This window comes from Macrotis lagotis, chromosome 2 (assembly GCF_037893015.1).
Source record: "Macrotis lagotis isolate mMagLag1 chromosome 2, bilby.v1.9.chrom.fasta, whole genome shotgun sequence".
In the NCBI taxonomy this organism is placed as follows: domain Eukaryota; kingdom Metazoa; phylum Chordata; class Mammalia; order Peramelemorphia; family Peramelidae; genus Macrotis; species Macrotis lagotis.
Window position 1 is genome coordinate 167,531,049 of NC_133659.1, and position 72,089 is coordinate 167,603,137.

A 72,089-nucleotide genomic window follows, 5' to 3' on the forward strand; every position below is an offset into this window, starting at 1 on the left:
GTTAGCATTATTCTAGGTTTTGGGTATATACATTGTTGTTCAGTCCTTTCAGTCATGTTTGACTTTTTGTGATTCTATTTGGGGTTTTCTTGGCAAAGATACTGGAGTAGTTTGTCATTTCCTTCTCCAGCTCATTTTTACAGAAGAGGAAACTGAGGCAAATATATTTAAGTGACTTGCTTAGGTGATTACATCTAGTAAGACCATTTGTGCTCAATTCTCCTGACTCGAGGATCAGCCCTCTATCCACTGCCCTGGCTATAAACATACAAAGAATGAAATAATTTCTACTCTCAAGGATCTTACATTTTATCAAAAAAGAAATAGAGATATAAGTATACTCAGAATAAATACAAGGTAGTTAGAGAGGGGGAAGAAAAGGAAGAAGCAAAAAGTCTTCATAAAGATGGTAAGTATTTGAACTGTGTTTTGAAGGAATTGAGAGATTCTGTAACATAGAAGGGAGGAGTATGGTCTTCTGGGTATGGGGAAAGGTTCTAAAAAAAGACAAAGAAAGGCAGTGGAGTGAGGAATACAGAAAAGGCCAGTTTGACTAAACCATAAAATGAAGACTCATATCCTATCCCATTGTCTTTTCTCCATGACAAATTTCCCTAACATCAATTGTAATTAGTCAGAGAATGAAAATTTATCTGATCCAAAAATAAAAATAAAGTAGGATTTTGCTATCAGTCAATCAAAAAAATGGTTTATTAAGTACTTAATATGTGCCAGTCACTTGCTTGGTGCTATGAATACAAAGAAAGGGCAAAAAAAAAAGACTTGTTCATAAGGAGTTTATATTCTGGGAGGTAGCATACAAATAATCATGTATATAACAAGTTCTACATAATGTGGAAGGAAGTCATAAAAGGGAAGGTATTAACAAGATGGGGAGAGAGGGACTAGGAAAATCCCTCTTACTAAAGTGATATCAGAACCTGTCATCCAGGAAGCCAAACATGCCAGGGGGTGGTGGGAAGGAGGGAGCACATTCCAAGCATGAGGGACAGTCAGTGTCATGAGGAAGAAATTCCATTGGATTTTAGAGTGCATAGAAGAGAATAAAGAATAAGAAAACAGGAAGAATGGGAAGAGGTAAAATTGTATAGGGCTTTAAATACCAAAAAGCTAATTTTACATTTTGTTCAAGAGGTAATAAGAAGACATTGTGGTAGGAGTGGGAAAAACAGTGTCAGAGGATCAGTTAGAAGGTTGCAATAGAGCAAATATGAAGCGTCTGCCTCAGTCATGGCATATGACTGGAGAGAAGGGGATGTATACAAGAGATGTTATGAAGGTAGAAATGAAAGGATATGAAAACAGTTTGAATGTGGCTGGGCAAGAGGTGAGTGAGAAATTGAGGATGACACCAAGGTGGGAGATCACATAACTGGAAAATAGTGGAGCCCTTAAAAGAAGTGGGGATCTGGAAAGGGGAGAGAAGAAGTAGTTTGGAGAAAGATTAAAAGTTTTGTTTGGGTCATGTTGAGTTTGAGATGTGTATAGGACATTCATTTAGAGATGTCCAAAAGGCATAGGTGATACAAGACCGGAGATCAGAAAAGAAATAGAGTTGGTTATATAGACTTGTATAGGAATAATGTAAAGGAATGAAAAAAAAAAAAGGACAGTCTTAGAGGGATACCATGATTAGTGGGTATAACCTGGATGAAGATCTAGGGAAAAAAGACTGAGAAGTAGTACTTCAGAGAGATTAGAGAAGAGCAGTCCAAAAATCCAGTAAACAGAGAGAGAACCAAGAGAAGGGTGTGATCAACAGTGTCAAAATAAGATTTCTGGCAACTTTGGAAAGAGAGGTTTCATTTACATCATGAGGTTGTAGAACAGAATATAGAGTTTATAAGAAAATGAGAGAGGGCTGCTAAATAGTAAAATCCCAGGCATCAGGAAGACCTGAGTTCAAATCCAGCCTCAGACACTAGACACAGTAGCTGTGTGAGCCAGGGCTAGTCACTTAACCCAAAATGCCTTGCCCCCCACCCAAAAGAAAAGTAGAGGAAATGAAATAGAGGCAATGAGAATATATGGTTTGCTCAAGGAGTTTAGGCAAAAAGGCAAAGAAAGATGCAAGATGAGAGGATTTTTATATCCCCTAAGAGATAGGCATGCTTGAAGGAAATAGGAAATAAGTCAGTAAACAAGAAAATATTGAAGATGAAAGAGACCAAAACAGAGAGATAGAGAAAGAGACAAAGAGAGTCAGAAAGAGAGAGAACAATAGTTGAAACATTTTGTCAACTGGTATGGTATGAGATCAAGGATGCTGTTTGGATGATGTGAGATTCAAGAAGAAGTAAATTAAATCAACTCTGATGTTGTTTTAACCCATCCGATAGGCTAAGTTAACAAAAAAAAAATTTGTGTTGAAAGGGCTGTGGAAAAACAATATTTTGATGTACTGTTGGTAGAGCTATGAACTAGTCCAACCATTCTGGAAAGCAATTTGGGACTATTCTCTAAAAGCAATTAAACTGAAAACATAGCCAAAGTATATCATTGGATTTGTAATGTCATTAGGTCTATTTCCTAGTAGAAAGGAATGCATCAAAGAAAAAGGAAAATGACCTATGGGTACAAATATATTCATCAGTCTTTTTACAATATCAATAGGAACTACTCATCAACAGGGAAATGGCTAAACAATTTACAATATATGAAAGCGATGGAATAACCCTGTGCTATAAAAAATAATGAAGGGGGCAGCTAGTTGGCACAGTGGATAGAGCACTGACCTCAGAGACAGGAGAACCTGAGTTCAAATCTGACCTCAGACACTTAATAATTGCCTAGCTGTGTGGCCTTGGTCAAGTCATTTAACCCCATTGCCTTAAATAAAATTTTGAAAAAAATAATGAAGGGAATGTTGAAGGAAAAAAAAACCTTTGGAAGATTTGTATGAACTCATGCAAAGTGAAATTAGCCAAATAAAAAAATATATATACAATAACACAAATATTTAAACCCAATCACTCTGAAAGACTTAGGAACAATTTAACAGAATGACCTAAAATTCCAAAGGACATGACAAAATATGAAATATATATATAAATACATACATACATGTTTCGAATGGGCTTTATTTTTCTTGCTTTCTCAATGGGTGGAGAGGGGAGAGAGAAAATTTGGAACTGAAATGAAAATCAAATCAAATCAAAAATAAATTTAACATGCAATTTTTAAAAAGCTATATATAACAAAAATTCATAGCATCATATACAAAGCACTTTGCTGCTTTTTATGTGGAAATTTCCTATTTTTAAGTCTATCAAATTCATTGTAAAAAGCAAAAGAAAATTTGAAAAATAAAATAAAAAATGAGAAATAGCACTGGCACCTATTCCAAACTTTTTCTTTCCTCCTCAAACCTTCTAGAGTACCCCTCTCCCCTTCCTCTACACCTGCTCTCTTCATCCTATATTCTTAGAGAGTAAACAGTGTAATGAGAAGTTAGATTCCCTTCCCAGACAATATATGTCAGAATCAAGACTTGAATCTATGTCCTTCTGACTCTAAAGCTCTTTCTCTGTTTCTGTCTCTATCTTTGTGTGTATGTGTGTGTGTGTTTGTGTGTGTGTCTGCCTCTCTGTCTCTGCTTCTGTCTCTGTTTCTGTCTGTATCTCTATCTCTATCTCTCTGTGTATCTTCCTCTCTATCTCTGACTCTCTCTCCCTGTCTCTCTCTGTGTCTCTGTCTCTATATCTTTCTGTCTCTGTCTCTGCATATCTCTGTTTCTCTGTCTGTCTCTCCACAAACACAAACACACACCTCTCTATTTATACATCCCCATATACTCTTCAGGCCCTAGGAAAATTTAAGACTAAAGTGTTATATACAGAATCATAGAATTGTAGAATGGTAAACTTGAAAAAAAAAAAACTTTAGCAGTCATCACTCATCTTTCCATCCCACGTAGCATCAGGTCTTTGGAAAGACAGTCTGAAGAGAACACAACTGCCTTCCAGCCTTTCCTTCCTTCCCCTGATATACCCTTCATTTGGATCAATAAGAATAAGAGGACCCATCATGATCAACCTATGAGGTAGTTCTGTTTCCTCTCATCTGTGAGATCTCTGGAATTGAAAAGTCTTCTGATCCTCTGCAAGGGTTTGCCATATATAATACAAGTGCTTCTACATACACATATACATATGCACACATACAAACATACACAGAATCTCTTCCTTTTCTGAAGCATCCCTGTACACCGAATCCTGCATACCAGATCTTAAAGAGATTACAAGAGAGATAAATATCAATCAAAAGATAACATATTTAGTTTCCACCTTAAGCACTGTCATCAGGCAGTTAGATAAAGTATAAGTCACAGTTCCTGCCCTCAAAGAGCTTACATTCAGGGTCTACTAGAGCTCATTTATAATGACTCTAAATGACTGCTTAATTTTCATTTTACACCTTGGAAATCAGTAAATATGCCAAATCAGGGTTAGATGTATTGTTTTGCTAATTGACCAGACTTAAGAAAGCAAAGTCAGCATGGAGAAAATATTAATAACTCAATTCAAACTTAAGTATGTTAAAGGTTTTTTTTTTTTCCACAAAGAGTTTTAACTGAGACTTGAGGGAAGCCAGAAGGTGGCGACAAGAGAGGACATTCTAGGTATGGAGTACAACATGTGAAAATGTGTTCAGTATATCTCACAGGCAAGGAACAGCAACTTCCAATTCAATCAAATGAAAAGGTTGGAGCTGTGTAGCCTTGGGAAAGCCACTTAACCCCATTGCCTAGAAAAAACTAAAAAAAAAAAAGTGAAAATGTTGGACTAGATAATTTTGAATGATTCCTTTCGACCCTAATATCACTTGATCCTATAACCTATAACCACTCCATCCTCCTTTTAATAAAGGATCTACAGAGGGAAGAGCTTGAGATGAACCAGGATGAAATGGATCTGCACCACTGCTCAATAACTGGACTTATAGGTCTCAGGAAAGACTCATCAGAGGTAGCTTAATGACTTCTGAGTTTTAGTTTTGGCTCTAATACCTGTCAATTGAAGAACCTTGGGTAGACAGGTAGGTATGTAGATTGTTTGTCCTTTGATCTCAAAGAAGATCCAGAAATAAAGGAAATGATCTCATGACATGAAAGTACTTTGGATTAAAGTGGGGAAGTTTTGTGCAAAGACACCAACCTCACTATCTTTTCCAGAACTATCTGAGCCCAATGGCCAGGTGTAATAGGAAGAGGATGACTAATGTTGACCTGGATGCAAATGGGAAAACTTGACATTTTAGAGGTAGATCTTTCCCAAATCACTGAGAAAACTTGACTTGTGACATTTAGTCAAAAACTCCAAAAATCACCTAATCTCTCTGTGAGGTTATTTAAAGATGAGGAGTCCTGTCCTTACTGGAGTAAGGAACTCAGGCTACATCCATGCCTTAGTCTAGAATCCCAATCCAAAAGAACAGCTTTGATATCCCATAGAATAAGTAGAATCTCCCTCAACTGAGGAAAGATCAACCAGATGTTAGGAGTAGGACCATGATCTAGGGGTTGTGACAGAAGACTCAAGGAAAGATATTCTGGAGTACTGGAGTGACAAAGAGTAATAGAATGATGAAAATGAGAAGCAATGCTCCCTCCACCCCTGGGGCCTCTCCCTCTAATTGGAGAGTAAAGGGCTCCTCCCAGAACCTGCATTTAATGATTTCAAAGACAACTGTCTCTTTATTTCCCAAAGACTAAACTCTTCTATTTTATCCCTTTTCAGCTTCCTTTTATGTGTTGTCTTCTTCATTAGAATGTAAACTCCCTGAGTTTTGTTTTGTTTTGGTCTTTCTTACTTTTTTTTTTTTGCTTGTTGTTTTCAATGTGCTTCACTTAGAGTCTGGCTTTTCATAAGTGACAAACACTTGTTCACACACGCAGTGACTTGAGATTGTGGTAAGCGTTCCCCTCTTTCTCCATTTCCATTGACTTTAGCTTTCAATAAACCTTCTAATGCTCTCTATTCAATATGAAAGGAACTAAACTCTAAAATTTATCATGCACTTGCAAATTAGAAATAAAATAGATTCATTTCAATAATACAAGGTTACAATTTCACAGAGATTCCCCATACTTTTTGACAAATGTCTTATATTCTCTGGAAATATAAATATCCTAGTTTGGGAACTCCCAATGTTGAAGACTTTGGGAACTCCCAGTGTTTACATTCAGCAAGATCTTCATTTGAATCATACCTCTGATACTTCCTAGCTAGTAATAATAATAATAATAGCTCTTATCATAAAAATTGCTTCTTTGAGTTTTGTAAAGCCTGCTATATATGTTAACTGATTTTATATTCACAACTACCCTGAAAGGTAGATGCTATCGTTATCCCCATTTTACAGACAGGGAAACTAAGGTAGTCAGAAGTTATGCAACTTGCTGAAGGTTACATACCTAGGGAGTACCTGAGGCATAATTTTAATTCAGGTCTTCCTGACTTCCTGACAAGTCTAGTACTCTAGTCTAGCACTGAGTTACCTTGCTTTATTGGGCATGTCATCTCCATCTATTTCAGCATCCTGATCCTGACTAAAGATTTTTAATAATACTCATAGCATCCACTTCACAGGGGTTTGTGAAAATACAGAAAGATGATGTATATATGAAGTACTTGTAAGTAGCATATAAATTTCAGTAAATATTAAAGTAATGTCAGGAGCACAGAATTCAGAATCAATGTTTCTAGAAAACATTTTGGCAAAGGAAAGAAGCACAAAAAAGTGAGAATTTAGGAAAGGAGGAAGCCCTAGGCTTCCCAAAAAGTTCCAAGAAAGAGCAGATACCAGACTTCAAAAGTAAGTTCTCCCTCCTTGGATATCTTCAAATATATTCCTTATGTAGATGGTAGAATCAAATGACCACCAAAGTCCCATCCAACTCCCAAATTGTGAGATTCTGGAAATTCTTGTTAAGTCCACCAACAGTAAAGCATCAGTGCTAATATTAACCATGAGGTCAATTGAAGTTCAGAGAAGCACCATGATGTAGAGGACTTAGTGAACCTGGAGTCATGAAATCTGTGTTCAAACTATATCCCTATTTACTAGTCATATGACATTGAGTAAATCATTTCACTTTCCTGAGTCTGTAATCAAAACATGAATGAAAAAACATTTATTTAGTACTTACTATATACCAGACACTTTCCTGAAGGATGAGAATACAAATACAAGGAAACAAGGCAGTCTGTTCTATAAGGAGCTTACACTCTAAAAGGAAAGACATCACCAGTAGGGGAATGCTGGATCAGAAAGAGATATTTTGGAGAAGGCTGTCAGAGAAAATAGTGCCTGGTGACAAAAAGTCATTGATTAAGATGTAGTGTTAATACATATAATAATTGTATAGTGTACATAATATAATGTGTATAAAACTTAATGATATTTTGATTACTTCTCTAAGAACTAGAATTGACAAGAGAAAGTACCTGCCTCTTAGTTGGATGAAATGGAGATGATTTAGAAGTGGGATGGTAGTACTCACCAATCAGAGCCTAGAACCACAGGACTGGGACTCCAGTGCCAGATGGAAAGTAGTCAATATGAAGCTACCAGCATGGTATAAAGATGGCCAGACTGTGGTGTGAAGACAAGATAATGGGAAATGCTGTTGACTTTGGACTCCTGAACTCACAAAGCAGCTCTTAAATAGCAAAGAAGTACTTTGTAAATTTCTATATTAATGTGAACTATGTGAAAACATGGAAATTAGAATAACCTCTGAGGAAATCAGCTTCCAGAATTTGTAAAATAATGAAGTTAGAGGGGCAGCTAGATGATGCAGTAGATAAAGTACCACCCCTGGAGTCAGGAGTACCCGAGTTCAAATCCTGCCTCAGAAACTAAATAATTACCTAGCTGTGTGACCTTGGGCAAGTCACTAAATCCCATTGCCTTGCAAAAACAAACAAAAAAGAGATTTAAGTCTCTTTTGGGGGCTTCTAGGTGGTACAATGGATAGAGCACCAGCCTTGGAGTCAGGAGGACCTGAGTTCAAATTTGACCTCAGACACTTAATAATTACCTAGCTGTGTAGCCGTGGGCAAGCCACTTGACCCCATTGCCTTAAAAAAAAACTTTAAAAAATGATGAGGTTGGGTTAGATAACCCCTGAGGTCCTTTCCTAAATTTATGAGCCTATGAAATAATCCTCCCTCCTGTTATGGAGGACTCCAGGTTACAGTAGCTTGAGCACAAACTTTGTCAGGTCCTTTCAAGCTGCAGACTTGGACACAGGTCTTAACGAAAGAGGGTTTTTTGGTTGGAAGAAGTTTTCCTATGTTGAAAAGGGCGTTTTGTCAGTGTTGATCACCAGAAGATCAAATTTGGGAGGGAGGTCACAATGACTCATAGAACTATCCACAAAAGCAAAGAAAGAATAATAAGCTATAACCACATCAATAGGGTCATCATTACTGTTCAGTCATAACCAGTTCTACTTGACCCCATTGGGAATTTCTTGCCAATTTGGGGATTTCTCCAGCTTATTTGAGAGATGAAGAAACTGAGGCAAACACGATTACATGATCTGCTCAGGATCACACTGCTAGTAAATGTCTGAGGCCAAATTTGAATTTAAGAAGATGAATTTTCCTGACCCAAAGTCCAGCATTTTATCCACTGTGCCACCTTGCTGCTCCACTAATTTAAGGATTACAAATCCTTAAATCATTCTAAGTACTATTATTTATTATTTTATTGAAAATCAGACAGTTTCCCCAAGCATCTGATATTGACTCCACAGAAAGGGCATAGTTTTATTCCTCCTACACTGAAGAACACTCTCTGGGTCCCCAAAGCTATGAGACTTCCCTCAGAGTTCACAGACAAATTTATCATTCTCCCAGTAGACTGCCCAGATTAACCCCACTTTACTATGCTCTACTTCTTTATTCTTCATCACACCCCTCTACACCCGACTTGAATATTTTCTGTAAAGGACAATCTGTTATCAGTCACTTCACTTTACTCTGCAAATGACTTTCCCCATCTCTATTGAATTCCTATCCTTTGTAGCTGCTCCCCAGGCTGTTGCTATGGAGAGTTGGTAGACTAAGGAGAGTTTGCTTGACAGGTATATTTAACCAGTTTGGGGCATTTTTGATCTTACATAAAAGAGAGATACAAGAAGGAGACTCACCTATACAAAACTTACTGATATTTTGATTACTACAAGAAAAAAGCTACAAGAAAATGGGGGTGGGGGGGCTGAATTACTGGTGCTGAGCCAGAAAGCAGGAAAAGCAAGCCAACATAAGACCTTACAGTGTGATAAGAGTATGCACAGAAGTGGAGTGAGATATAAAGCACTAGTTCTCCCCATCTTTACCTGGAGCACTACTCGTTGAAATAGTATTTAGTTTATTTATTTTTTTTACTTCTTTCATGATTCCCATCCAGCTAGTGGGGGGGAAAGGATGCTGGAGGGAAGAGAAACAGTTTTAGTGACTTTCCATTCTATTACAGCCTGATATACACTGAATTTAGTGTTTATAAAATGTTTTTATACTATTTTGAAATTATTATTAAAGAATATAGCTACTTACAATGATTTCCATCCATATCAATAAATAGGCACATGGATTAGAGACTGAGAAAGATGAAACTAGCCCTGAAAAAGGAGTATATTTTCTTCAGTTTCAGCCCAGGTAAGGACAAGCTGATTAAAAATAATTTCTGCAAATTCAGTAATATATGAGTTTATTCATGCACCAGATTGCATTTGAACCCAGAGAGAGACAATGAGGGAATGAGTCAGTAGCAGTAAGAAGGGTTTTTTTTGTTCATGTCATGCATAGCACCCAACCCCTAACTGGCAACATAAACGTGAAAGCCCAGCTCCTCCAAGATACCTTTCCTGATTTACTCTATTGTTACTGCTCTCTCCCATCTCTGATTTCATAGCATTTTGTCTCAATTTTTCTTTTTCTCTTATACTATTCTGCCTTCACTGGCCTTCATGTACATCATACCTTCTCATTAGATTATAAGCTTCTGGAAAGGGTAGGTGGTGCAGTGGCTAGAGCATTGGCCTTGAAGTCAGGAGGACCTGAGTTCAAATGTGATCTCAGACTCTTAACATTTACTAGCTGCATAAGCCTGGTCAAGTCACTTAACCCTGATTGCCTTGCCCAAAATAAATAAAGAAGAAAGTAAAAAAGAATATGACCTCCTCAAGGACAAAGTCCAAGACATACATTTTTAGGTATGCACATGTCAACAACAGTTCCCTATATATAATGGACACAGTAAATGTTTATTGAAATAGCATCAAATCATGATGATTCACTTTTTATTAGAAGCTCTCCAGGGCAGAGAACTGGTTATCTATTATCTTTGGAGGAATAGGGATAACAACTAGATCTCTGATATCATTGGTACTATAATATCCAGCACCAGTTTAAATATCACATGAAATCATTAGCTTCCACTTGACCAATTCTAATTTTTAAGAAATTATTTTCTTTAGTGAGTTTTTAGATCTCATTTATTTTTTAGTCAATTCCCTTTATAAGGTGCTATTTTCTTCCAAAACTTTTTATACCTCTTTCACCAATTTGTTCTCTTTTCATAATTTTCTTGCATTGTTCTCATTTCTTTTCCCAATTTTTCTTCTAATTCTCTTATTTGAATTTTTAATTTTTGCTCTTTTTTAATATCATTATTTCTAGAAATTCTTATTGGACTTGTGTCAAAACTGCATTTTTTGGAACTTGGTTTATAAATATTCTCACCTTACTGTCTTCTATGTTTGCAATTTAAACTTTCTTGTCATCATAGGAGCACTTTATGATCAAGTTCTTTTTTTCTCTCTGTTTCTTGATTTTGAATATTATGTTAGAGTTAGGCTAGGCTCATGATAGAAGTTGGGGTACATTGGGGTGGGAGAGAATATCACTGTCTCAAGCCTCAGACTTTTTCCCCATTGTTTTCACAACTAGAACTGAAGGTCTGGAAGTTTTCAATGCTCCCAAGATAGTGTGATCCAGGGAGAGGTGTCATCATTGATCTCTGGTTCTGTGTTCTGATTCTGGTCCTTACCAGAGGTAAGAGAACAGAGGTCTGTTTTCTACTAAACACAACTCTTCTCCTTTCCAGAACTTTGACCCAGACTCTACTTATTCCTTTATAACTGCAGACATTAGCATTCTTCACCCCGAAGCTGTGACCCAGAATTAAGGCCTCTGTTCCCTTGCAATTGCAGATATTCTTTACCACCCTGGAATTGTGACCCAGACCTGAATAAAAGAAGCAATCTTCTCCACCCTCAAGCTGCAACCCATAACTACATAAAAGGTAATGAAGTTATAAAATGAAGCTCAATCCTGTACCTTTGCCAGCTCAGGATCCCCTGGAATCTCTCTCTGATCAATTGTCTACCATCTCTGGTAGTGAGAACTCCTGGTGTTGTTTCTACTGTTGTTGCCGCTACTGGTGACCATAGTGCCACCACTATATACTCCTAGGAAGCCCCAACTCAGCCCTGCAGACCTCTTTTTCAGATCTACTAAAATGTCTTAGACTGGAAAAATGTCTTGCTCCAACCTTTTGTTGGTTGTGCTGAATTATTTGAATTTGATTTGACTAGATATTTTAAAATTGCTTAGGGTTGAATTTAGGGAGAGTTTCCATTGAAGTGCTGCCTGTTATTTGACCATCTAGGCTCCACATCCCCAGGATCAGACTTAGATAGAGATAGGCATATTTTTGTTTTGCATGACCTAAGAGATGTCTAACTTAACCCTGGTTAAAATAGAACTTTCCAAGATATGGACACAAGGGGGCATCAGATGATCTCAGACCTAAATTGGACAAGAGCATACTATGTTTGTTTGAGCATCTAACAAATGCACAGTTTCTTCTCTTTCAGAACCTTCAGCTTTATGTCCCCTAGACAAAAATCCCCAAGCAGTCAATTATTTGGAAGTCTTTTTTTAGCTTTTTTGCAAGGCAATGGGGTTAAGTGACTTGCCCAAGGCCACACAGCTAGGTAATTATTAAGTGTCTGAGGCTGAATTTGAACTCAGGTCCTTCTGACTCCAGGGCCAGTGCTCTATTGACTACACCATCTAGCCACCCCTTGAAAGTCTTTTTTAAAATTTATTTACTATTTATTTTTAACACTTTTAAATTTTGAGTTCCACATTCTCCCTCAAAACTTTCACCCACTCAATGAGAAGGCAAATAACAACAATTATACATGTGAACTCATGTAAAAAATTTCCATCTAACCATGTTGCAAGAAAAGCAAAGAGAAAAATTATATTTCATGCACAGTGAAAAAAGAATACACAATATACACGATGCCTATAATATAAACAAAGTCAACATGGAGAGGCTACAACATTGTCCAAATACAAGTCAATCTTTTCTAATCAGAGTTAAAGGGCACATCCTTCTTTTTGTTGGCCATGGATACTATTTTTGAGGAATTGGACTCTACAAGGAAGTCTGTTGGGAATTTGTTGTGTGAGTTACAAAAGAATCCGATCTGCAGCAGAAGGTGACAGACAGAATTCCAAACACAAAGCAATTTATTAGGGACACTGGTGGTCCATAAGCCATCTCCAGCTTTGGAATAAAAAAAAAAGAATGATTCAAAGTCAGGGTCTAGGTCTTACTGATCTGTGAATCCCTCTAGCAGCTACCATGACTTCTTACATACTAATTAATTGGTGTTGACAATAAGTAAGTTTCCAAAGTATAGACCTCTACATATTTTAGAGTGAGGTCACAAACATTGCCTTATATGAGGCACACAAGAATTTGTGAAATAAGAAATACAAAGATTGTTGTCCATATTTTACAGAAGAGAATGCTCAGGTTTAGGAGGACTTGTACAGAGTCAAGGATGAAAGTGGGACTAGAATTTAGATTTCCTGACTAATGGTTTTGATCAATAATACCATGATGTTCCTGATCAAAGAATAAATGAATGACTCTTTGGACTGACATGCCATATTTTCCATGAGCCCCTAGATGGCAGGATGGATCAAGCAATCTAGAAACAGGAAGCACTAACTACATTTACTAGTTGTATGACCCTGGGCAAATCACTTAACCGTGTTTGTCTAAGTTTCCTCATCTGAAAAAATGAGCTGAAGAAGAAAATGACAAACTTTTTCAGTATCTTTACCAAGAAAACCCCAAATGGGGTCACAAATAGGCATGACTGAAATGACTAAACAACACCATCACCATATTCTTCATATGGTTCACTATCTTCCCTAGTCATGGGAGGTAGGGCAGGGGAAAAGAGAGGAGTGGACAGATAAAAGAAGAAAGGATAAAAAGTTATGCAAATAGGCCTCATAAGTTCCACAGTCTCCCCAAGGCTCTCAAGTCTTTCCATGGCACCCCTAACTCCAAAGGCAGGGCCAGATGCTATTTGTAAAATAGACCTCAATCAAAGAACAGAGAGGTATCTCAGATTTGGAGGGGATCTAACATTTGGTCCAGTTAAAGCCCCTGACCTTTCAGATGAGGAAACCTAGAACTGTGAAGGCCAATAACTTGTCCAAGTTTGCATCACAAAACCCAGATCTCATCACTGTCTGGACACTTGCCCTGTTACCTGCTTCCTCCTCTTAGGGAAAAGAAGCAAGAGCTTACCCCACCTTCCTCCTGCCCAGGCACATCCCCCAATGCCCGATGAGCACACACATACACAGGCTACTGGAGATAGGCTCCTTGGCTTGGACATGTCCCAGTGACTAGAGGACTTGATATTTCAGACTTTATCATGTGGTGACTTTCACCCAATAAAGTGTGTGTTGTACAACAGCCTATGAAGTAAAGTTCTTTCCTTCCCATTCATTGTTTTTGTATTCCTAGAAGTCATTCACAAACTCATAGAACTGGAAAAAGATAGAAGGAAACTAAGACATCATATGATGCAACAGCTTCATTTATATAGTCAAGGAAACTAAGACACAGATAACATGTTAACTAAAGCTCTACCTATAACAAATGTATAAAACTACTGCTACTTGCAGGATTGGAGAAGGAAATGGTAACACATTCCAGTCTCTTTGTCAAAAAAATCCCACATGGGATCACAAAGAGTCAGACACTACTGAAATAACTGAACAAAACACTTGCAGGCACATTAATACTAGCTCTAAATCAGCTAGTCAATCAACAACCATTTACTAAGTCCCTACTAGCTACCAAAGGGCAGCTAGGTGGTATAGTGGATAAAGTACCAAGTTTGGAATTAGGAAAGCCTTAGTTCAAATCTGCTCTCAAATTGTAGCTAAGATACCCTGAGTAAGACATTTTAGATGTCATCTAGTTCAGTTTCCTCATCTGTAAAATGAGCCAGAGAAGGAAATGGCAAACCACTTCAGTATATTTACCAAGAAAATCCCAAATGGGGTCATGATGAGTTGGGCATAGCTGAACAACAACAGCGACAACAAAGGTACCAAACACTATGCTAAGTACTGAGGAAACAAAGAAAGCCCTGTCCTCCACCCTCAAAAAAATCATTGCTTTCAAGTTGCTCATTGGGGAAAACATATGTAATTAATTTTTTTAAAAACATAAAGGATAAATTAAAGATGAATCAACAGAGGAAAGCAGGATCAGAAAAGGTTTCTTGGAGGAGATGGAAGTTTAGATGAGACTTGAAAGAAGCTTCAGGGCCCAGCAAAGAGAAATGAGGGAGAAAATTCCAGGCATGGGGAAGAGCCTTTTAAAATAAATAGGGTTAGGGAATGAAATGTCTTGTCTGAAGTGTAGCAAGAAATCCAAGATCACTAGAGAGCAGATTATATTGTAGGCATAGGTATAAGAAGTCTGAAAAGGTAAGAGGAAGTCTGGTCATAAAGGATTTTGGATGATAAGCAGGATTTTACATTTTATCCAGAAAGTAGCAGAGCCATAGGCATTTATTGAAATGGAGGGAGGTTAATGGGAAGAGGTAGAATGGTTACACCTGTACTTTAGGAAGACCAATTTGACAGAAGAGTGGAAAATGGACTACAATAAGGAGAGACATGAGTCAGGAAGAACAACCAAGACGTTATTACAGGTATGAGAAGATAAGGGCCTACATCAAGGTAGTAGCAATGTCAAAAAAGAGGAGCAAATACAAGAGATGTTAGGTAGAATTAAAGTAACTTGGCAATGCATTGAGGTAGAATAATTTGGGTTATAAGCCTCAGGCACTGGGAGAAGAGTGCTACCTTTAACAGTAATGGGCAAATTAGTAAGAGCATGAGGCATGAGGCATAGAGGGGAAAGACAATATTTTCCATTTTGCGTTTTAGATGTCATCTAATTCAAAATATTCACTAGATAGTTGAAAACACAAATCTGGAGATTAGGAGAAAGATTAGGGCTAGATATGTATATCTAGGAATCACCTGCAGAGAGTTGATAATTCAATCTGTAGAAGTTGACAAGATCACTAGGAGAATTAGTTTAGAAGGAGAAGAGAGGAGGAAACAGAACAAAGATTTGGGAAAAATTCACATTATTAGTCATGGATCTAGATGACCAGTTGTAATGGGGTGGTCAGATCAATATGAGAAAAATCTAGTAGTATCACAAGAACCTAAAGAGAAGAGAATGTCATTGAGAAGGACACAATCAACTGTATCAGTTATATAGAAGTCAAGAAAGATGAGATTTGAGTGAAAAAGCTGTAAAATCTGATGCTCAAATGATCATGAATGCTTTGGAGAGAGAGTAGTTTTGTTTAACTAGTGAGGTCAGAAGTCAGAATGTGTAAAGTTAAGAAGAGAGTAAGAAGGAAATAAGGGGAGACACAACTGTAGAGGAGTTTTACCAGCAGTTTAACTAAGATGAGAAGTATAGGCCAATAGCTTGGAGGGATCAAGGGAAGGTTTGGGTTTTATTTTTTGCTGTTTGCGGTTTTTGGTTGGGGGGGATTGAGAATGGGGACAATATGGGAATATTTGTAGGCTGTAGGGAAGCAGTAAGGAAAAGATAGAAGATTAGTGAGAGAATACAAATTATGGAATGGGCAATATGCTGGAGAAGACAGAGTAAGATTATTTGTCCATGAAAAGTTATTAACCTAGGCAAAGAAAAAGACCACTATTTCATATTAGACAGGGGAGAAGAAAGAGATCATGGGAAAAGGCACCTAAAAAATAGTAAGATAAGGAGAACAGGGAGCTTTTAGCAATGATCTCAATTTTTTTTCAGTGAAATATAAGGCAAGATTCTCAGCTCAGAGGATCTGAGGAAGGAGGAATCATGGGAAGTTTGAGGAGGCATGAAAATTTTTGAAAAAACTGCCATGATTAGGGACAGCTAGGTGGTACAGTGGATAGAGCACCAGTCCTGGTGTCAGGAGGACCTGAGTTCAAATCCCACCTCAGACACTTGATGATTGCCTAGTTGTGTGACTTTGGGCAAGTCACTTAACTCCATTGCCTTAAATAAAAATTTATTTTAAAAACTGCCATGGTTAGTGGCTTAACTTACCAACTAGGGAGATGTAAAAGAATTGTTTTATGGTAGTGAGGACCCAATTAAGATTATGCAATAAATCTGAGGTGGACCTAGTCATGGTTTCCTGGTCTTCTCCAAGTTCATTAAGCTTTTGGAGTTAATCCTACTTTTTTGGAGAGCAATTTGGAACTATGCCCAAAGGATAATAAAACTTTGCATACCCTTTAATGTAGCAATACCTCTCCAAAGTCCATATCCCACAGAGATCACAAGAATGGGTAAAAATTCCACTTTTACCAAAAAATACTTATAGCAGCTCTTTTGTAGTGGCATTAATTGGGAAACAGATGAACAAATTGTAGTATGTGAATGTGATGGTCTGTAAGAAATCATGAGGGACAGGACTTCAGAAAAGCCTATTGCATGAACTGCAAGTGAAGAGAGTAGAATCAGAACATTGTATACATTAACAGCAACATTTTATGATGATCAACTACAATAGATTTGCTCATCTCAGCAGTACAATAATCATAGACAATTCAAAAGGACTTGTAAAGAAAAATACTTTCTACATCCAGAGAAATAACTAGAGTCTGAATGCAGACCAAAATTTCCTATTTTCAATTTGTAAATTTTGTTTTATGTTTTATGGGGTTTTCCCTCTTTTCCTTTTTGCTCCAATTCTTCTTTCACAGCATGATTAATATGAAAATATGCTTAATATAGTTGTGCATATATAACCTATATTAGATTGCTCTCTGTCAAGGGGAGGGGGGAAGAGAAGGGAGGGAGAGAGAAAAATATAAAACTCAAAATCTTGCAAAAATGATTATTGAAAACTATCCATGTAGTTGGAAAAAGAATTTTTTTAAAAAAAAAGTTAATTATACTCACTTCTTTAAGTAAGTAGGATCAAAGGCAGAGGATGGTAAAATAAGACTTGGCAGGGCAAGATTAGCCATAGGATAAAAGAACAAAATAACTCAAAAAGAGAACAGTGTAGAGTTGAACCAGTTCATCAAAGTATCAAGATGGAAAAATAATGAGAGTATACCTAGTATATGGGTAAAGATCTAGGTAAAAAACTGAGAGATGGAGGGATAAGAGGTCAAGGATGAGGGCAAAGAAGAGGGCTTTTCATATATGCTGAGTATTCAAATTGAGTAAAATACAGATTTTACTATCAACAAGAATTATAGTTATTTGATGAGCTGCCATGTTTACTTCTTTTGGAGGTAAAGGAAGAAGTGCTCCCTTCATGGACACACATATCAATCTAACAACACCTTAGTAGAAAATATTCATGAATTGTTCCAAACTCATCATCACCTCAAAAACAGCCTCCTGGTGATGAGCTTCAATCAATTTAGCTAAATTGATGCTGAGCTGAGTAATTGGTGCACCTAGAATTAAAATTTTCACCACAATAGGACATGAATGAATTTTTATTCCCTTGGAATAGCCATTAACTATCAGAGTTCCTTAGGGGTTATAAGGAGGTAAGATAAGTCAAAATAATATTTATTAAGTGTTTACTTTACCAGACACTGAAGGAATGTTAGACAAAGGGTAAAGACTGCAGCAGAATACAGCTGTTCACAAAATTTCAGGCATATTTAGGTGGATCAAAATGTTTTCTACTTGTTGGTATTGGAGAGGGCATATTGACAGAGACCAATCCAGGGTGGATGAAAGAATTTGAAGAGTCAGTGGCTAAAATATTTAAGTGTAAGTAAAAATCAGTTCACTGGGGAAGGGAGTGAACCCAAAAGCCTGGAAATGCTGGCAGCTTGCGCCTGTATCTAGAGTCAAGTGAACCTTGATTTGAGGGAGTATGAGATGAATGAATGAGTACTAGGATGAATGCAGAGGTTGATAAAGCTTACCTGTGTATTGAGCTTTGAGACTTAATAAATGAGTGGGAGCTTTGAGGCCCAGGGCTCCTGTACACTCACATCCATCCCAGTTTTGAAGAGTAGTGATGAGGGTTCTGAATCAGATCCTGGCTATCAGAATGAATGAATTTCTGAGCCTTCCCCTTCTCCCTTCCTTTATAATCTCCCTATAAAAGAGAACACTTCAGGAATATGAATGAACCCAGAATTTAAGAGGGGAGTGAGAGCACTGACAACAACATGACTACCCTGGAATTTGTATGAGGGAAGTCCTCATAACAAGGAAGACTTTAGCTGACATCTTCACAAATAGCTACAAGTAAAAGTCAACTGGAAAAGTTATTAAGGAAGGTACAGAGTGTCATGCGATTCATAGGTGTTAAGGAAATATTTCCAGTTTTAGAGGTCAGGGAAGACTTCTTGGAAGGGGTGGGTGGTGTTGAAGAATGGAATAGAATGGAGCTGTGTAGGCTGACATTAGGAACTGTGTGGGAAAAGTCATGGAAGTGAGAAAAATAATAACTGCCAATTTATATAGTTGCAAAAGACTACATCACTATTTCATCCAAGCCTTACAACAGAAATCTTTTGAAAGAAGCAATACAGATTTTATTATCTCCATTTTATAGGTAAAGAAACTGAGACCCAGAGAGGTTAAGAGACTAGCCAAATATCAGAGGTGAGAATTCAAGTCCAGGTCCTAGAATGTCAGAGCAATGATTTGCTTTTTCTCCTGTTTGCTCTTCCTTCATTTTAGAAGAGGATCAATGACATGGTTTTTTTTTCTCCTATTGGCAAAAAGTAAATAATTTTCATAAGGAAAACAGTAATGCCCACATAACCAGTGCATTAGAGAGATTACTTTTCCGTTCATGTGAAGAATAGATGAGAGAAATCTAAGACTTGAAGATCAGTTGGGTTTTTTTTTAAGTAGTCCAAGGGAGAAATAATTGAGGGCCAAAATCATTGTGGTTACACTGGAAATGGTAAAGGAAGGGAGGTTTAAGAACTATTTCAGAAGCAAAAATCAATAGCACTTGGTGACTTACTGGATTTGGTCACTGAAGGAATTGAAGCAATCAAAGATGACAATGAGATTATAAGCCTGGGTGACTGGAAGTAGGGTTGTGTCATGAACAGAAACTATAAAGTTAGGAAGTAGAGCAGGTTTAGAGGAAAGAAGAGTTTCTGTGATTCACTGAACAAAGGATTTGAGTTTTAGTGGAAAGGTCTTTGGAACCCATCTAGTTCAGGGCTTCTTAATGTGGGAACTAAAGACCTCAAGGGTATGAGAATAATTAATAATAACAACCACCACTTGCATTTATATAATAGCCTTTTCCAATATAATTTCATTTAATGGTCATAAGAACCCTGAGAAGTATGTGCTGTGATTATTCTCATTTTACTGATGAGGAAACTGAGGCAGACAGAAGTTAAGAGATTTATCCTGGGTCATATTTCTAGTAAATGACTGAGGTGACATTTGAACTGAGGTCTTCCTGACTCCAGAATAGCTAGGTGGCACAGTGGATAGAATGCCAGACTTGGAGTCAGGAAGACCCTCTTTGTAAGTTAAAATATGACCTCAGATACTTTCTAGCTTTGTGATACTGAATATGTCATTTAACCATGCTTGCCTCAATTTCCTTATCTGTACAATGAGCCAGAGAAGGATGACAAACCACTTCAATACCTTTACCAAGAAAACCCCAAAAGGGATCATGAAGAATTGAACATGACTGAAAATATAACAGCAACTTTCTGACTTCAGGTCTTATTCTCTAAATAAGGGGGTTCATAAATTTGGGATTAGGCTTTTTAAAAACTTTTTGATAACTGTATTTCAATACAATTTCTTTCTTTTGTAGTCCTATGCATTTTGTTTAACACTATTCAAAATGTTATTATAAGAGAAAACCTATAAGTTTCACCAGACAGTCCAAGGGATTCACTCATGACCTAGAAAAGATTAAGAATCTATGATGAAGTCTAAGCCTCTCATAATACTGATGAGGAAAGTAAGAGCCTAAAAGGTAAATAAACTTGTCCACAATCACACAGGATTCAAACCCAGGTCTTATAATTCTAAATCTAGTGTATTTTTTCACTTTGATCAGCACTGAATTTGAAAAATCACAAGTAACCATCCCCTTCCTTCTTTAAAAAGATTTTTAGGGGGCGGTGCCAAGATGGCAGCATGAAGGCAAGAGTTCCCCAAAATTCATTCCCCAAAAAACTCCAAAAGCCATCAAATTATGACTCTAGCCAAAATTTAAAAGGGCAGAATACACAGAAAGACTGAGTAATAATTTCCCAGTCCAAGACAACTTAAAAGTTTCACGGCAAAGATCTGTTTCACCTGGGGGGTGGGGCAGGATTGGAAAAAGCCACTGGGAGAAGGCGCAGCTGCAACCAGAGCCACAACCACAGCACAGCACAGTGCAGCTGGGTCAGGTGCCTAGATCCCTTGGGGGTGGGGATTTGCCTCTGTGGCAGAGGGGGCTGTTTCCAGACCTCCTGGCTGGGATCATCAGGAACAGCTTGAAGGGGTGATGAGAGAACTCTGCCTCATCAGAGTGAGTGAGGAGTAAGTGCTGGCCTCAGAACAGCCCTGCAGTGAAAACCTGCAGCTGGAATCAGGGAAGCCAGCCAGTACCTCCAGAGTGCAGCCCACAGACAGTGGGGGGAGGGGTGGAGATAGCAGAGGTCTCTCTGTTCTCACTGGGGCAGGACTCAGCTGTTAGCCCACACTCCAATCTAGGTTGCACTTTGGGTTCAGAACCTCTCATAAGACCTTGGAGTATTTAAGGTCCCTGTGGGTTGTCCCCAAAAAAACCCCAAAGCCTTGGAAATACAGTAAATTAGTCATAGGCTGAGGAAATGAGCAAACAAAAGAAAAAGAAGAATCTGACCACAGAAAATGATTTTAGACCCCTGGAAGATTCAGAAGATAACAAAATCAAAGCTTCTGTACCCATAACCTCAAAGAGAAATAGAAAATGAGCTCAGGCTATGGATGAGCTCAAAAAAAAGACTTTAAAGCAATTAAGAGAGGTAGAGAAAAAAATTAGGAGGAGAATAAGAGCAATGCAGATAAATCATGAAAACCAAATCAGCAGCTTGGTGAAAGAAATATGAAAAAATACTGAAGCAAATAATGTTTAAAAAAAAGCAGTTTAGGCCAAATGGAAAAAGCAGCACAAAAAAGGCAAATGAGGAGAAGAATGCCTTAAAAAGTAGAATTGGGCAGCTGGAAAAGGAAAAAAGCTCTCTGAAGAAAATAATTCCTGGGGTGGCTAGGTGGTGCAGTGGATAAAGCACTGGCCCTGGAGTCAGGAGTACCTGGGTTCAAATCCAGCCTGAGACATTTAATAATTACCTAGCTGTGTGGCCTTGGGCAAGCCACTTAACCCCATTTGCCTTGCAAAAAAACCTAAAAAAAAAATAATTCCTTCAAATGCAGAATGGAACTAAAGGAAGCTGATGACTTTGCAAGAAATCAGGAAAGAATAAAATTGTTTCAAAAAAAAAAAACAAAAATTAGAAGAAAATGTGAAATATCTCATTTGAAAAACAACCAATCTCAAAAACAAATCCAGGAGAGATCATTTAAAAATTATTGGACCATCTGAAAGTCATGACAGGGAAAAGAGCCTAGACTTCATTTTTTCAAGAAATAATACAGCAAAAGTATGCTACAAGTATGCTAAGATGCTAGAAGCAGGTAAAATAGAAATTGAGGGAATTCACCAATCACCTCCTGAAAAAGATCCCAAAAGAAAAACTTCAGGGAATATTATAGCCAAATTCCAAAACTCCCAAGTCAAAGAGAAAATACTAAAAGCTTCCAGAAGCAAACAATTCAACTACCATGGCTCTATAGTCAGGATTATACAGGATCTGCCAGCATCTATATTAAGGGCTCATGGGGATTGGAATATGATATTCCGGAAGGCAAAAGATCTTGGTTTACAACCAAGAATCAACTACCCAGCAAAACTAAACATCCTCTTTCAGGGGAAAAGATGGACTTTCAATGAAGCACAGGACTTTCAAACTTTCCTATTAAAACAACCAGAGCTGAACAGAAAGTTTGATCTCCAAGTACAGCACTCAGGTGAACCATAGAGGGGGTGAACAAGAAGGACTAATTATGAGGAACTTAATGATGTTAAACTGTTTGCATTCCTGCATTAGAAGAAGATACTGATAACTCATATATGAACTTTCTTATTTATAAGAGCAGTTAGAAGGAGCATATATAGACAAGGCACAGGAAGGAGCTGAATATAATTGTATAATATAGTAAAAAGATGTAGCCAATGGGTGATAAAGGAAAGTACTGGACGGAAGAGAAAGGAGAGGAAGAAGGGGCTAAGATATTTCACATAAGAGTCAAGAAAAAGCTTTTTCAGTGGAGTGGAACAGGGGAAGACAAGGGGAATGAGTGAGACTTCATTCTCATCAGAAATGGCTCAGAGAGGAAATAACATACATACTTAATGGAGTATAGAAATCTATCTTACCCTAGAGAAAAATGAGAAGAAAGGAATGGGATAAGGGGGAAAGGGGGGAGGGAAGGGGGAATAGGTGATAGAATGGAGGGAAGATCATGGGAGAAGGTATGCAGATACAACACACTTTTGAACAGGGAAAGGGTGAAAGAAGAAAGAGAATAGAATAAGGAGATTAGGGAGGAATAGAACGGAGGGAAATAAAGCTAGTAATAGTGACTGTGGAAAAATATATTGAGGCAGCTTCTCAGATGGACTTATGTTAAAAAGGCAACTCATCCCAGAGACAGAGCCAATGGAATCAGATTAAAGTATACTTTTTTCCTCTCACTTCATTTCTCCTGAGGTTTTTCTATCTTTTTTGGGGGGGGGATATTTACTCTCACAACAAGATTATTATAATAATATAAAACAAATAAACCAAAAAAAAGAAAAAACTGAATTGGTGATTTCTATTATTTCATCATAAGAAGGCCTCATTACTGAGGAATTTGATGACAGTATTATAACAGTACTCCATTATTATTATTATTATTATTATTATTATTAAAAAATTTAATTTAACAACATCAAATAAAATGAACTTTTCCATATATAAAATGAAGCAGGAAGGGGGGGGGGGGAAGATTGTACAGGTAGGAGATGCTAGGCAGTGCAATGGATAGATGTTGAACTGAGTCAGGAAGACCAGATACTTCTGATCACTACAGTGGAGATCACTTGATACTCTTTCCTTCTTTGGCTTTAATGACATAGCTTTGTCATAGTTCTCCTATTTCCCTAATCATTCTTTCTTTTTCTCTTCTAGTCCTAGGTGTAGGTTACATTCATTGGGTTGGAAATAATTCCTAGTAGTCACTCCCTCTTCCCCTTCAATCTTCCAGACTGTAAAGGTACATTTTTTATTTCCCCCTACATTAGTCATGTTGTGAAAGAAAACACAGACAAAAGCAACAAGAAAAACAAAGAAAAAGTCATCTTCAATTGGCAATCAGACTCCATCAGTTCCCCCGCTGGAAATTGGTAGCATCATTTTTATCATAAGTCCTTTAGAAAAATCTTGAACCATTATATTGTTGAGAATAGCTAAGTGACTCACAGTTGATCATCATTCAGTGTTGCTTTTAGGGGATACAATGTTTTTCTGGTTCTGCTCATTTCACTTTGAATCAGATTATGTAAGTCTCTCAGTTTTTCTGAGAACATTCTGTTTATCATTTTTTCTAGCAAATAGTGTTTCTATCACAATCATAATTAAGATTTTTTCAGGGGTCCCAGCGCCACGGCCCCGCCAGCTCCGGAGGGTACTACAAGTTCAGCAGCTTCACCCAGAAGCTGGCTAGGGCCTGGGCCTCATCCGCCTACAGCCCTCAGGGTTTAAAACCTGTGACATCCTCAGAATCACCACCTATCATATTTTCCACACCAACAAAATTTGCCTCAGAAATAGCTCCATATGATTATGCTGGGAAAAACAAAGTTCCAGAGCTGCAGAAATTTTTTCAGAAGTCTGATGGTCTACCTGTCCACTTGAAACACGGTCTACCTGACCAAATGCTCTATCAGACCACCATGGCTTTGACTCTGGGAGGGACCATCTACTGCCTGATAGCTCTCTACATGGCTTCACAACCCAAAAATAAATGAACTGCATTTCATAATACTGATTTATTAACAAGAGTTTTGGCATAAAACCCTTTGAATTGTCTATTTTCCTAATAGTGATTTTTTTGACCTGTGTAAGTTTATATTGTTCAGAATGAATTAGAGGTCTGATCAATGAGGAAACATTTTGGTTGGTTGGTTTCTGAAAAGAAGTGGGTTATCAGAACATTTTGAAGTTAGTTATTATTCAAGCAAAAGTGATGATGCCCTTCTAATTTGACCTCTCATATTTCTCCAGAGGTTGGCAGGCTAGCTCATTCACAACTCACTTTGATAAGGCCACCAGACATTTCTGGTTGTGCCTTCCAGCCCACAAGAGAGATTCTAAGTTGGGGAAGCTTTTCTGTCACCAGATGTGCTGGGAGGAGGGGATTCACTGAAGCCAGCACCAGTGATAGCAAGGCCTTTAACATCCTGATGCCAAAAATCTGTTCTTTCTGACACCACAGGTTTCACTGTGAATTTAATTTGTTGTTAATTTGGGGAATTTTTTCATCTTGCAGCATGGTATTAATAGAAATTATATTCTGTTAACTATCCATAATACCTGTAACTTTGTCATATAGTTTCAAAGAGGTTATATGCCTGATCTTTAAATATTCCAGAAATGAAGATTCTGTATTTATTCCACCATGGGAACAGAACAGCTCTTATTGAAAGTTTTGCACTTTGGACTGAACTGTTGTACAGTATTTCCCTCCCTGTGGTTCTTCTTTACTCTTGTTAAATTGCTGTAGCCTTATGGTATAATTTATTTTTGCTTGTGGAATAAATGCAAGAATTGAAAAGTTAAAAAAAAGATTTTTTCAAATATTCCCCAATTGATAGACATCCCTTCAATTTCCAATTTTAAAGGCACATTTTCTAAGTTAAATTTGCAAGAGGAAATCCTAAGATCTTCTCTAATCAATTATAGATGTAGCTTCAGGAAGGACCTTAATCCAACATTCTCATTTTACAGATGAGGAATCCCAGCAAAGCTGTTACTTGGTAGCAACATATTGGTAACAACAAAGTCAAGACTTGGACTCCAAAATCAGTCCACTTTTTAATATATTCCACTACACTCTCTAATTAGGAGTGTATATTAAAAAATAAATTTCCTACACAATGTCTTCCTGGTGTACCTCATCATGGCCTTGAGTTCTCAGACTAAGACAGCAAGCTCAGGCAAGTCTTGCCATATAAGTAACATATATAAACAGGCTCATTCTGGAGATATGTCATAAGCCTGTCAGCCTAGTTAAATCCAAGAAGATTTATCACCCTGGCTAGACCCCAGGTAATGAGTTGTTTTTTTTCCACCATCACAACACATGAGCAACATCTGACCACTTACTAAAATGTGAAAATGACTCATATCATAAGGTATTTTATGATTTATAAAATATGTTTGTGATTTGCATCAATGTGGGTGGTTGTGTTCAGATATTTGAAATCACTAATTAAGTACTTGTTGCTGGATTATTTGGGGTGGGGAAAATACAAGGAAGGGCAGGGGGATACTAAAGCTGATCTAAAAGAAATCTTTCATTGTGAAAGATGGAAAAGTGCTGATCTGGAATTAGAGAACATTGGTTTCAATCTTTTGTGTTGGTTATGGGCAAGATGTGTTAACCTCTCTGTATCTCAGTTGCCTCATCTATAAAGTGAGAGCTATGAATTGGAAGATCTTTCAGTTCCTTCCCATTTTCAATCTATGAAGTCCCTATGATGTCTAGGCTGGGAAAATAGGGAAAAAAAGGTAATCCATCCTCCCAGAATACATTCACTGGTTTGGGGTATTCAATCCTTCCCTTCTCTCCATCATAAATCAAGCTTTCTTGAATCCTAAGTTAATTCTCAGTCAATTAGGACACTTTCTGATAACATGAGTAGGGGAGAAGTTTGTGGAATTTCAACCAAATCACTAGAATGTGCCCAATCATGTAATGAATTATCTATTTTCCCCAAACCCCACCTTGGATAAGGCCCTGAGAGGTATCACTGTACCAAAAACTCATAGATTTAGAGCTGAAAGGTGATTTAGAAATCATCTAACTGGGGCAGCTAGGTAGCACAGTGGATAGAGCACTGGTCCTGGAGTCAGGAGGACCTGAGTACAATTCAGCCTCAGACACTTTCTAGCTATGTGACCTTGGGCAAGTCACTTAACTCTATTACCTTGCTAAAACAAAAAAAAATAAAATAAATAGAAATCATCTAATCTAACTCCTTAGCTTTATAAATAAGGAAACTGAGGCCCAAGAGGTTGAAGGCTTTTTCCCAAGGTCATACTAGTAGCAAGTAGAAAAACTGGTATTTGAGCTCAGGTCATATGACTTCAAAAGTGACTCGACTAAAGTCACACAGTCTATGCTAGATCTGGAGCTAGAACTTAGAACTCCTAACTTCCAAGTCAATACTCTTTCAACTAGGCTTTTCTAGAAGCAAATGAAAAACTTCTTGGACAATTAGTCACAGAAGGACTTAGAATGAGTGAGAGGTTGGACTGTGGTGAGAGGGACAGAAGTTTCTAGAAGGGAATGGCCTCTAAGTAAGTCATTTTCTTTAAAGTAAGCATACCAAACTGTCATTTTGACCCAACCATCCCTTTTTCCTCCTTCTTTCGGATTTCTCTCCCTCCTTTGCAGATAATCCACTCAAGTGCTCAGTCTTAATGAGTTCTCACCCCTCCAGCGAAATCTTAAAATTAGCTTATTACATTAAAATGCAAATGACTGAAACCAAGCTTAAAAAGTATAAGAGCTCCCAAGGATATTCGCATTTTAACCCAGCAAGAGCCTTGAACTAAAGAGATGAGACTTTTGGTTGTCTTTGAGGTGTCAGAAAAGGGTGTGAGAATTATTATTTTTTGAGATTGCTATGATCAATCATCTAAAGAGGGAGTGGAGGGGTGGGGTGGGATGTTCTAAGATTTAGGGCAGATTCTTCCCCTAAGCTCAGCTGGTTTCTAGTTGTCAGTTTCTGGGACTTCTGACCAGGGTGTATGTAGTATGTCCATGCCAGTGGGAAAATGATGTCATGGTTTAGTAAAAATTCTGACTTTGGCACTTGCAAGCCATATGATATTAGATTCAGATGATTGAATGTAAAATTCTGTAGAAATAGAAGTTCTTATTATAGAGTCAATTAGGTGACATAGTGGTTAGAGGACTGAGCCTGGAGTCAGGAAGACCTGATTTTGAATGCTTCCTCTGGCACTGACTAGCTGTGTAACCCTGGGAAAGCCCTTAACTATTGTCTGCCTCAGTTTACTCAACTATAAAATGGGAAGAATAATAATAGTATGTTCTTTCAGGGTTTTTCTGAGCAATGAGCAAAATGACTAGAACAATAAGAAATTCCTTAGCTATACAATGAGAATATATTCCAATCCTAAACCCAAAGAAGGGGAAATAGCTGATTTTTTAAGTGATTGTGTGCACTTATTTGTTTGAAATGCCAACAAACACACCATCAGAAAGTTTTCTAATTGTCTGAAAATTAACCTAGAAAGAACTTGGTTCATGGTGGAGGGAAGTGTCCTGGGAGGAAAAATAACATTTCTGATTGTTGTCCAGTATGGAAGAAATCACAATGGACCAACCTAGTTCTGGAGAATTGGCATCATAAATTTAGAAAACCTTCACTGGCCTAATGTATGGCTGGCAAACATACTAAGGGTTATGCAACTAGACAACTCACATTCTACCAGAGTAACATAATGTGTGAAGAGAAAAAGGGAAGGTGAGAAGATGAAGACCAGGATGAGAATCTATACCCCCTACTTGCTGACCTTTATATATCTCTCTTCCCTCTACCCTAGGATTTTTTCCCTGGGGATCCATTGATGGGCTGAGACACACCCCTGGATATAGGAGGAGGTGACCTAATTTTATAGAGATGACAGATATCTGAGACAGCATAACGGCAATGGAAAGAGCAATAAATTTCCTATCTAGTTGTCCTTGGTCTAGTCACTTAAAATCTGAGTCTCAGTTTCCTCATCTGGAAAATGAGGAAGTTGGATAAAAAGACTTCTAAGCCATTTCCCAATCGAGAAATGGTCAAAGGATATGAATAGGTAGTTCTCAGATGAAAAAACTAAAGCTATCTATAGTTATATGGAAAAAATGCTCTAAATCACTATTAGTTAAAGAAATGCAAACTAAAATAACTCTATTGGAGGCTAATATGACAGAAAAGGAAAAGGTTGGAGGGGATGTGGGAAAACTGGGACAATAATGCATTGTTGGCAGAGTTGTGAATTGACCCAACCATTATGGAGAGCAATTTGGAACTATGCAGAAAGGGCATACCCTTTGATCCAGAAATACCACTACTGGATCTGTATCCCAAAAAGATCATAAAAAAGCTAGAAAAGACTGACAAATACAAAAGTATTTATAACAGTTCTTTTTGTGGTGGCAAAGAATTTAAAATTGAGTTGATACCCAGCAATTGGAGAATGACTGAGGATGTGATATATGAATGGAATGGAATGGAATGGAATACTATTTTTCTATAAGAAATGATGAGCAGGCAGATTTCAGAAAAACCTGGAAAGATTTATATGAATTGATACAAAGTCAGGTGAGCAGAACCAGAACACAACAGTAGCCACATCGTGTGATCAAATATGATAGGCTTGGCTCATCTCAGGAATGTAGTAATCAAAGACAATTCTAAAAGATTTGTGAAGGAAAACATCCAAAGAAAGAACTATGGAGTCTGAATGTAAATCAAAGCATACTATTTTCACTTTTTTAAAATTTTTATTTGTTTTCTTTATCATGGTTTTCCCTTTTATTCTCATTCTTATTTCATAATATGATTAATACTGAAAAATCTTTAATATGATTGTGCCTGTATATAACCTATACAAGATTTCTTGCTGTCTTGGGGAGGTAGAGAGAAAAGGAGGGAGAAAATTTTCCAAAAATGAATTTTGAAAACTATCTCCAAATGTAATTGGGGGGAAAGTACAATTAAGATAAATTTTTATAAAGAAGAAAAAGACCTCTAAGTTCCCTTCTAGTTCTAAATCAATGATCTTAGATTCAGATCTGGGAATATTTCAGAGGCTAGTTAGTTAGAGGAGTTTTGATATCTTTGTTCTTCTTTGTTTTATTTTAAGTAAAGTTTTATAATAGTTATAGAATCTATGATAATCTATGGGAGCTGCAGGAAGTTTCTGAGCATCTTCAGATATGGTCCACCTAAGTTCAACTACCTGCCCCACCATCATCACCCCTATTCCCCCAAAGAGAAGTAACTTGCCCAAGTCATAAAAGGCAACAAGGGGTAGAGATAAGATTTGAACCCAGGTTTGCTGAATTCCAGTTCTCTGTTATCTCTAATACACAACATTAAAGATCAAAGGGATTGGTCAAAGGAAAGACAGATATCAGTTAAGGAGGGTCCTAGGATGAGGGAGGTGTTGGTGAATAAAGGAGAAGAAGACACTACTTTTGAGATTCCAAGATTTATTGGTAGGGGCACAAATGCCCACTTACATTGAGACAGGCATACATAGACACATTAGCAGAACACAAAACTAAAGAATGAAATTTATGACACCACAAAAGTTATACAATCCACTGAGTAGAGGTTCAACTCAGAAGGTACAGATAAGGTTGAGATGGGGGTGGAGGCAGGACAAGGGAGAGAATAATCTCCCCTCTTTCAATGTCTGTCCCCTGTCCTAGAGATGGACAAAATAAGCAGATAGAGAAAGGGAATGAGGACCACCTAGGCTAGGGAAAGCATGAGGTAAGCTTTGGTGGTGTTTCTCTCTCTAACTTCATTTTATGCTGAGAAGAGGTCCTGGGATGGGGACCTTGGGAAAATTACTATTGTTTGAGGGGCCAATGCTACTGCTGCTTCTGCTGATGCTGCTCCACAGGAGGGAAGCAGTCTTTCTGAGCCTGTGGGACAAGCTCAGACTCTTTGTTGGAGATGGGAACTTCAATACACCCTTGAGGCTCCTGCTGGGGTTCCAGGTTCTCCTGCTGCTGCTCTTCCTTCTCCTCCAATTGCTGCTTCAACTCCTCTTCTTTCTGCTCCAGCTGTTGTTTCAACTGCTGCTCCAGCTTCTCTCTCTGGAGCTGTTCTTCCTGATGTTCTAGCTGCTGATCTTGTTGATGTTCCAGTTGCTCTACTTCCTTATGTTCCAGGTGCTGATCTTGCTTAGATTCCAACTGCTGCTCCAGCTGCTCCTTCAGGAGCTGTTCTTCCTTATGTTCTAGATTCTGATCTTGCTTAGATTCCAACTGCTGCTCCAGCTGCTCCTTCAGGAGCTGTTCTTCCTTATGTTCTAGATTCTGATCTTGCTTAGATTCCAACTGCTGCTCCAGCTGCTCCTTCAGGAGCTGTTCTTCCTTATGTTCTAGACTCTGATCTTGCTTAGATTCCAACTGCTGCTCCAGCTGTTCCTTCAGGAGCTGTTCTTCCTTATGTTCTAGATTCTGATCTTGCTTAGATTCCAACTGCTGCTCCAGCTGCTCCTTCAGGAGCTGTTCTTCCTTATGTTCTAGATTCTGATCTTGCTTAGATTCCAACTGCTGCTCCAGCTGCTCCTTCAGGAGCTGTTCTTCCTTATGTTCTAGATTCTGATCTTGCTTAGATTCCAACTGCTGCTCCAGCTGCTCCTTCAGGAGCTGTTCTTCCTTATGTTCTAGACTCTGATCTTGCTTAGATTCCAACTGCTGCTCCAGCTGCTCCTTCAAGAGCTGTTCTTCCTTATGTTCTAGATTCTGATCTTGCTTAGATTCCAACTCCTGCTCCAACTGCTCCTTCAGAAGCTGTTCTTCCTTATGTTCCAGGTGCTGTTCTTGTCTATGTTCCCTCTCTTGCTCCAGTTGCTGATCTCCTTTCTGTTCCAACTGTGGAGTAAGAACAGGAATTCTCTTCACTGGAGTGGTGTGCTCTTCTTGAATGTGTAAGACTTGCTCAGTCTCAGGGCATGGTGCAGGGACTGGCGTGGGTTGCTTCACTTGTTCCTGTGGGACAGGGACAGGGATCTGGGGCAGGGACTGTTTACACTGCTCCTGACTGAGAGCAGGGGGAAGGCTCACGGATTGTTTGTGCTGATAATTAGACATCCTGGAGGTGATGTTAATTCTACCTAAAACAACAACAAAAAAAGAATTTATAAGTTACCACAGGAGCTGAGGACCTAATTTTTTCTCATTTAGAACATAAAATTGAGAAGTTAGAAACCAGGAACAATAGGCAGCACCTGACTTCTCATTTGGAAAGCATCCCACTGAACTGAGGAGCTCTACTATTCTCCTGAGAATGGAGGAGGACAGTGACTCAGGCTTAGGGTTAGGGTTGCAGAGAGAGATGGCTGTAGCTTGGTCATCATCCTTATTGGTAGTATCAAATTAGCACCCTGGACCCTGGAGACTTTAAGACTTGCAAAACCACTTACGTTATCTCATTTGATGTTCATAGTAACTATATGAGCTAGGTACTAGTCATTATTACCAAGGGTAAATGAGAAAAGTTAAGTGGTTTGCTGGAGATCATAGAAATATTAAGTGTCTATGGAAGAATTTAAATTCAAGTCTTTCTGATTTCAAGTCTAGCACACTGTGCCCTATAGCTGCCCAATCCCTGAGGATTGAGTCTTTGTTAACCACAAAGTAAAGCAATGACCACTCCACCTCTTATTATAGATGAGGTAACTTTTCCAAGGTCTGATTGGGACCCAGGAGCCCTATTCTAATTTACCTCTTTCTAATATAACACATTTTTGTTCTTTGGTTATTTTTCAGTTGTGGCCAACCCATCATCACCCCATTTGGGGTTTTCTTGGAAAGATACTGGAATGGCTTGTCATTTCTTTCTCTGGCTCATTTTCTAGATGAGGAATCTGAGGCAAACAGGGTTAAATGAATGCTCAGTGTCATGAAACTAGTAAGTTTCAGAAGCCAGATTTGAACTCACTAATATGGGCCTTTCTGACTCCAGGTCCAGCGTTCTGTCCACTGTGCTACCTAGTTGTTCCATGTAACATCCTACCTCTTTAATAACCAATACCACTGCCATTAGAGGTGAAATGGGAATGAGACAAGGAATAGAGAAAGGACTTTCCCTTTGAGATTCTTCCTTTCCTAAACCTAAAATCTGTAATATTCCAACTTTTTATCCACTGGATAAAATCCATTTAATATTGTTTGTGCATAGAAAAGCTGTCAGATTTGCTGATAGAACACCTGGATTAGGATTCCAGCTCTGCAATTCACTGACCTTCTCTTTGCCTCATCTGTAAAATGAGGAGTTTGAACTAGATGACCTTTAAGGTCCTATTCAGATCTAAATCTATGATCCAATGATCTTGATACTCTGATTCCCCCAAAACATAAATTCTATTCCTTCTAGGAAATGACTGACACACCTCTTCCCAGATCCCAGGCTTGGGATGAAAGGCAAACTAGCCCCAGCACCCCCTTCCCACCTACCTACCCCCATCACAGACTATATTTCTAAGTCAAATGTATTATTATAGATTCATATGTTTTTTAATTGTCTGTGCTTTTCTTTCCTTTCTACAAGACAGACAAAGATTTACAGGCTAAGTATACATTACTGAGCTAGAGAAACACCTCTAGCTACAACTGGAGAACCTTCATAACTTTCAACCCTCTCCCCACCCTCCCATAGCTGACCAGGCTTCCAAGATCTGTGGCCATGAAGTTAACCACACAGAAGGAACACACCACTCTGAAGACCCCAGGATCAGTTGGCTAAGACTTACCAGTATTCACCAGGGGAAGCTGAACAGCAGTCTGCAGATGTATACAATGCTGAGCACTAAGTGGGAGAGGCTTTATAATCCAACCTTCCACGTGTGGGGCACTGGAGAAGGATGGGGAATGACTGGTTTCACCACCCCAGGTTGGTCAACTTCCTCTAGTCCCTTCTTGACTCATGCTCAAATCTGGCGGCCAACTCCCCCTCAGGGCTCTTTCTTCCAGCGACAGCTCCTATGCCCCTGAAGTGTTCTCTAGTGTGACACTCAACTGATGGGGAATTTGCTAGGGTCTCTATGGGTGAGGCAAATAGCCTTGGGGTCCTGGGCCCCATTTCTTCTTCCTTGTGACCTTAGCCTTACCTCTTCATTTCCTCACTTATAAAATGGACTCAGGGTTCTGGGCCCCATTTCTCCTTGTGACCTTAGCTATGCCTCTCCTCATCTGTAAAATGGGATAATCATATTTATTGAAATGTGCCATAAATCTCAAGGGTCTAAAGGAGAAAGCTATTTGGGAAGATCAAAGGATCTGAGAAAAAAGGTAAAAGAGACAGAGTCCTCTACAATGAAATAGAAAGAGGAAGCTGGAGTTTATCTAAGGACATGCCCTTGGGCCTCCCCATATGAAATGTGGCTTCAGATGATAGAATATTAGAAGTCATTCAGTTCAAATTCTGGTATAAGTAATAGGGGGAGATTTTTTTAAAAACACTCTATCTTTACAATAAATCAAGGATATTTGCTTTTAAATTGGATAATGACTATGTCCCCAGAATGCCTCTAGACACTGTTTTGTACCCCATCAAAACAATTTAACCGAAGTACCCAAAAGACCCTGTTCTAAAGTGGTTTCATGCATTTATTAGTTACACTATACTTTAGAGAGATGTGGGAAATATACTGTGCTTCTCTTTTTTTCTCATTTAGCATATAAAATAAACATGGGCATGTTGCAATGATGGATAACTTGGTGCTGCTCCCATCTGGAACAGATCCATCCAATAAGGTTTCCCTATGATCCAACTTTTTCATCAAAGCTAGGGAGCAAGAATTACTGAAAAGATCTTTGAAGAAGTGGGATATCATTGAGATATCATTGGTGAGAACAATAAAATCACCACTAGGATCAAATATAAATTCCTTTGCTTGTTATTTAAAGCTCTTCACAATCTGGTCCCTCTTACCTTCCTGTCTTCTTAAAGTTCTACTCTGCAATTCAATCACACTGGCCTAATAACAGCTTCTCCCATATCTTTGTACTGGCTGTCTAAAATGCCTGGAATTATCTCCTTCTTTACCTCTGCCTCAGTTTCCCTGGCTTCCATAAGACAGGTCAAAATTCACCATCTACAGAATATCTTTTCCATTCCCACAACTACTAAAACTTTCCCTCCCCCTCGCTCCCTGGTTACCTTACTCCTTCTCGGTGTATTTATATACACAGACACACATATATATATACACACACATACACACACAGAGGCACACACACACACACACACACACACACATATATATACATATGTGGGAAGAGGGTCTACCTACTTATTTTATTTTGTTGTCTCCTCTGGAATATAAGTTTCTTGAGGACAGGGCCTGTATTTGCTTATCTTTATAGGCACTTAGTACAGTGCCTATCACATCATAAGCAAATAATAAATGCATATTGACTGACTAGAGGAAATGTGTCTTTCAGAAAGGTCAATGGGATCGAAAGATTTCATCTTTCTCAATTCTATTTTCCAAGACATGTGGCACATGTTCCTTCCTATGACCGCCACCAGCCTCCTCTTCTACTGGTCTCTTCATACAGCCTTCCTCAAATTCCCTCCTTCTTCTACCAGTATCTTCTTTTCCCTCTGGACTTACCTTGTCACAACAACACCTATCCCCATCTGCCTTCTCCAGGTATTATCATCCCCATATGGCCTTCTTTCTTCTCCCTCTGGTCTCATCTTTCCTGCCCACATACCCCAGTCCTTTCACTATATTCTTCTCTTGGGGCGGCTAGGTGGCACAGTGGAGAGAGCACTGGCCCTGGAGTCAGGAGTACTTGATTTCAAATCTGGCCTTAGATACTTAATAATTACCTAGCTGTGTGTCCTTGGGCAAGCCACTTAACCCTATTCCCTTGTTTTTCCCTATGATTCAAGGCTGACATAAGGGAAGTATGGGGAGAAAATAGAGAGCAAAGAAGAGAAGAGGAGCTTCTGACACTCCAATTCAGGAAATGGACAGTCTATCCTTTTTTTAAGTTTATTTTTTAATTTTTTATTTAAAGCAATGGGGTTAAGTGACTTGCCCAAGGTCACACAACTAGGGAATTATTGTCTGAGATCAGATTTGAACTCAAGTCCTCCTGATTCCAGGGCTGGTGTTCTCTCCACTGTGCCACCTAAGCTTCCCCAGACAGTCCATCCTTATCTCATCCATGCCCTATCTCTCACCCTGTTCCTTCTGGCTATACCAAAACCCTTATAATCCTTCCTGGGGGAGGATTACAGAGGAACCAGACACAATGTCTTAACCCTATACAGTTTTCCTTGTCAACTAACACAGTAACCAAATCTGAAAGGGAAGTGGAGAGATGGGTGTAAGAGAGAGGGAGCAGGAATAGCTCCTGAGGGATAAGAACAAAAATCTTGGACTTAGGGTGGTGATGGTGGGGGTGATGTAGGAGCACTGAATATTCCTATCTTCTCTCACAGGTTTCAAAACTATACAACTCAAAGAAAGTCAGAAACCGGGATCCTCCTAAGAACTTGTGTTGCCTCACTGCTTGCATAATGACCTGTCCCTTTTACCTCTGGATGCTGAGCTCAGAGGTGAAATATGACCCAAGCAAGTCTGTGACAACCAAGACAAACTGACAGCTACAGAGGGGAAGTCACACCGGTCGAATGGGTTTTTTGGGCCGGGGTATCTGAGAGATCTTCTCCACCCTCTGAGTCACAAACTAATGAGGGCCTTGGGGGGGAGTGTTTCTGTGTGAGCATTTGATCATTCCAGGAAAATCAAGAAGAACAGGTGAGGGGAGGGGAGGGGAGGAAGAAGAGGGTGGAAGAAGAGAGGGAGCAGAGTGAGGGAGAAAATGAAATTAGAGAATCCAAGAATAGCTTAAAAAAATCAGATCCTCAACTTCTGCCTTCAGGGTCAGGACATTTCTCTGGTTGCCCTTTGAAGTGACCATTCTTGAGTGGGGTTCTCTCTAACCCCCAGTCTTGCCTTAGGGTTGCCCTCACAAGTCTACAAACTCACATGATGAATGTAACTGTCCAGCCCCCGCCCTGGATAAGATGAGCTCATACCTCATGATACCAAGGACTTCTCTGATCCCTGCCCCTGTTACCCCAGATCATCAGTGTTAATACTAGGCCTCAGACTGGATCAGGAGCTCAAGGGGTTCATTGGCAGTTTCCTTTCTGGAGCAGAGAACTTTTAGGTTTTTGTCGGTAGTGATAGACAGACTATTTAGGAAGGAAAAGAGGGAAAGCATCTAAATATCCCACTTGATATTTTCCTTTCACTTCAGGTTGAAATTGGAGTTAAGGTTAGGGTTAGGCTTAAGTTATGGGTGGGTAGGGTTGAGTTGGGGAAAGTGGAGAGGAAGGAGGGGAGGCAAGGATAACTTTCAACATGTTCTCACCATCTAGATATGCTGACATAGGCAATTAGTCCTGAGAACACATCAAGTAAGATCTCTGCCCCAACCCAGGGTTTGTTCCTCGATAAAGTCTGTCCTCTCACCTAAATCTCACTTGCCTTCTCTACCCATTGACTTCATTACGATCTCCTCTTCTTCCTCCTCTCCCCAACCCTTCCTTTTGAACTAAGCTCTTTGCCCCAATGAAGAAAAGAAATGGAAGCAAGTCATGTATCATCTATAAACAGATTGCTTACTATATCAGGAAAGGGGGAAAGCAAATGAAGAAATAGAAAGAATTTGGAACTCACAACTTTTTTTAAAAGTGTTAAAAAGTGTTTTATGTATATGTGTGTGTGTGTATAAAAAATAATTTTTTTAAAAAAAAGAAATGAAAACAAGAAGGGAATAGATCCAGAGTCCATTGTCAACTGTTAGTCTAAATAATAATTTAGAAAATCCACGCTAAATGTTCCTATGGACCTGACCTGTAGTAGGGCATTCCGAGCTCTTATTGGTATGCTCAGCAACAGTTGGACATGGACACACTATAACTTGTATCTAATAGAGTAAATGTCATTTTGATCTTCTTCAAGCACAAAGGACAGCAACCATTAAGCATCTTACATGCAGACTTTGCAAGGGTTTTGCTCCCACTGGAAAGTCTAACTGAAACACACACAATCCCATTCCTTGTGGAGTTTATAGTCTACTCAGGATACATAAGCCACAATACAGGTAGAATATAATATACAGTATAACATGATGAGTGCTTTAGCAAGTTGCCAAGTAAATGATAGCCAGCTTTCAAGAGGAAAGGAAGGGGAAAAGGTGTAATGATTAGTGGACTCTTTGATCCACCCCCTAAAAATAGCACATTTTTCAGTTTAATCTGCATTAATAACATTTTCTCCAATGATATTTTCTAGAAATTAACATAATAAATAAATCAAACCTCAATTTGTAGGTGCTGATTTCTGAGTTATAAACGCTTACACAGAAAGTTTGAGCTGGCCCCAGCACACCCCCCACTCTGGGGGACCAGAGCTCTAGAACCTAGTGCTTCAGGCTCCCCTTCCCCCAACTTGGGCTTGCCTCCCTAGCCTGTTGCCTTGCTGGCTCCCCTTCCCTCCTCCTCCCTTCTTCCTGCCACCTTCATTTTCTTTGACTTTCAATGACTCACTTTCATTCTCTAATCTTGGCCTTCCCAAGTGCTAGGTCAGCAGGAACAGAGTGAACTTCTGCCCTCTGAAGTAGATATAGAAGAGAGTAAAGACTGGGGCCCTTTTCTACATCCTGGGCATGTGTATGGAGGGCATGAGGGATGAGGTGGGAAGTTAGGAAAAGGGGGCAATCTGAGACTTCTTGAGTACAGTTCCAGGCCTGTTAGAAGGGATTAATGCTCCCTCCCTCACATTTGCCCAAATCAATTTCAAAGGTTTTGCTAGTATTGCTTATTTAGTCCTTTGCTAAGTCCTTCCTTTTACTTAATCTTCCTTCTTTAAAGCCCTGACTCATAATTGGATCTTAATTCTGGAGCTCATCACCAATTTAATATTCCCTTCACCCACCCTGACCCAATTCATAGATGAGAAAATGAACTACAAAGAAGAAAATGACTTACCTACCATCATCACACTGTTAGTTTGTAGTAAAGAACTCTGTAATCCAGAACCATTGGTTTCCAATTGAATATGTTTCAATAATAACAATAGCTATTTGCATAGCTCTTTAAAATTTACAAATATTATCTTATGGTACTTTCATGTATGTGAGGAAGCTGAGGTGATCTGAACTCAGGTCTTCCTGACTTCAGGCCAGGAGCTCTATCCACTGAACCACCTAGCTACCCACTACCTCTCCTAGTGTGAAAGAATCTAATTTCTGGAGGCAGCTAAGTGGTGATAGAGATTGGCCCTGGAATCAGGAGGACCTAAGTGTCTGACCTAAGACACTTAGTAATTGCCTAGCTGTGTGTGATCTTTGGCAAGTCACTTAACCCCACTGTCTTGCAAAAACAAACAAAATAAAAGAATCTAATTTCTGAGAATGAAGTCTTTTAAAAATTTACTTTGTGCCTATCACTATGTTAAGTGATGGGGTTGGAGATACAAAAAGAAAGGCATCCTGCCGTCAAGTAACTTCCTTTCTAATAAGGAAGACTATATAAATGAGGGAATGGTGGCTGGTCATAAGTATTTGGACATAGAAATGGAGAGTAGAGTTACATAGCAAATAATTGACATGCTCTGAGAAAATTAAAACTGATCCTCTATCATTTTCTTATTGATCCTATTTACAATTAATCAATTTTTCTCCTACAATTGCTTAAGTAATAGATCTCTATCTCTGAACTTAGTTCAGAATTCAGCTGGCCTGTAATGAGTTTTGGAAATCAAGCTCTCCTTCTAATCACTATTCTTTTCTTGCCTCAAGGATTTGGTTTAAACTTTGGAAGATGTGTAAGAACACAAAGGAGTCAGATCTAGTATTTTTACACCACCAAGCCATCCTATCCACTCTCCAAAAAGAGCTGTTCTGTTTATCTTTTGACTTTGCACATGAACTGAAACAATGAATATTTCTTAGTCTCAGGAGGGAAGGGAGGGGTGGTCATTGCTAGCCCCTTATTATCAAACTTCCAACCAATCATATTGTTCCCTATGCCTCAGCTCTATAACGAATCATGTCCTCGTTCCCATGATGTCACCTACTGTGTTCTGTTCTTTGTTCTATACTCTCCTATAAACCTATAAAAGGGGCTATTCTCTTGCTCTGGGTCTTTGGCATAAATGGAAGTATGTCATTGACCCATTATTATCCAATAGCATGCCCCTGTTAATAAATTCTATCTTGCTCAAAGAAACTTGCCTCAGTTTACCTTTCTATTAAATTTCTTTCCAGAAAGTCATAGTAATTTGATTTTTGTTCCAAGAGCTAGAGACATAAAGGTATGTGTTGGAGTTGGGGTAGGGAACAAGAATGGCATAAAGATGACAATAGAATAACAATGCTTCTCATCTGTCTAGGTCAGACTAGCTACTGGATGAAGGCTAAGGGCTTTTCCAACTCAAAGTTTTCATTACTTGATTTATCTTAAGTAGAACTAGCTCAAGGGTCTGAACTCAACTCCAATTGTGATGGGGTCTAAAGACCTATTGGTCCTGTTAAATATATGAGGAAAATGGTGTTCCCATTTCTGATTCATGATTGGGCTCCATTTCCATCTATCATTCACTCTTCCTCTGTGATGCCTTTGAATAAATAGCTTCCAAATGTCTGGAAGTATTTCCTTCCTTATCTCTGCAGAATGGAATTCCTTCCTCCAAAACACAGCTCAAGTGTTACCCCTAATATGTAATTTCAATAAATAGGTGATTAATAAGTGTTGATTGGATTTACTGGATATGACATAGAGGAATATTTGAGATATATGAGGTCAACTTAAAACCAGCATGAACTCCCAGCTCTGTCTAGAGCCCAGTGGTATTTCCTCCATTTTACGCTGTAGCTTCAATAATGCATGTTGCACCTAGAGCACAAAGTCGTTCTGTTACTGCAGAGCAGATGTTGGCTGTATGTTGACCTATCATATAGCAGAGCCAGGAGATGAACCCAGGTTCTTGGTCCAATGCATTTTTTACTATACCATTTTGCCTCCATTATATAAGGTTCAACTACAGAAATAGGGTATTGAGCCAGAGAAGTGAAGACAGAAAGGATACAGTCACCATCTTCATATTCAAGGACTGTATTAAGAAAAAGGTATTGTACTTGTTCTTCCTGGACTCCAGAGGATATAATTAAGATAGAAGTTGCTGAGATCAAAGTTTTTGGTTCAGTATAATAATTGGAGTTGTCTCAGAGTGAATTTGACTTCTTAGGAAGCTATCAGAGGAAGTCTTCTAGTAATTGTTTGACTGCTAGTTATAAATATCATAAAGGGGATTTGACTAGGATGGCTTCCTGCTATGGTCCCCTACAACTCAAAGGTTCTGCAATCTTACCTTAATATTGTCCCTCAAAGACCTTGATGGCTGGTACAAACTTCAATAATCTAAGCCTGATCTCTTTGAGGACAGGGACTAGTTTTGCCTTTCTTTGTTTCACCCGTAGCAGAGTGATGGGAATATATAAGCAATTAATAAATCTTTGTTGATTTGACTTAACTATTTCCACCCTTTACTCTGAATGGAACAACTGTTAGGGGGAAGGAGGAGTCCACAAATCCTTATTTTACATACCTATGTCCCATCCCTCCTTCCCTATATCAAAGCTAAACTGTCCTTTAAGGTCTCAAAAACTCTTGCCTAACTATCCTCCATCTTCCAGTGAAGGAATCCTAGGGATTATGATACCTATCCTTTTACAATAATAATAATTATAATAAATAACTTACATTTCTTAGATATTTTTAGGGCTTACCAACCATTTCCTCCCCACAATAACCCTGTGAGGTAGGCAAACAAGTATCATCTTGGTGACATAGTGAATAGAGCACTGGACTTGGAGTCAGAAGTATCTGAGTTTGAGACTAGCTGTGGGTAAGTCATTTAATTTCTCATAGCCTCAATTTTCTTATCTGTAAGATAAGGATAATAATAATAACAACACCTACTTCATGTGGGTTGTTGGGACCATCAAATGAGATAATATATGTAAAGTACTTTGCAAACTTCAAAGAGTTATATAAATGTTACTTATCATTATTCCTCATATTACACATGAAGAGACAGATCATCACTATGACAAAAGTCTGCTCCTCACTGACATACAATTCCTTTTTTTTTTTTTTTTTTGGTGACTGTGTCTGCCAGCCTCATCTGAGTTTGAAGTTCAGTGGCCACTCATGGATCCCATCCTAAAACTGATTGTTTAGGGGCTTTAACCTGTTCTGTTTTTCTGACATGGGCTGGTGTGTCCCTCCTTAGGCAGTCTAGCAGTCCTCCATCCTCAGAGGCTCAGCATATTAGTTCTGTATTTAGAGTGGACACCTGATCATCTTTAACCCTGTAATTCAGAATGCCACACCTCGAGTGATCCATTACCTCAGCCTCTACAAACAGCAAGGATGACAAATGTCTGTTGCCACACTTGGCCTAAATGCAATTCCCATCACCATTCTCAGTGTAAAATTCATTTCTCAAAGAAGACAACCTGAGATTTAAGATTTTCTCCCATGAAGGAAGATCATGCTGGTTATAGACACAGAAAAATGCCAAATCCTCAGTCCTTGACTAGAACCTTTGTTTTGTTTCTAATGTTCTGAGTTCTTAGTGCCAGCTAGCAACTGCCAAATCCCTTAGAGACTGGTCTGATCAATCAATCACATTTATTAAACACCTACAATGTAACTGGTACTGTGCTAAGCTCTGAGGGCACAAAAAGAGGCAAAATATGTTACCCTCAAGGAGTTTATCATCTAATGGGAGACACAACACACAAACAAATATATACACCAAATAAACTCTATACAGATAAATAGGAAGTAATTAAAAGATGGAAAGCACTGAGGGATTAAGAGGAATTAGGAAAGCTTCCTAGAGAAGACAGGATTTTATTTGGGATTTAAAAGAAGTCAGGGAGGTCAGTAGTTGGAGTGGAGGAGGAAAGGCATAGAGAACAGCCAGAGAAAATTCCCAGAACCAAAATATGGAGTGCCTTATTTGGACAGCAACCAGGAGACCAGTGTTATAAGGTCAAAGAGTCCATGTTGGGTATTAAGGTGTATGAAGACTGTAAGAAGACTAGGTTATGAAGGGCTTTTAATGGCACAAGAACATTTTGTATTTGACTACAGAGGCAATGGGAAGTCATTAGAGTTCATTGAGCAGGGAGGTGATATGATGGGATCTATGCTTTAGGAAAATCATTTTAGTATCTGAAGGGAGGATGGATTGGATTGGGGAGAGATCTGAAGCAGGCAGACCTACCTGCAGGCTATTGCAATAATTCAGATGTGACATAATAAAGAATGGTGGCAGTATAGAGAAGGGGGAATTTTCAAGAAAGTGTTTCAAAGGTAAAATCAACAGCAACTGCTTGGAAATTGGGGGTTGAAAGATAGTGAAGAATCCAGGATGACTCTAGGTTGAGAGAGTCTGAGAGACTGGGAGAATGATGTTGGAAAGGGGGTGGAGGTGGGGAGGAAGGGGAGATTTCGAAGGAAAGAAAAATAGTCACTAGTTTTAGACATTGAGTTTAAGATATTTACTTAACATCCAGTTTGTATTGTCTGAAAGGCCACTGGAGATGTGAGATTGGAAGTCAGCAGAGAGACTGGGGCAAGAAAAGTAGATTTGAGAATCACCAGGACAGAGATGGTAATTAGATCCATGGGAAATGATGAGATCACCAAATGAAGTAATAGTTCTGGTTAATGTTTAACAACCAGCTCTCTGGGAGAGATGTAAGCAGGATGCAGTTTTTCATTTAATCTGCATTAACATTTTCTCTATCACTTCCTTAAGTCAAGATAATAAAAAAAAAATGAAATCTACTGATCAACTGGTTCCCTAACTGGTTTTAACTCACTCCAGAACAACCCTGAGCAAAGAATTAGAAAGGACCTCAAAGGTCATCTCTGTTTCTAATTTAAAAAATCCTTTCTGAAGCATTTCTGACAACCCCTTCTTACTTTAAAAACCTTCACTGTTGAGAAAACCAACACAGCACATGTCCCTTTGGATTACCATTGATTTATTAAGAAAACAAGAATAACTGGTATTTATATAATGTTTTTGAGATTTACAAAACACTTTACATGTTACCTCTCTTGTTTAGATAGGTATAAGGAAAAGGTAGGTGCTATTATTATCTTCATTTTACAGATGAGGAAACTGAGGTAGAGAAACTGACTTGCCCAGTGTTACACAGCTACTAAGTGTCTAAGGAAAGTTTTGAATTTGTCTTCTTGACTCCAAGCCAGTCCTCTAGCTACTGTGCCACTTGGCTGACTCCAAGTCTGAATGTGCCTCAGCAACTCCTCATTGTCTCAGCTGTGCTAAGACCAGGCAATTCATATGTGGTTTCTGTTCCATATGACAGCTCTTCAAGGACTTGAAAATTCATTATATTTCCTTACTTGTTTCCCAACCTGTGTATGCTATCTCTCACTTTCTCATCTTTGTAGGAATGAACCACTGTACACCTCAATTCCTTCTCCTAAGAATCCTTTAAGGGTTCCCTCCTATACTACCTCCTAGGAAGGTGGGGTTGTTGCCTTTTCTAATCCCATTAGTTGTCAATGCTGTCACAGTACTTTTGAGTTTACTCATCTATTCAAATAGCATATCCCATTGCCAGTGGAATATTCAGATTGGGCTCAGAACAGCACAGACCCATCAGCCACCGGTTTCCCTCCTCTCTCCTTTTCTCTGAGGTTCATTAAGGAGTGAGGGGGTGTGGGTATGATCACCTGACCCTGCATCAGCTGCCTCTTGGAAGGTATAATTGTTTCTTAAATTGCTCAAGAGAATGATTTCAAAGACTTTGGGGGGGGGGGGCTGGGTATAGTTAGGAAAGCTAGTCCTGTGGGGACCCAAAGTTCAGCCAAATGCCCTCTGGCAATAACTTGCTCACCCAAGTGAAGACTCAGAGACTTAATACCAAGCCAGATATTCCCTCTTGTAACAGCCAGTCATGGTCAAGTCAATCAATCGGAGAACATAGTTGCTCCCTTTATCCTTGGTAAAGGAAGAACAAATTCTTCCAGAGTTTGAGGGAGGATACTCCGAGTTAGTTCTCTCAAAGAACTGGGTCAAAGTTATAGCAACACTATGTCCAGTAGTCAGGATAAGGAAGGAAAAGTTTCTCATATTAAGCAGATGCAATCTTTTTTAAAATTTTTATTTATTTAAAGCAATAGAGTTAAATGACTTGCCTAAGGTCACACAGCTAGGTAATTATTAAGTGTCTGAGGTCAAATTTGAACACAGGTCCTCCTGACTCTAGGGCCAGTACTCTATCTACTGTACCACCTGGCTGTCCCATGTCAAGTGCAGTTCTGAGGATAAAAGAATAGTCCCTAAATTCAGGGAATTCCCAATCTGATAGAACAGGCACAGTTCCTATATTATGGAACCCCCAGCATGATGTAGACACAAATTCCATACTTGAAAGACCCCAATCTGATGAGGAAGACCCAGTCCCTATTCCCAGGCTGCTCCTGATTTGATAGAGGAATCAGTTCCTACCCTAAATGGGGAATGAAGGAAGCGACCTGATGAACAAAATGACATAGTCCCTCACCATAGGAGACCCCCTTCAAGGAGTTCCCAGTTTGAGTGAGATGAAGAGAGAGAGAGAGAGAGGGAGAGATGGAATACAGAGAAATATTGAAAACAATAGAATGCCAAATGAGTAGAAGAATACCAACTCTGAGGGGACAAAAAAGATTACTGAAAGCCGAGATGGGTGAGATTAATAAGGAAAGGCTTCTGAAAGAGATGGGTTTGGGTGCAGCTAGGTAGATAGTGCACCAGTCCAGGAGGACCTGAGTTCAAATCCAACCTAAGACATGTAATAATTATCTAGCTGTGTGACCCTGGACAAATCACTTAACCCTATTGCCTTGCAAAAATGAGAGAATGAGAGAGAGAGAGAGAGAGAGAGAGAGAGAGAGAGAGAGAGATGAGTTTGGTTGAGCAATGCCAACTCTGGGACCTAGTAAAGATTTTAAAGTTAAATTGCCTCAATAATAGTGAATAAGGTATGAGCTTTTGGTTTAGGAAGTAAGGAGACTGAACATAGGAAAAATGAATTCCCAGTATGCTGCTGCTGCTACACAATCCTTTTATTGCAGTTTTCTCTTCATTAAGCCAAAAATGGAAAGAAAGAAGTAGATGGACATAGGAAAGTGTGAGTTCAGGACTTTTCAAGGCAAATACATACTTATTAACTTATGCTGACAAGCCCTTCCCTTTCTGTCCAAATCCCCTAATCTCACCTCTGCTGAAGGCTCACCTGAAATTCTAGTTAGCTGAACCTGTCTTTGCTGTCATACTCCTTCCTCCTCAGTCATGCTCCTTCCTCAATTCCCTTTGCCAATGTCCCCCTCCCCACTTTCCATCACCACTACCATTCTCTCACTTTAATACATATGGATAGATTAATGCAGACTATTAGAACTGATGTTGATGTTTTTTGTCCTTCAGTTTTTGAAGAAGACCATGATATCAGGGAAGGTGATACCATGACAGGTACTTGAATTGGATTTGAGTGAGAAGGGTGCTTTGTTAAGTCACCAGCCTCACTTTCTCCTCCAGCATCATCTGGGTCCAGTGGCCAGATATGAATCAGGAATTTTGGAGATGGGCCCTGGATATGATAAAATCAGGAATAATGTAAATAGCAAGTGACTGAGGCTGTATTTAAACTCCTCTCCTCCTGATTCCAAGGTCTCTATCCTCTACACCACCTAGCTGCCATATTAGAACTAAAGGGGAGGTAAGAAGTCATCAAGTACAACTTTATCATTTGATAAGCCACTTTCCTTTTCACAATCATTTTATACTTGTGGAAAATAAAGCCCAAGACAAATGATTTCAAAGCATCATAGATTTAGAACTGGAAAGGACCCTGACAGCTACTGAATCCAATCTCTTCATTTAACTAATCTAATTTAACCAATTTAATGCAATCTCTTCATTTAAGAAGAAGAAACAATGGCTTATTAAAGTTAAGGGATTTACTCAAGGTCACATAACTGATAGGGTGGGAATTGAACTCAGACCTTCTTGCTTCTACTATGCCATGCTGCCTCTCAAACATAAAGTCAAACAGGTGGTGAATAACAGAGCCAGTGCTTATACCTGTCCTCTTCAGATGGTGCTGGGAGGGTGGGGGAGGGCAGGATAATGGAATTCCTACCTAAGCAGCAAGGTGAATGGTAGAGAGTTGGGCCTGGAGATGGGAAGAACTGAGTTCAAATCCAAGTCCCAAACACTTGTTGGTTTTTGTGACTCTGGGCAAGTCACTCAATCTCTTTCTGCCTCAACTTACTAAAAAATGCAGATAAAAATAGCACCTCCCTAGATTGGTGTGATAATCAAATGAGGCAATATTTGTAAAATGCTTAGCAAAGTCCCTGGCTCATAGTAGGTGTTTATAAATGTTTGCCCTGCCCCACTTTCTTGTCTGTTGAAATAATCCCACTTGCCCTCTGTCTGAACTTTCTAAATTCAGTTCTAAAATTTCCTCCCCTCAGGAAAGCATTCCTGACTCAGTCTGACTATTCCTCAATTCTTTATCCATATTAAAACATTTATGTCTTCATGTTGCCCTTTGCCTAGGTCCCTATTATTTTGGAAGTCTGCCTGAACAAGTACACATTACTTGCCTCCCCCAGGTCCATGGAATATCAGGAAGCTCCAGATCTCCTAGCTCAAATAGATCCTGCTCATCAGACTAAATTAACAGATGGAAGAAAGTATTAGGAATGAGCACAAGACAGTGTAGTAAGAGAAGGCAAGATTTGTTTAGCCTGAGACTTAGCCCAGGTCAATCAAAGTATCTCAACACTAAGTGGGCATCTCCTTCTTCGATGAAACTGGCTAACAAACCAAAAGTTTCATTGTCCAAGGTATTCTGTTCTGCTCCATCAGGAAGGTCATCTAGAATATCAGAATCATGGACTCCTAGAACTGAAGGAACCTCAGAAGTCACCTGTCCCCCCGTATCTAGACAGAAACCCTCTCTACCACATCCCCAACCAGTGATCATCCAACTGTGACTGAAGCTCTCTAGGAATGAGAAGTCTCCTCAAGTTGGCTGCTCCACTTGGAGATGGCTCTAATTTTGAAGGATCTTTTCTTCCAGAATTTGCTTCCTTGAAACATCTGACCGTTCTGTTCTCTAGTTTTGCCCAGTGGGTCCAAAAATGAATTGCCTCTTCCCCATCGTAGGCCTTCAGATACCTGAAGACAACCAAAGACAATTGAAGACAGTTATCAATTGTAATGTCCTTCCAAACCTAAAGCCTTCAACTCAGTTCAACCAGAATTTATTAGTCAATTATTATTCATTCAAGTGAGCATTTATTAAACACATAATAGTATAAAAAGCTTTGTAATAAGATCTGGGTTTTACAAACAAAACTAAAACAAGTCTTTGCTCTTGAGGGGCTCACATTCTAATGAAAGCAACAATACACATGAAAACTTTCAGGTGCAAGTCACATGGAAAGTTCCCATGGTCCTTGGCAGAGCCAATGATGTTACCTTTTTAAGATGCTATTTCCATTGATAAAATCATGTCAGATTCTGATGTTAAATCATTTGACAGGCGAAAAGAGTTGATGGCAAGAATGTTCTTTGCTAATTGGAAATTAAGTGAATGTCCTTCAATTGGGGAATAGCTTAACAAAATGTGATATATGTTTGTCATAGAACACTATTGTTCTATTAGAAACCAGGTGGGATGGGAATTCAGGGAAGCCTGGAAGGATTTGCATGAACTGATGCTAAGCAAGATGAGCAAAACCAGAAGAACACTGTATACCCTAACAGCAACATTGGTGTGATGATCAACCTTGATGGACTTGCTCATTCCATTAGTGCAACAATCAGGGACAATTTTGAGTTATCTGCAATAGAGAATACCATCTGTATCCAGAGAAAGAATTGTGGAGTTTGAATAAAGACCAAAGATTATTACCTTTAATTTAGGAAAAAGAAGTTACCTTGTTATGTAATTGTACAATCTCTTATACTTTATTTTTCTTCCTTAAGAATATGATTTATCTCTCATCACATTCAACTTAGATCAATGTATACCATGGAAACAATATAAAGACTAACAGACTACCTTCTGTGTGGGATGGGGGGAGGGAAGCAAGATTAGGGGAAAAATTGTAAAACTCAAAATAAATAAAATCTTTCTTTTAAAAAAAGGAAAAAAGCAACGATTCAAAAACCAGGAAACCTGATTCTTATTCTTCTTCTTAGCACCATGTAGCATTCTACTGAGAGAAAAAAATGTGTATAAACAAGAAAATTAAAACTATTAGCAAATAAATAATGTTCTTTGCTGAGTCATCAGTAGCTGTAGGATCCACTATTTTGCCCAAATACTATGCCCACTATACAAAAATAAAGTTGAAAGTCCCTGATGTCAAAGAACTTTGTTTAATTTTCTATAGAAACTGTGCTGTTTAGGAGATTAGAAGTCTGCTCAGAGAGGAATCCCAGTTGTGGTGGAGCCTAGAAAAATGGTCTAGCAAATTCAACCTACCTACTGGTGGGATATTTCCTTATAGGCTAGGGATAGATGAGAAACAGTGAAGGAGAGATCTTAGGCGGGGTGAGGGGAAGTTTATGTTTCTAAGGGAAAAGGAGGCATCCAAGGCCTAAGGTCCAGATCCTGTCCAGACTTTGGGCTTTGTCCAATGACTTAGGATCATAGACTCAGAGATATAGGAACTAGAAAGTTCTAGTCTAATCTCATTTTGCAAATGAGGAAACTGATGACCAAGATTTTAAGAAGACTTACCCAAGGTCATAAGTAGTAAGCATCAGCAAAATTATTTGAATCTGGATCTTCTGGCTTCAAGTCAGGGGTGTTTTCACTAGCACTGGAATTAATTCTTGAATTTCCTTCATTTCATCACAACAATTTCCTATATCTCATACTCCTTCCTCTTCTATTGGCTGGTATATAAAAATACCCCTTAGTTTATTGCTCTCCTTATCATATAAGAAGATGGTAGAGATTAAAGAAGCAACAAAGAAATCTCTAACCCTACTGGGAGAAAAGAAAGCAAGATTGTGGTAACAGCAATATCTACTACTAATCTGTTTGGGATTCCCTGATAGTAAAACCAGAAAGTTATTAGCTACCACATAATCTAGTTTTTGTTTTTGTTTTTTCCTAAGGAAGGCAATACAGTCTCCCTTAAGCCAAGGCAGCTCAGAGGCACAAGAGTACCAGGTCTAGAGTCAGGAAGACCTGAATTCATATCTGGTCTCAGATACCTATTAATTGTATGATCCAGGTCAAGTCACTTAATCCTCTTTCAATTTTTTTACCTGTAAAATGAACTGAGAAGGAAATGGCAAACCACTCCAGTATATGTGCCCAGAAAACATCAAATGGGATCATGAAGAGTGGTTATGATTAAAATGACTGACCAATCCAGGAACAACCAAAGTTACTTCTGAATCATTTAAGTCATAAAAACCCAAAGCATAAGTAGTCAGCTCTTTTTCAACCGTGAAAATTAATATAACCTGACTGGGCACACCATTGTAGCAAATGCAGAGTCAGAGAGAGCTGCACCCAACCCAAACAATGCCATATCTTTATTGAATATCCTTTCTGTGCTATTGTTTAATAAATTTACTTTTGAATAGTCTAAAAGTTCCTCCTTTAGTTCCAACTCCAAGCCATAACTATTGGACTAGCCCAAGTCAGATCAGGTCCCTAATACCCATGGGCTGGATGGCCCACAAAGAAACTCAGCAGAAATTAGAGTGATGAAGTTGGAAAGGCTCTTTTAGTTAGAAGACCCAGGCTATAGCCTGGATTCTTCCACTAACCAGCAATGAGGTAATTTTAAATGGAGTCACAAAGAGTTAGACACAACTGAACAACAAATAATGGTCTTGTTCAGTTCTACATTTTATTGTCCTATAATTTCTGAAATCTCTTCTGGCTATAACTTTCTATGACCCTAGGACATGGCTATAGAACATAGGTATAGTATTTAAATATTTAGGTCACTCCAATTATCTTCTTGCTATCCACTTTGCCTCTGAATCCTCTGGACCACCAGATCACTAGAGACCATGCTCTAGGATTACTTAATCCAGTCAGTTTTGGAACTTCACCTCAGAACCTAGACCATTCTAATTGGGGAGTGTGTTAGTCAAAATTCATATGGCCACAAGATCTAGCTGATCTAACCATATTTCAGATACTAAACTAGTCATATTCTTGCCAAAGGGTATCTAGGTCTGACTATTTGTGATCCCTTGTACTTGTCTATAAGGTTTTCTTAGCAAAAGATAGAATGGTTTGCCATTTCTTAGTCAATGACCTAAGAAAGAACTTCTTCCTGAGAAGGAAGTCGGAAGTCAAGATGGAAAAGAGGAGAAAAGGTAATACTGAGGTTCCGGCTCTTTCCCAAGAGCCTGGCATGGAAAAAGGACATGGTGTAGAACCTCTACCATTCCTCAATGGAACACGGAACAGAACAAGAAGTCAGACTGGAAGCAGAAGTAAAGTACTGGTCAGATGAAAGGAGATAGTTCTGGATGTGCCAATGAGAAGAAATGGAATAGAGAGTAGACTGGAATAGAGGACCAATCAGCAGACTGGGTTTAGTGAGACCATCAGAATCCAATTTGCAGCACCCTTATTCCCTTGATTCTGTCTGAAATTCTCTCTGTCCTCAATCTTTCTTCTAGATACCCTGGCTTCTTTAATAATCTGCTCATATTCTACTCCTTCTAGAGATTATCTGGTTCCTTTCCCCTTCCATTTATCCTGTATACTTCTTATATAGTGATAGTTTCCATGCTGTCTCATTCACTGCAATGTGAGCCTCTTAAGGGCAGGAGACCATGCTCTTCCTTGTATCCCTGGTGCTCAGTATGATACATTACATATATGGGTACATGATGAATACTAAACAATTCCCTGGGCTATCACTCAGGGAAGATTACCTTCTTAACTTGTCTGATCATTTCCTTTCTAGTTACCTCTCAGACCAGTGGGAAGGAGGAAGGAGAAAGATTCAATCCTTCTCAGGTACAAAATCTATCACAACCTACAATGCCTTCCTCTAATTCTTGCTGGTGTCCTGTTGCTCTATAACCCACATTAACTTTCCCATTAAGATTGGGAAAATGTTGAGAGCTATAGACATTTTCCTTTGAATTGATCACTTTATTGATCTGTCCTTGTATGGGTTGAGCAAGGCAATGGTTCTTAATTCTTCCTTCTCAAATTTCTAGCAAAAATCTTTTCACAGTGGAGCTTGCTAAGGAAGGAGAGAGTGACAGTCAGAAACTTCCTAGGGATGGGTTTGGGTTTAAGAGCAGGTTCCCAGTTAGGGAGTAACTCTGGAAAGCCCTGCTGGAACAAGGGTGTTGGGAGTTAGAGGGAAGGACCTTGCTTCATGATATCTTGTGAAGATCATCATTGAAACCAGGTAAACATACATGGCTCCTGAGTGTATCTGCTGGGGTTTGTCATGAGGCAAATGATAGCTGGACCAGCTTCACAGACTGGGGTATAGCATTCTGCTGAATAATGTTGTCCTTTTTAGTAGATCCAGGACACTGCTGACCAGTGTTCTGTAGCATCTTGGTCTGGAACTCTGAGGATTTCATATGATACTCTGGTCACCTACAATCCACACACTTGGACACACACAGGTAAACTCCAGATGTAGAGACAGCACACATGTGACTCAACACTCCTAAACACCCCACAACTAAACTCCACAATTTGGACTCTGATCACTTGCCAGATTGACAATGATTGATTGAAGGAAGTATGTTGTTGATGATGATGTTTGTCTGTCATTCTGGAAGAAGTCTATGACATCAAGGAGGTGATGCCATGACAAGTACATGAATTGGATTTGACAGGGATGGGGGGGGGTGTTGTGGTCTTCTGTGGTCTGCGGGAACCTGAAAGAAAGAGAAGGAAGATTTCATAAGATAGAAGGTTGGGTTCCCAAAGCACTCAATGAATATGGATTTTGGGGCATTTTTTTAAAATAATATTTTATTTTTTCCAAATTATATGTCAAGACAAATACTAGTATTCATTTTTACCAGATTTTGAGTTCTAAATTTATCTCCTCCCTTCCTCACCTTCCCTTTTCCTAGGATAGGTAATTTGAAATAGGTTACATATTGCAATTATGCCAAAATATTTTCACATTAGTCATAAGGGGGATCAAAAGAAAAAAATGAAAAAATAAAGTGGAAAAACATATGCTTCGATCTGCATTCAAACTCCATCAGTTCATCAGTTCTTTAATCTGGATATGGATAGCATTTTCTATCATGAGTCCTTTGTATTTACCTTGGACCATTGTGATGCTGAGAAGAACTAAATCATTACCCATTGTTGCTGATATTATGGCTCTGCTCATTTCACTTTGTATCAGTTTATACAAGATTTTCTAGGGTTTTTTTCTGAAGTCTTGCTGCTCAACATTTTTTTAGGGTTTTGAAAACAATCTTTTTTATTAATATTAACACAATCATTTCCATATATATGTAAATATATGAAAAGATAAATACAAATTGGTTATATCTACCTTAGCCCCTGTTCATGTCCCCAAAGTCTTCTCAAAATAAAGACAACTAAGTAAAATTAATCCACAAAACAGTGCTAACTTGAGATCATTTTTCTGCTGTAACAGTAAAAGTCTTTTAGGATTTTGGAGGGCACAGTAGTCTGCTACTTAGGGTAGCTTTATTAAAGGTAATATTTAAGATTAGTTTCTGGACTAAACTTTTCTTTCTTTCTTTTATTTTACTTTGCACAACCCTCTTTCATTTATTTTTTTAATAAATAAATTTATTTATTTATTTTTCCAACTCTGTGTAATGCAAGTTTTCAGCAATCCTTTTTCATAAGGTTTTGAGTTCCACGTTATTCTCCTTCTCTCCTTTACTTCCTCTTTCCCTAGACAGAGTAATCTAATATCGATTATACATGTGTAGCTATGTTAAACATATTTCTATATTAATCGTATTGTGAAAGAAGAATCAGAACAAAAGAAAAAATCGTGAGAGGAAAAAACATAAAACAAATTTTTAAAATTGCAAGTAATATACTTTGATCTGCATTTAGACTTCAAAGTTCCTTCTCTGGAGATAAGTGGTATTTTCCATCACAAATCCTTTACAATTGTCTTTGATTATTATAGTGCTGAGAAACTGCTCATTTCTTATAGCATAATAATATTCCATCACAATCATATACCCCAACTTGATCAATCATTCCCCAATTGATAGGCATCCCCTCAATTTGCAAATCTTTGCCACTCCAGAAAGATCTACTATAAATATTTTTGTGTATGCGTGCTCTTTTCCCTTTTTATCATCTCCTTGAAATAAAGACTTAGCCATGGTGTTTGTTTCCTCATTTGCAAAATAAGGAGGCAGGACTGTTTAACCTTCCTGTTCTCTTCCAGTTCTTAATCTATGAACATTGAATGCTATGAAAGCAAAAACAAAATCTTCTTTTTTCTCCCTCCAAACCCCGTTCCCCTCCCAACCCCAAGCTAAATACATCAGGGTCAAATGAACTTCTTTGGAACCAGAGCTGCATTGGAAGTGCCCAGTAGATGAGAGTGTATGTGAAAAAACAAGATGCTGGGGGTGGTGCAGCATGGAGTGGGCTCTGAAGAGCTTAATAGATTTTTTTTTCAAGATTGACCCTAGGTCACTGACCCAGGACCAGGAAAAAGGTAGGCGGATCAAAGAGTTTCAACCTTCTAGTGCCAGGTTCAGCCTCCTGGAGAGACATTATCCACATTCTAAGCATTCCTTGGCAGTATCCTAATCCAGCCCTCCTCTAGAGGCCACAGGTTCATTTCCCAGGTGGGAGGGTTTAGCAGTCGGAGGGGCAACAGTCATGGATGTCTAAGTCCAACCCTGCTCTTAAGAATAAATTCTCCAAACCAAAGAAGAATGAACTTCTGCTGTTATTATTGTAGGGAATCAGAGAGAGAGAGAGAGGGAGAGAGGAAGAGAGAGAGAGAGAGAGAGAGAGAGAGAGAGAGAGAGAGAGAGAGAGAGAGAGAGAGAGAGAAGGAAGAAGAAGAAGGAGGAGGAGGAGGGAGGGAAATAGGAAGAAAAGGGGAGGGAGGAAGGGAGAGAGTGAGAGAGAGCACTATGATTTTATAATTTTTTAAAATTTAATTTAAAAATAAAACTAATTTTCCTCATCTCTTCCAGGCTAAAATGGTAGTTGGCTACCCATGGAATTGCTCCCCAGTACTCATCAACTCAGGAAATCTGACTACATTTCCAACCTAGACCAGTTCACCTCTCCTTAGACAATCTGATGGCCTTCTGATCCTTGGTGCTTCATTATATTAATATTGACCTTTATGCAAAACTCAATCAGTTGCTCACTGAAGTTTAGAACTTCTGAGTTCAAGGGATATGTCAACCTCAGTTTCTCCCCAGTAGGTGGGATTATAGGTATATGCCACGATTCCTGGTGAGACTCTGGAATTTCCAGAATGAAACAAATCTCACTTGCAGCAAAGGAACCAAGAAAATAGGACTACTTGAGTGTTAGGGAGAAGAGATACAGATGATATCAAATATGAGATTATTCCAAATTCATACTCAGATTCATAAAATGTTATAGTTAAAAGGAACCTTACAAATCAAATTTATTTATTTATTTATTTATTGGGGGGGGGGGGGTTGCAAGGCAATGGGGTTAAATGGCTTGCCCAAGGTCACACAGCTAGCTAATTATTAAGTGTTTGGGGCTGGATTTGAACTCAGGTCCTCCTGACTCAAGGGCTGGTTCTCTATCCACTACGCCACCTAGTCACCCCACAAATCAAATTTAATGGAAAAATTTGTCAGAGCATGACTTGTCTCTCACACAATGGTTTTCATTAATTCTCTGAGGTATGCAGGTATGGTTCACATTCAGTTCTGATTGATTCCATAAAGAAATATTCTTCCACAACAAGGGCAATTACTTTTAAATGGGACAGATTAATTAGTATGGGCATGTAAGTGATACTCCAGTTGGATCTGGAGTCAGGAAAATTTTTCTTTCTGAATTCAAATCTGACTTCAGATACTTACTAGTTATGCCTCAGTTTCCTCATCTATAAAATGAACTAGAGAAGAAAATGACAAAACCACTCCTTTATATCTCTGTCAAGAAAACTTCAAATGGAGTCACAAAGAATCAGACATGACTGGAAAAAAAACAGCTCAAACCAACAAAACCCTATTTAAATGCTAGTTAACATTATTATTATCAGTCTAAGAATTTTCTCAAAACAAGGACTAGGTCTTTTTTCATCAGACTGGTGGTATCCCTAACTGGAGGGATTATGTGTTTTCCATTTGCCTGGAAGCTTTCCTATGGAAATCTATCTCCTCATTCAGACCAAGGTTGGATCTTCCTATCTTCTGGCTATATCTTTTAAGTCTTCAATATATTATCTAGGTCTTTGTCTCAGAAAGGGGTACTCCAGGTTAGCAAGTAAGTCGTCAATATGAAGTTTACTTTGCTTCTTCCTGGGTGACAAAAATCTCCTTCAAAGCAGATCCAGGGGATAAGTGACCGAGAGTAGATCCAATGGATTAAACCAGCCATATCTTCTTCTGGGCAGAATGAAGTTAATTCCTGAAGGTCCCCAGACACTAATCCCACCAAATCTGAACACTCTTTAAATGTTTGGCAATTAAAACCTTCTACAACTTCACTTTACAGCCCTGATACATGACTTCCCTTTAAGCTTTCTATTGTCAAGCCAAAATACCCTTCTTATTGTTAATAATAATAATGGTTAATATTTATATAGTGCAAACTCTAGGTCAGTCAATATACTAAGGGTTTTACAATTATTTTCTCTTGTGATCATTGCAAACCCCTGGATGATGGGTGCAATTATTATTCTCATTTTACAGGGGAAGAAAATGAGGCAACAGATAAAATAACTTTCCCAGAGTCACACAGCTAGTAAGTATCTGAGGGTTGATTTGAATTCAAGTCTTCCTGACTCCAGGTCCAGCACCTCATACATGAAACTATATTTTTCATCTCTGGATCTTAGTAGGGAAAAAACTGAGGCCCTGGGAGGCTCAGTGACAAGGTCACACATATACATAGGTAAGAACATAAGAAATGAATCCATGTCTCCCTTAGCAAAGATATCAAAGACATGTCCCACAAAATTCCTGAGTATACCCTGAATCAGATTGATGCATTAGGCACATCTCCCCTAGTGTTCTTTCAATAGGAACATACTGTCTTCTTGTACCACACCCAAGTCCTTATGGGTTCAGGGGCAAGAATAAACCTGGGCAATGTGAAGTCTTTTCTGATCCCCCACCCATTCATGTCTTCCCCCACAAAATCATTCTGGATTAGTTGTTTGTTTGTTTTTTTCATTTATCCTGTATATTTCTATGGAATACCCTTTTTAGTGGTTGGCCAGTGTTGGGAAGGAGTGAATGAGCCTCTATAAAGGTTGTTATATCAAAGCAGCTGATATAGTATGAATGGTATATGAATTCGAAAATTTGAGTTTGAATTCTGACTCAGACACTTAATAAACTGAGTGACTCTCTGCAAGTTATTTAATCTTTCCTGATCTCAGTTTCATCATCTATAAAATTGGAAAAATAATGATAATAATAATTTCTAGGTGATACTGTAGATAAAACACTGCACTTGAAGTCAGAAAGACTGGTTCGAATCCAATCTCAGATATTTACAAGCTGTGTGACTCTGGACAATTCACCTAACCTCTAACTGCCTCAGGTTCCTTATCTGTAAAATAGGGATAATAAAAGCACCTACCTCCCTGAATTGTTGTGAGGATCAAATAAGATGATGTTTATAAAATACTTTCCAACATTAAAGTGCTATAGAAATATTATTGTTGTTATTAACAGCACTTACCTAAGAGTGGTTATGAGGAAACCAAGATATAACACATATAATATGTTTTGTAAACCTTAGAGTGGTAAATGAGAAGGGCCATATCACTCTTATCTTCCTCTGTATACCAAAGTTTAGTGGTTTTCAAAGTATGATCCAGGGACTGGGATCTTTCCAGGTGTCTTTACCTTCAAAACTATTTTCATAATAGTTTCATAATAGTTTTAATAAACAAAAGTTCTTTGAGTGAGTCCTCAATAATTTTAAAGAAGATAAAGGGGTCCTGAGACTAAAAAGTTTGAGAACCTCTTCTGTTACACCAGCTTCCCTCTCACTCCTCCCCATGAACCACACAAATTAGAGCTGTCACAGAAATAGACAGAGAGGTGGATTTGAAATATCCTGCCCAGATGACTAGGCTATGAATTCAGGCAGGTAGAAATGCACGGTCTCCTGATAAAAGGGAAGAAGTAAATAGGAAGTAGGAGTTGGTCCAAGGTACTTTGGGGAGGGGAAAGGTACCTAGTCTGTCTTCAGATTCATGAGACCACATAGTACTAGGACCTGGCTTTGGGTTCAAATCCAAATACTAATACTTAATACCTTTGTGACCTTGGAAAAGTTACTTTCCCTCAGTTTCTTCATCTGCAAAATGAGGAGATTGAATTAAATGGCCCTCTTAGCACTAGATTTCTGAGACTGAAATATGTATGAGAGGTGCTAGCGCCCCCTGACTACATCACTGCCCTACTGTATGAACTTCATTGGTTTCCTATTACTTCTAAGATGAAAGATTAATCCCCTCTATATTTTAAAGCCCTACATAATCTGACCACAATTTACCTTGCCAGTCTCCTTTATTACTCTCCTTTACTCATTCTATAATCCAGTCAAACTAGCCTTCTTCATTTTTTTCACATAGGCTATTTCATTTCTTCCCTCCATACCTTTCAAGAGCCTAGAGTGTCCCTCCTTACCTCTGCCTCATAGAATCCCTTACTTCCAAATCAAGATTCAGCTGAAGTACCACCTTCTACATGAAGACTTTTTTGATTATTCTAACCTTCCAAATGACCTTGTATTATCTTACACACACACACACACACACACACACACACACACACACACTTGTTGTTTAGATGTTTCAATCGTGTCTGACTCTTTGTGACCCCATTTAATGTTTTTCCTGGCAAACATATTGAAATGCTTTGCCATTTCTTTTTCCAGTTCATTTTATAGATGAGGAAACTGAGGCCAATGGAGTTAAGTGATTTGCCCAGAATCGCACCACTGTCTGAGGCCAGATTTGAACTGAGGTCCCCCAAACTAACTCCTTGAGCTACCTAACTGCTTCTGTGTGACACATATACACATGTGCAGGCATTATGTTTGTGTGTCTTCATGTTCATTATCTATAATGTGTACATGTAAACACATATGTTAGTTTGTGCATGTGCACATTATATTTAAAAGGCAGCTAAGTGGTACAGTGAATAGAATGCCAACAAGCCTAGAGTCAGGAAGACCTGAATTTAAATTCAACCTCAGGCAAAACATTCTAGTATCTTTGCTAAGAAAACCCCAAATCAGGTCACAAAGTGTTGGACATGACTGAAATGACTGAACAACAAACAACACACATTATACATACAAAGATATACATATATATGTGCATATATATGTATATATAATGTATGCACATCTATACTGTCTCCCCCCAAAAAATATAAGCAGGTTGTCTCTATACTCCTGCACCAAACAGTGCCAAACCTGGACCAAATAAATGTTTGTTGATTAACTGTGTGATTGACAGGGCTTCATCACCTGGGCGAGGGTAGGGATGTTTGAATGAAGGCAATAAAAGAGTATACCCTTTACCTTCCTGTACGTAGAGCCCAAAGGATTTCAGAGCAAAGACTTCAGTCAGATCCAAGAGCCTGGTGAGCAAGGTTGTTTCTAGGCCCTGGAACTTCCTTCTTCCCACCTTCACCCCCCTCCCTGCCTTTTTGTATTAGTACAAAATGGAAGGAGGATGGGTTTGGTATCACAATACAGGAAAAGCTTGATTTTAGATTGTAATTTCTTTATGCCTGCTTGTTCTTAGAGGGCAAGCAATAACTAGATTCAGTGATTGAAAATTTAGAGAGACAGCTTTAGGCTTACAAGGAAGACCTTCCCATGGAATGAACTGTCTTGAGGGATAGAGGGCTCCCCTCTGCTAAACCCCTTCAGATGAAGGTTGTTAGATCACCGCATTTTGGAGATGTTGAAGAGAAGATTCTTGCTCAGACAGAGATTGGGCTGAATAGGCCCAGAGACTAAGATTCTGGAATTCTGGGATTCTTTGGTTAGTATCTTTGTAATCATGAATAAATCACATAGCCTTTATAAACTTCAATTTCATTACTTATAAAATGGGCATGTTCATATGTGTAATGTGATGCCAGTCTCTGGTCAGGAAAAACTAGGTTCAAATTTGACCCTGTCAGATTTCTAAATCTATACTACCTAATGGTTGATGATCTGCATCTGTAAAGGGAGTTTTCACACTTTAACAATGAAATCTCAGATCTAGACACACACACACACAAACACACACACACACACACACACACACACACACACACACAGCTGTACAACACATTTTGAAAAGAAAGTGCTTTGTAAATTATATGTGACCATGTTACCCAATCCTGATAAAGTTGTGGGCTTTTTCCTAAGACCAAGTCTTTCCTTCTTTTCTTGTCCATATTCCTTCTAGAACCCCTCCCTCTAGAAGATTGCCTACACAATTATTCTCCATCTTCCAAACTTCTCTCTCTCCCTATTTATTACCTGTAGCTCTTTTTCTCCCCCTCACCTTTCTGTGCCTTACAACCTGGTATATCCATATAGGTTTTTGACTCTTATCTCTCCACTGTCCTCCTTCCTGTCTGACCTTGCCCCCTTAGTCTCCTTGGTTAGATCCTCACCCTTACAAATTGACTGTAAGTACTCCAGGGCTCTGTCTTGGGTCCTCTTCTTTCTCTAGTATATCTCTTGGAACTTATCCTAGGCTTCCCATCTCTGATGCCCAGAAAGTTGATTCTCAGATCTATATGCAAAAGCCTGTTCTCTCCTGAGTTCCAATTCTACATGACCATAGTCCCTTGGACATTTCAATCTTGAAGTCCTACAGGAATCTCACACTCAACTCGGCTAAAACAGAACATACTATGTGTCGTTCTCCCCCGAACGAAACCGCTCCATTTTGAACCCCTTATTTCTATCAAGAAGCAGTCAATTGGCTCAGTAAATAAGTCTACCTTCTGAGCTTTTGCCTCTCCATCTTTCTCTCTCTCTCTCTCTCTCTCTCTCTCTCTCTCTCTCTCTCTCTCTCTCTCTCTCTCTGTCTCCCATTTGGGAGTCAGGAGCTCAAATCCAGCCTCAGATTCACTAGCAAGTCACTTTACTTCTATTTACCTAATCCACTGGAGAAGGAAATGGCAAACCACTCTAGTATCTGTGCCACAAAAGCTCCATACGGGTGGACCCAAAGAGTTAGACAAAACCGAACAACCATAATCTCTATCATGAGCACTATCATCCTTCCAGTCACCTAGATGTGCGACTTCAAAATAATCTTTGTCTCTTTATTCTCCCTTACCCTTCATATCTAATCAGTTACCAAATCTCCCTTTACAGCATCTTTCATATGAATTCCTTTCCTTCTACTCACATGACCACCACCTATTTCAGACCCTTTTCATTTGTCGCCCAGACTATTGCAACAGTTTCCCAATTGACCTCCCAGTCTCCAGTCTCTTCTATCTTCAGTCCATCGTTCACATAGAAACCAAAGTGATATTCCTTAATCAAAAGTCTGACCATGTCACTTCTACAACCTCTGATACCAGTTCATTCTCCAATGTCTGAGGGTGTGTTTCTCCATAACAATGGATTTCAGCATGGGAAGGTCCTCATTTCTTTTACTTAAATTCCCCAGTGCCCAAAAGTGGTTATCTTCTCACAGTATTATGAAGGATATTGGCACTATCCTGCCAAAAACACTGGTGTGGTTTGCCATTTCCTTCTCCAGATCATTTTACAAATGAAAACACTGAGGCAAATAGAGTTAAGTGACTTGACAGGGTCACACAACTGGTAAGTGTCTAAGGCCAGATTTGAACTAAGCAAAAATGGGTCTTTCTGACTTCAGGCTTGAAACTGTACTTTGCCTTACCTTTGGCATTATAGAGGAGTGGTGCAGTGGATAAAGTGATGGGCCTGAAGTCGTCTTTTTGACTCCTAATCTGGCCTCAGATACTTATTAGTTGTGTGACTCTGGGTAAGTCATTTACCCTCTCTCAGTCTCAGTTTCCTTTCATCTGTAAAAATTAGGATAATAACATCTACTTCCCAGAGTTATTGTGAGAATCAAATGAGATCATACTTGTAAGCCCCTCTGCAAACCTTAAAGTACTACATAAATTCTAGGTATTAATAGCTATTCTTTCAAAATAATTAGTTTCCTTTGTAATCCTCTGTATTTTATTTTATTCATTTTAAAAACATCATTCTGAGAAAGGTTCCAGGTCTTCATCAGAAAGCCAACGTGGTCTAAGACACAAATGGAAGCTAAAACACCAAGTTCTGTGAGATATATGGTGAGAAAGTCTGTAACTACCTGTGACCCTTACAAGACCCCCCCCCCCTTCTCTTCAGTAGAATTTCTCTAATTGCCTTTCTCTGGATTTCTAGGTAACTCTCTATATCTTTCTCTGTCTGTTCATTTATCTATCTATCTCTGTCTCTCTCCTTCCTCCTCTTTCTCCTTGCTGTCTCTCCCCTCCCTCTATACTGTCTCTTCTCTTTCTCTTCCCTCTATTCTCTCTTCTTTATTGTTTCTTCTCTCCATCTTTGTCTGTATCTCTCTCTCTCTCTCTCTCTCTCTCTCTCTCTCTCTCTCTCTCTCTCTCTCTCTCTCTGTTGTTCTCTCTCCCCTCTACTAAGAAAATAAAATTATGGGAAACTTCAGAAAATAAACTTTCTTCCTTTTGCAGAGGTAGGGGACTCAGCATGAAATATTGCATGAATTTTCAGATGATGAGCTTGGTTGCTTTTTGCTGACCTGTTGATTCTCTAACTTTTAAATAAGCTTTCCAACAGTCTTGGTTCACAGGAAATGGGGAAGGTAATGTTTGGAACATTTAATATAACAACATTAAAAGCAACATTAACTTTCTGAATTAATTCTCTCTTCCCCCCTCCTTTCTCTCTCTCTCTCTCTCTCTCTCTCTCTCTCTCTCTCTCTCTCTCTCTGTCTCTGTGTCTCTCTTTCCTTTGTTCTTTGACTTCTCTCTTCTTTCTCCATCTCTGTCCCTCTTTCTCTCCTCCCAACTCTCTTTCCAAAGGCTTTCTTTTCTCTCTGTCTTTGTGGCCCTTCTCAGTCTACTTTGAGCCAGCATCAAGCAACGTTTTCATTTTCTTTTCCCAACCACCTGAGGGAACTCTTGGGTCAGAAATCACCTTTAGCACTTTCAATTACCAGACAGATGCGTCACAACTTTTCACATGCTGCCATCTGGTGACAAAACAATGAACTTGCCTCTGACTGAGAAGAGCTTCCTGAGGGAAGAGATTTTCTCTCTCCCTTTGGAAGTTCCAAAATCAAGTGATAGCCCTTGCTGACAGGGATCCCAATCTTATGGAAAAGAGGAAGGGAGAGAGACTTGTTAACTCTGCCCACAAAGGATTGCTAGAGTATTAAAGAATATCGAAGGAGAATTATAGAGAATGACACTCACAAATATTCTCTAATTTCCCTTATTTTATGCTAACAGTTTCCTACCTTCCACTCCTCTACCTGGTGAAGCAGAATCATTATCTGTCAAGGTGAAAAATTATGCTTTTCCCTGCTAACCTTCTCACCCTTTCCCAGTTCAATTAATCCACCCCTTTTTGCATCACTACTCCCCTTCTTAAACTCTCCTCATCCTGTAGTTTGGAAATTACTTGAAGCCTATCATAATAGGGCTTCTTGAAATGATCAGAGAAAGAATAAGAAGATAAAACTCTGGAGAAGAGTGGAGAAAATAAACCTCTTTCCTTTTGCAGAGGTAGTGAGCTATTAATACTGAACATTGCGTGTACTTTCAAATGATGTTAATTGGTTGGGTTTGTTGAATTGCTACTTTTTTCTCTTATTTTTAAATATTTGTGAAACTTGTCTCACAGAGGAGGGAGAAGATTATGTTTGGAAACTAATGTAACAACACTAAAAGCATAAGTAAAAGTGTAAAAAGTGATTGTTGAATTAAATTGAATCCTGGAGTTGCTTTTTTTTTTCTTCCTAAAGTTGAAATGATACTTATCTTTTTTTTTAACTTGCCCAGGGTCGCACAGGTTGTAAGTGTCTGAAACTGGATTCAAACTGGATTTTGGTCTTTCTGTTTGCAGGTTTGGTTTTCTAAGTGTGTCACTTGTTTGCCTCGCTGACACTTGTCTTTTCTAAATGAATTTCTCCCTTTCTTACTTCTCTCTCTTCTCTTCTCTTCTCTTCTCTCTCTTTTCCTATCTTTTTCTCCCTCTTTCCCTCCCATTCCATTCCCAGTCTTCTAGCTCCTTCATGTCTTTATCATATCTATCCTTCGCTTTACATCTAAATTCCTAAAAAGTATAGTCTATACTGACTGCCCCTACTTCTTCACTACCTACTCACTTTTCAACCACTTCTAACAGAGCCCTTGACTCAATAATTCAACTATGATTACTTTCTCCATGTTTACCAAAAGTCTCTTAGTTCTAAATCCTATGGCCCTTGTTTAGTTCAGATCCTCCTTGTCTTCTCTGCACTTTTCAATACTACTGATCACCCTTCCTTCTTATTGTTATCTCCTCCCTTGGCACTTATTCTACTAGTTATCTTATTACCCTTTATCAGTCTTTTTGCTTTGTCCTCGGCCTCTTGACCACCAACTGTAGGTATTCCCTAAGACTCTGTCCTGGGACTTCTCTCTTCATAAACTCTCTCCCTTAGTGACCTCATCCTTCTGATGGGTTCCATTTCCACCTCTACCAAGATGTCTCCTAAATCTATGTATCCATCCCTTATTTCTCTCATGAACTTTTACTCCATATCTCCCCAGTGTGTTGAATATCTTCCTTTAAAGTTTTCATTATTATCTCAAATTCAACTAATCTCAAACTAAGTGAAACATTTTCCTGCTTCTATTGATTTCCATTTTGTTTCTATTTTCTATTCATCATCCTCACAGTTGTGATGGTGCAAAACACTAGTGATCTCTCTCTTTGAGTCTCCTCCCCTCATGTCATCTTATTTAGTTATCGTGTCCTGCCAGTTTTACCTCCATAATATCTCTTTCATCTTTTTCCTTTTCTCAATCATCACTTTAATTCAGGCCCTTGTCATCTCTCACCTGGACTCTTGCAACAACTTCCTACCTGAAGTCTCTCCTCTCCAATCCCACCTTCATATAGCTGCCAAAATTATCTTTCTGTCACAGGTCTGAATAGGTCAAAAAAACCCTTCATTTTCACACTGGACTGGCATATAATGGGTGCTTAATAGATGTTCAATGGGCTGACAGTCATAAAATACAAATCTCCTTAGAATGGCATAAAAGACTTTCCAAAGTCTGGCACCAGCCTACCTTTCCAGTTTTATTTCATATTATTTCTTTTCATACCATTAGGTTTCAACAAAATTAGATCATTAGCAAGTAATCATATTGAGATCTGCTATGCTATCTCCCCATCCTTTATACTTTCATATATACTTTCATTCCCTCCATTTCCTGAAATAGACTTTCTCTCCATTTCTGCTTATCATAACCATTATTTTCCTTCACAGCTCAGATCAAGTCCAATTCTGCTATGAAGTTCCCCCTCAACTCTCTTGCTTTAAGTGTTTTTCTCCCTTCTAAAATACTCCTAGAGGACCAGACCTGGACTTATCTTTTATCTCTGTACCTCATTGCTATATTTTTGTAATATATTTATTTATTATATTTATAGTCTATTTTATTTTATCTTTTATTATAGTTTTCTGGACATATATTATATCCTCCCAGTAGAGTATAAACTCCTTGAGGAGAAGGGCTATTTCATTTTTGTCTTTGTATCTCCAATAGCTGGCACAGTTTCTGGTACAATATTTGTTGAACTGAATCATGTTACATGATATACTCTTATATAGCTATAAACAAGAATTCTTAACAAGGAATCTATGAACTTGCTTTTCTTAAAATTTTTATAACTATATTTTAATATAAATTATTTTCTTTGTAATCCTATGTAGTCTATTATATATATTTAAAACAGCATATTCTAAGGAGGGGTTGATAAGCTTCACTAAACTGCCCAAGGAGAATAAAATATTAAAAGAGCTTAATAGTTCCTGAGCTACTGAAATACTGCCTATTTCCATTCACACATAAAGCTAACAGGATGGAAAGTTAAGAAATTTTGAAAAGAATTACAGTAATAAAAACATTTAACTTTACAAAATTATTGCAAAAGAAATTGTTTGTGTCAATGACACAAATTCACCTGATTTTTAAACTTGTACAATGTCATAGCTAAAAGGTAATTTAGAGATTCCTTCAGGAATTTGTTGATTCTAGGGTTACTGAGGGCTAATAGAAAGATGATTTGTTAAAGAGCCACATTGCTAACAAAGAAGGGTCCAGGAAACAGATTTCCTCAGTCCTGACTCAAGGCTTTCCCCCCTTATATCATACAGTCAAACCCTAGTTCATATGCTGGGATGGGGGTGGGAAGGTAAGAGGGAGAAGATAGGGGAGGGAAAGGTACAATCCAGGCTCCTCTACCTACTGTGTTCTCTTATCCACTACACTATAACATTAAAGAACTCTTCAGTCCTATTTAGCCAACTTTCCTTTAAACCAGGCTTGGGGAACATTTTTTTTCTGCCAAGGGTCATTTGAATATTTATAACATCATTCACCTGCTATGTTTGGTCAAACTTTTAATTAATTCTCCCTCAAAAAACTCCTAGATATATCGAATTTTCAGTCCTGCCTGCCTTTACCTTGACAGTGCCAGACCATGGATCTAATATTACCTGAGACTCAGACATTTCCCACCCCTGCTTTAAATATCAACTTACCTAGTACCTTCCTACATACACCACTACTGATTGCTCTCTCTCTGCCTCTGAACCCTAATTCTTTCTCCTACTGGGATGAAAATCCTCATTCCAATTCACTATTCCTATTCACTAAGTCACTTCTCTTCCCTTCTCCCAGATAAGATATCTCTTTATACAGACTGACCCTTCACCAATCTAGAACACTCTTCTCTGCTTCCCCATTTCTAATACATTTCTATCCTCCTTCCCAACTCTTATGCTCCAAACCACATAAGGCCTATAATGAAGAAGAAAGAAGGAGAAGCAGGAAGTACGAGCAAGAACAAGAACAAGAAAGAACAAGAAGGAAGCAGAAGAGAAGAAGAGGAGGAAGAAGAAGAAGAAAAGAAAGAAGAGGAGGATGATGATGATGTGGTAGTAGTGATGATAATTTATGCTTTAAAAGGGCTTTTCTCAACAACCCCATAAGGTAGATAAGGCAATATTACTATTCTCATTTTGGAGACTAGCACTTCTGGGGTGAGGGCTTATTGAGACTTGTTCAGGGCTATTCCTCTACCTTTGGTGTCCACCTTCACCCAACTGTCATCTGTAGCTCCAAGAGCTGAAGCACACACATCCCCAGTAAACTATCCCAGCAGACAGTCAAAATCTGGCTGAGAATAACCCACATACTTAAACTCAATGTTGAATTAGGGGAATATCTTCCCTAAGTACATGAAGAATTTCCAGCATTAGAATAAGTAGATGAAAACAATTAGTTCCAACAGCCAGAAAGGCAACTGAAACAGGTGATGTTAGAGTTTATTCAGACATTTTTGAAGATGCTAAGGTCATCCATTTCATCTTAGTCATTCTGATTTTGTCTTGCTCCTGGACTTCAATGATTCTGGAAGAGAGAGTGAAGCTGATGACTTTGTGCAACTCTACTTCACTTAAATCCAGTTCGTGCACAAATCAAGACATCACACCATGATATTAGTTCTCTCCAAAAACAAAGCACAAGCAACAACCATTCTCATTTTACATATGAGGAAACTGAGATTTTCTAGGGGCCAAAATAACTTGTACAGGATCATAGCTAGTGTCAACAAAAATGTAAACTCACATCTTAATGTCCATTCCAATACCCCTTGTTTAAGGTTGGGTTTTCTACTTTGTCTATTTTCTCTTGTCATTGTTTCTGACTCTATGTCTATATTTATATCTTTGTCAATCAACACTATGAACAAGCAAAACAGGGTTAGAGGATTCCTTTTTCTCCCCTTTAAGATTGAGAGTTTTTTTGAAGATCAGTATTATCAGTATCTACCAGACTATGAGCTCTCTGAGAATAAAAATTGGGTTTCATCAGTTAGATTCAAATCCAGTATCAAATTCTTTACTAGTTGTGTGACCCTAGGCAAATTATTTGACACCTTTTGTCTCAGGTTGTTATTGGTAAAACTATCTGGGGAAAGAAATAGCAAAAATCACTTCACAGTCTTTACCAAGAAAAACCCAAATAGGCTCAAGAAGAATCAGATAGAGTTGAAAGAACTAAATAACAACTCTTCTCTCAGATTGTTTCCTGGAAATCTGGACAGTTTTGCCACATCATAATGATAGTTCTCTGAAGGAAAGGAATGTGTTCTCCCTTCCTCTACAAGATAGAGTATCCCTTGAGAATAGGATCTATGTCTCCCCCCATGGTAAGCACCTAATTTTTTTCTTTTAGCAGAAGTTTTTTGTTTAGTATAGCTGATTACTCTCTACCTTAATTGTCATTGTTCAAAGTCTTTCCAGACAAGGACCTAGAAATTTAGCTTAACCCATTCATTTTTTTCTATAATCTTCCTTGTAATAAATGTTTCTTTTTTTTTTTTTAAGGTTTTTGCAAGGCAAACAGGGTTAAGTGGCTTGCCCAAGGCCACAGAGCTAGGTAATTATTAAGTGTCTGAGACCGGATTGAACCAAGGTACTCCTGACTCCAGGGCTGGTGCTTTATCCACTACGCCACCTAGCTGCCCTGTAATAAATATTTCTAACTGCATTGTCTCTTTTTCAATCTTAACCAAATCTATTCAGGAAGGAGAGCAATAGGCTATCGACTAAATGACTGTTGTCTCAGTCACACTGTGACCTGGGAAAGACCTAGCTTTTAAAAAGCCAGGTTCTTCCACTGCATCCAAGGCTGCTTCCATAATTCTGAGCCATAGCTGACCATTGGACCCAGACAGGTCTGTAAGAGAAAATGAGATTAATGACTTTGCATAGCATCCCCTCACTCAAATCTAATTCACTCACATGTTGTGGCATCACCTCCTGATGTCAGGGTCTTTGAGAACAAAGGACAAACATCATTATTGACAAGTCAGAAGGTAAAAAAAAGAAAGAAAACTAGACCAAATTTGCCTTACATTGGACACAAAATTTAGTGGTTTCTTTTATTTTTGAATTCCTCTATTCCAGTTTCCTCAATCTAGTCTATTTTCTGTCTAGGACCTTTTTTCTTTCCAGAACCTTCTAACTGCTAGTGCTTCCCCTTGCCAGACTACTTTCTATTCAATTTTATATGTTCTGCCTATACTTGTGTAAATGAATAAAAAAAAAGCATTCATTTAAGCAATTGATGTGTTCAAGACTCCATAATCAGTTGTGGAGATACAAATAGAAAAAACAAGACTAGTTCCAGGCTTCTGGGAGCTTTGGCTATTATCGGGGAAGACAACAAATGTACAAGACTGCTCAGGGCTGGATGTCTCAGGGTAGCCACAGCATTGGTGAGTGAAAAAGCAATTGATTGCTGAGCTCTTTCTCCTGTTGTGAAATGGAAGTGTTCCCAGAGCTAGACATAGAAAAGGAGGATGTGGAGCAGAGAGTGATGATGTTAAACAGTGGCTTGGTGTTAAGATGTTTGGCAACAATAATGTAAGGGTGGAAATGTAAAGACCTAGACCCAAGTAATAATGTTTTTAATGTTTTATCCTTCATTTTCGAAGAAGATCATGACATCAGGGGGATGCCACATGAATTGGATTTGAATGATGGGACACTGCTAAATCACCAGCCTCACTTTCTACTTCAGAGCCATCTGGATCCAGTGGCCAGATATGGATAGGATGACTGGAGATAGCCCTGGATGTGGGGCAGAGTTTAAACGACTTGCCCAAGGTCACACAGCTAGTACATGGCAAGTGCCTGAGGTCAGATTTGAACTCCTGTCCTCCTGAATCCAAGGCCAGTGCTCTATCCACTATAACACCTGGCTGTCCTACCTAAACAGCTACAGTGGAGTGAAGGACCAGAGAGATCATCTGGAACCCAGGAGAATGGTCTGGAAGAATGGTCCTGACTAGAAAATAGTGAAGCACTTCTCTATATTACTAATAAAAATTAGATAGAGGATTAAAAGGGAAATTGCATTAAAATCAGTCTGTCAATTTATTAAGTGCCAATGATGTGCCAGCACTGTTCCAAGTAATAACTAAATGATAAAATATCTGAGAATCAACTGATCTAAAAAACAAACAAAACTTATTTAACTGCAATTGAAAGTAATCTTTATAAAATTAAAAGAGGCAATTGAAAAAAGTACTAAATGCTCATAATTGGACTGTGCCAATATAACAAAAAACTTTACTACTATCTAACTTAAATAATAGAATTTCTGCTATATTCATCAAATTACTGAATGCACATTTTATAGAACTACATGAAGTAATAGTCACATTTTGGAGGTGGAAACAGTCTGGAGTAAGTGGCTTGCTAAGTAAGTGTCACAAAACTAGTAAGTATCTGAGTTAAGATTTGAACTCAGGTCCTCCTGACTCCAGGCCACTGCTCTATCTTCTGTGTTAACTAGCTGCCCTCCTGAATAAATTTGGAAAAGAAAAGATCTGCAATCTCAAAAGAAATAGGTCTCAATTATTGTGAATAATGATTCTTAAGTAATTACATGTATTCAAATTAGCACCATTTCAAGTTATTATTGCATAAATTATGGTAACTGGTTCCAGTCCCATGGAAATAGGCCATGAAAATTTTAATAATGCAATCACTTGACAAGATTCATTGTTCATATTAAGCAGGACTAGATATAATGAAAAAATATGAATAGAGATAACTTAGCATTCCCCTATCTCATCTCAAACTGTATTCAATCAAAAAGAGTTTATCAAATGCTTAATCTGTAAACAAAGACAAAAGTGGAATCTTATCTTCTGAAGCCTTCCCCTAAAGGCTACTAACTGTGTGACCCTGAGCAAGTCCCTTAATCCTCTTTGTCTCCATTTCTGTATCTGTAAAATGAACTGGAGAAGGAAATCTCAAACCTCTATTCTTTGCCAAGAAAATACCAAATGGAAATTTGGAAACAACTGAAACAACCCAACAACAAAAGATTTACTTTGAAATGGAAGAGACAACATACACACATCTAAGACTCCTCAGTAACTGAGTACTCCACCAAATTGCCCTAGGTTTCTTGGTTTCTGATTGATGAACCTTCTCATTCGTAGCCCAACCTAGACCCCATGCTACTCTACTCCTGCCATTGTCACATTATGTAACACTGAACAGTGCCTCCCTCTACTTTCTACCTCTAGCTCTGGGAAAACTAGTAAAATCAATACCACCATTGCTGGAAAAGACATGTCAACCAATTACTTTATGACTCTACTCACCATCCTGTGACTTCCCTGACCAAACACCCTGCCTAGCTCCCACTCCTACATTTGTATATTCTCATTTTAGTCAGGGTTCCCCAGCCAGGGACAGGGAACCTTTGGCAGAAGGCTAGATTGGTTTGGTGTTGCCAAGGCAACCATAGTAGGGGATTTGAAGTTCAATAAATCTGGGAATCACTTAGGGGTGAATTAATTAAATGTTTGGCTAGATATTGTTCACAAATGATGTTATAAATATCCAAATGGTCCTTGGCAGCCCTGCTAGAATGATTTACTTTTTCTATGTGTATTCCAGTGCTTAGTTCAATTACATATAAATGTCTAATAAGTACTTTTTTTCTCTCATCATAAATCAGCATCAAATTTTGTAAACTTTTCCTATAGCTACTGAAATGGTCATGTGTCTTTGTTATCTTTGTTATTCATATGTTTAATTGTGCTAATTGTTTTCCTGATATTGAGTCATCCTTGCATCCTTAATATGATTCAAATTTTGTCATAATGAGTTGTTTTCTGACTGTATCTCTGAAAATTTTGAGTGTTTCACATGAATATTCAAGTAAAATTCATCTATAGTTTTCTTTCCCTATTTTTTCTTTTTTTGGTTTGAGCATCAGGATAAAATTTTCTCATAAAAGTCATTTGCTATAATGGTTTCCATCTCTACTTTTTAAGAATAAATGTGTAGCATAAGTTGAATCAATAGTTCTTCAGTAGTTGTTGATAGAATTCATTTGTAACTTCATCTGGCCTCAGATGGGAGCTGAAGTTCT

At 38.6% G+C, this 72,089-nt stretch overlaps 2 protein-coding genes across 2 annotated transcripts; one reads left to right on the forward strand and one right to left on the reverse strand.

Annotated features, from left to right (window-relative positions):
• Positions 1-17,528: 17,528 nt before the first annotated feature.
• On the forward strand, positions 17,529-24,695 carry LOC141511282 (cytochrome c oxidase subunit 7A2-like, mitochondrial). The gene is made up of 2 exons (XM_074220519.1): positions 17,529-17,574; positions 24,183-24,695. Exons 1-2 carry the CDS (start codon positions 17,529-17,531, stop codon positions 24,524-24,526), a joined length of 390 nt encoding a protein of 129 aa, XP_074076620.1. The 3' UTR covers positions 24,527-24,695.
• Positions 24,696-29,995: 5,300 nt separating this feature from the next.
• On the reverse strand, positions 29,996-33,429 carry LOC141513547 (uncharacterized). Its single transcript, XM_074223479.1, has 2 exons — positions 33,291-33,429; positions 29,996-31,652 (listed from the first exon to the last, which is right to left on the reverse strand). The coding sequence occupies exon 2, from the start codon at positions 31,627-31,629 to the stop codon at positions 30,400-30,402; it is 1,230 nt and encodes a 409-aa protein (XP_074079580.1). The 5' UTR covers positions 31,630-31,652; positions 33,291-33,429; the 3' UTR covers positions 29,996-30,399.
• Between the last annotated feature and the right edge of the window lie 38,660 nt (positions 33,430-72,089).

Coding starts and splice junctions, on each gene's coding strand:
- LOC141511282 (XM_074220519.1), top strand. CDS start 17,529: ATGGGTAAAGATCTAGGTAAAAAACTGAGAGATGGAGGGATAAGAG. Junction 17,575..24,182: donor GAGAGATGGAGGGATAAGAG/GTCAAGGATGAG, acceptor CCAGCTCCGGAG/GGTACTACAAGTTCAGCAGC.
- LOC141513547 (XM_074223479.1), bottom strand. CDS start 31,629: ATGTCTAATTATCAGCACAAACAATCCGTGAGCCTTCCCCCTGCTCTC.